This window comes from Salvelinus alpinus, chromosome 1 (assembly GCF_045679555.1).
Source record: "Salvelinus alpinus chromosome 1, SLU_Salpinus.1, whole genome shotgun sequence".
NCBI classification, from domain to species: Eukaryota; Metazoa; Chordata; class Actinopteri; order Salmoniformes; family Salmonidae; genus Salvelinus; species Salvelinus alpinus.
In genome coordinates, this window is record NC_092086.1 from 59,173,988 (window position 1) to 59,246,076 (window position 72,089).

A 72,089-nucleotide genomic window follows, 5' to 3' on the forward strand; every position below is an offset into this window, starting at 1 on the left:
ATTATTCTGAAGTAAAGTTTTTATCCCACTAGGTATAGCTTTAATAACAGTGTCATATTCCTTGCTTGAAACCTCAAAGTTGTATCTTTCCATAAATTCTCTCCATGTAAATAGATTCCCACTAATATTAACTAATTGGCTGACAAGGACAATGTTTTTCGAGAACCATTTATGGTTAAATAACATCTTGTTTCTATGTAATATCGACCCATTGTTCCATATAAAACATTTAAGAGGTGAAAAGTTGTGTTTATACAACAAAGCCCAGCATATGCTATGCTTGTGAAAAGCCGCCAGTTTCACAGGAAGTTTACCCACAATATATGGACATTGTAGTAAAAAATTAAGCCCTCTGAACTTCTGAAAAACAAAATAAGGTACAATATTCCAGAAAATATGAGGATTTTTTATGTACCTTTTAATCCAGTTGACCTTTGATATCTGATTGAAGAGAGTGAAGTCTAAGACATTTAGACCGCCATCACAAACCCTGTTGGTGATAACATCTCTTTTTATCTTATGTGGCTTGTTTTTCCATATGAAGTTGTACAAAAGCCTATCTAAGGTACAGCAAGTGGATTTGGGAATGTCAATAGATGAAAAAAGATAAGATGCACGAGATAGCCCCTCAGCTTTGGATAAAACCACCCTTCTTTGAAGAGTTAAATCCCTCCCTAACCATGAGGATCATTTTTTTGTTGACAGATTCAGTTACAGGGTTCAAATTGAGATCATTCACAGCCTTAAGATTTTTGGTGATCTTTACAACGAGGTAGGTTACAGTATCTTTTTCAGAGATGTTACAATCTGCTGGATTGACAGCTCCTTTCAAAACAAACATCTCACATTTGGAAAGATTTAATGCCAAACCTGAAATTCTTCCCCTTCCTCTCTGAGAAACCAGGTATCACGTAAATTAGCCCAAAGTGTCGTGAAACATTAGAGGAACTGTTGCGACATTGTCGTCCCTTTACGGCGTACCGCCATTTTAAGTTGAGGACAGATCGTTTTTCCCCCCCTGGCAAGAAGCTAACCAAGCTGAAGCCTCTGTATCTCTTGGTTGCTGAAGTATATTCATCTGTGGGAAAACATCTTGCTTTGAACAAAGAGAGCGCACGCTCTTATTCCACGTTGCCTGATTCGGGCTCTCGGAGTTTTAAAAGGATTGAATGAAGAGTTGAGGTGAGTAGGGTAGAAATGTGTAGTACCCCTGAGTGGCGGCACGAGGCCTATGCTATGGTGGACAGTGTTTAGTGGTTTGGTAGACTGGAATATGTAACGTTAACTAAACTGGAATATGTAACGTTAACTAAAATAGACCTGTTAAAATGTACCATATTTCGTTTTAGGTGTCTGGTCTTCCTGCAATTAACTAACTTAAATACTTTGGTGGATTGGCTAGCTAACGTTAGCCAGGGTGGTCCATTGTTTGACTGCGTTGTTAGCTAACGTTAGCCCAACACGGAGGTGTCTAGTCGGAAGCCAGACAACTAGCTCTAAAGGCGTCCTCATCCGAAACTGTTTGGAACAGTTCGTGCGCATATTATGATTACATTTTGGTACGTTGTTCGTTTTAGTCTAGAGAAAAGTGAAATTGCGTCCAGAAATTCAGGGCGTTCCTGCATCTGCAAGAACCCCTATCCACTTCACATTGACAGCACTTACAGTTGACCGGGACAGCTCTAGCAGGGCAGGAATTTGCCACACTGACTTGTTGGAAAGGTGGGCATCCTATGATGGTGCCACGTTAAGTCACTGAACTCTTCAGTAGGGCCATTCTACTGCCAATGTTTGTCTATAGAGATTGCATGCATGGCTGTGTACACTATTTATACACTTGCCTGCAACGGGTGTGGCTGAAATAGCCGAATCCACTAATTTGGAGTGTTCACATACTTTTGTGTGTATGTACTCCTCGAATGAAGGTGTATACTCTGGAGATTAATCTTATTTTAGCAGCAGCATGCTTTAGTGTCATCACAACTCCGGGACAACTTCATTGTCAGACAGCAATTGTGGCTATTCTTTGGGTGGTGGAATTAGTTGGTTGATAACATTTTATGCGATGTCTGGGGCTCCAGTCCACCCACACTAGTCGTAGCTGAATTCCTTCGTAAATCGTGGAGTTGCGTTTAGTTGGCTCCTAACTATACTGAACGTGTGTGTGCGTGCAAAATGTGCTGTCCCATTCGATCATATATACTACTTACAGACAAATTACATAGGCAGTTACATAGGGTTGGTTTGGCATCGTCTCCTATCTTAACTTATATAACATTCTGGAAGTTCTGCCAGATGGTCCAAAGGGGGAGGTAGTGGTGGGATTAGCTACAGACAACCAACACAATTGCATTTTATCGATGGCAATTTTAATGCACAGGTACCGTGACGATCTTGAGGCCCGTTGTCGTGCCGTTCATCCATCACCTCATGTTTCGCCATGATAATGCACAGCCCCATGTCACAAGGATCTGTACACAATTCATAGAAGCTGACAATGTCCCAGTTCTTCCATGGCCTGCATACTCACCTGACATGTCACCCATTGAGCATGTTTGGGATGCTCTGGATCGACTTGTACGAGAAGGTGTTCCAGTCCCCGGCAATATCCAGCCACTTCGCACAGCCATTGAAGAGTGGGACAACATTCCACAGGCCTGATCAACTCAATGCAAAGGAAATGTCACGCTGCATGAGGCAAATTGTGGTCACACCAGATACTGACTGGTTTTCTGATCCACGCCCTTACCCCCAAAAAAAGTATCTCTGACTAACAGCTACATCTGTATTCCCAGTTGTGGAATCCATAGATCATGGCCTAATGCATTTATTTCAATTGTTTGATTTTCCTTATGAACTAACACAGTAAAATCTTAAATTTTTGTTTTTTATATTTTTGTGCGTGTATATGTATAACCAACAATCAGCCTAAAGCATTCACTATTCCAGCTAGCTAGCTGTCCTTGTAAATGTGACTTTCCAGCCTTCATTTTCCTTGAAGCCTCCAGGTAAGGGAAGATTGAGCGTTGTTTGGTAACATTGATCAGTTCTCTTAGACACTAGCTTCGAAGCTAGTTCCACGCATGAAAGTAAGATGTTGCCTTACCTTTGCAGAAGAAATTGAGCTGCACATGGTTATCACAATGGTCTTCCATGCCTTTGTTGCTCTGTCCACACTGTTTAATGGCAACACTGATGCAACTCTGTCTGCATATTATTAGTAACTACGTAGTTTGTGAACTAAACATCTATTTGTCTCGCTGCAGGTGAAAGATGACCCAGTTTTTACCCCCCAATCTGCTGGCCCTATTTGCGCCCCGGGACCCCATACCATTTCTGACCCAGTTGGAGAAGCTTCCCCATGAAAAACACCACAATCAGCCATACTGTGGCATCGCTCCCTTCATCAGGCACTTTGAGGTAAGGCAAACCTACCTAGCTCTTGTGCAATTAAACTCTTCGTGAATGAGATGGATAGTTGGCTATTTGGTATATTATTTGATTGATTGCCTTTGGCCCTCTAACTTTTGGACTGTTTTGATAGGACCCCAGAGATGCCCCTCCCCCCACTAGGGCAGAAACTCGTGATGAGAGGTTGGAGAGGAAGGTGAGACAATTGGAAGAGGGGTCACTTCCCTTTGTGGCCATTTCTTTCCACTTTTTTTTGTCAAACCTCAATGTGTATCTGAGTAAGATAACTGGACATCTTCAGTGGGGTGTACTAGTACATGGCTCTAATGTACTGTAACCATTTAGGGTTTGAGTCTGAGGGGCCTAGCTAACCTGTTTCTGTTTTACAGAGGAGGGAGAAGATCGAGAGGAGACAGACGGTTGTGGAGACAGAACTGAAGCTCTGTAAGTTGACAAGGATGAGCTTTCGTGACTTTTATAGGATTTACTGAAAGTTGATGGAAGTCAGGTTGTAATATTTTCTTCTGCCTTCTAGGGGATCCACACAATGACCCCAATGCTCAGGGGGATGCCTTCAAGACCCTGTTTGTGGCTCGTGTGGTAAGTGTGCATTATACCGGCTACCTTCCATGTTCCATGGCATCTTTACCTTCTCTTCCATCCTGTCTTTGCCACTGATACTAAAGTCGGGTAGTGATTAATATCAAATTAAGCATACATACGCCGCAATAAAATGTAAACCTGGCAGGGTTTCCCGCCAAGTTCTGGTGGGATCCATGTTAACTGTGTTATCATTGCTGCAGAATTATGACACCACGGAATCCAAGCTTCGCCGTGAGTTTGAGGTCTACGGACCCATCAAACGGGTAAGTTTAGTCTTTGTCTCCTAAACCACCCTTTGGTTTTATAATACACCTTTTGTTAGTGGCAATTGGTCCTCTGCCCCCCCCCCCCCCAACTTGTTCAGCTAGCATTATTATAGTCGCTCTCTTCCAGATCTACATCGTCTACAACAAGCGGTCAGGGAAGCCCAGAGGCTACGCCTTCATAGAGTACGAGCACGAGAGAGACATGCACTGTGAGTACCACGAGAGACCATCCCCCTCATAACCCACCTCATCTCAAATGGGAGTCTGAATGCTGGGAGGGTAAGTGGGTGGGATAGTATTTTTTTGAAGGACCGAAAGAAATAAACTAGATCAATTTTGCGACCTTACAAATGGTTGGAATTTCACTATAGCTTTACAAATTGTACCAGTTGGTGTTACTGACTTTTAGTTAACATCAGCACCTTGTACTCTTGCCCAGTGCAGGAGGAACCCTCTTGACTGAAAAGCACCTTTTATGGAGCAAACTGACTAGGCTCTGTTTTTAAAATGTAGCTATTTTCTGTACTGCACTAGCAGCTTATGCTGTCCTTGGTGCGATTTCCCTTTGAAGGGCCAGGATGAGCGATGGTTTCACATTTATCCATAGTCCTAGGCCCACTCTTAATATCTGCCAAATGTAAAAAAAAAAAAAAAAACCTGTTCACACTGCTGAGCCACACCGAGCTGTACTGCGCTGGCCTGATTATGCTGCGAGGACATGTTGAATGGAAAGTATCCAAGCCAGCAGAGTGTGGTTTGGATTGGCACAATGGTATGAAAAGGGTCAGAGAAGGAGAACTAGGTGGAAAGTAGGCTTGGGCGGTATCCAGATTGTCATACCTTCATACCGACCTTGTGTCATACTGGGATATTCGGTATTACCGGCATTGCCGGTTAGAATGCTAACGACCGCATTAACATTTTTAACTCAAAATATAGTTTGCTGCAAGCACAAAACCAATATTTGCCAGCAAGTCTCTTGATCCAGGAGGTTATTCTCTGCTTTTACCAAGTGAATGGTTGATTTAGAAGAAGCTAACCACTTAGCTAGTTGGCTAACTGGCTACTAAATTAGCAAACCAAATGCAGAAGTTTGCACATTTTAGACAGGTAACTTTGAGACTTCCTATGTTGTAATTAAATCACCTGGCGCATGCTGCACAACAGTGAGTGACTCCCATGGCTACGGTCTCTCTCGTAGTTGTGTGCCTGTGTACAAACACCACATGACTGTGGACTACTGTAAGCTTCATAATAATGTGACGGGTGAAATGAAGAACCATGTTCTTTATCTCCTAACGTATTGCACAAGTTGATTGTGGGTGTTTACTTAAGTAGCTACAAATCACATTTATTAATAAACTTCAAAGAAATAGTTTAAACGGTGTTGACGGTATGGAAAAACCATCCCGTGTCTTTTTCCAAATACCCCGGTATACTGCCCAAGCCTATTGGCAAGGGGGTTAATATGGACCCACAGTCCATACAAGTTAAAGATTAAAACTCTGAACACAAGGGGCCCCAAAAGCCATCCTTTTTATTTTTATAACTGAGTTCAGAATGGCGATACGTTATTAATTAGGGGAAACAAGGTGCTGAGTGAGTTTTGTGTGATGTCTGTCTGTCTTGTGGCGCATGATGACATCTTGACTAACTCAAGTAAGGCTGCGAAAGGGTTTCTGTACTGCACTTGTCTGAGTGAGTGCCATGACACTTGTATGTGGCGATGCCATTCGGTGGGAAGGTTTGGCCTATGTTTTTGTATGTATAAACAACTTCTAAGCCTTGTTCTTCTGGTCACCTTGAATGTCTTTGCTTGCTGTAGGTTAGGCCTGTAATAGTTAGGAGTGTTAAGTCATCTGTGGAACAGGTAGGTTTCCTGGTTGGACAACCAACGGTAAGCTACAGGTCACCAACAGGCTAGTTCTTCCTCCTAACTTGTCTGGTTAACTTGGGTACCCTCATCTCTGTGCTTTTGTGACACTAGGCCATTTCTATCAGCTCATATCAGTGGTCCTCCACCCTGGTCCTGGCGAGCTACCATGCCCCCTGGTATTATTCTCATTGATCGAATTTAAACAAATTATCAGGCAGACGGGTGTTCCAGGTGTAAATCAGTTGCTCTCTAAGATTGCTATTTACTGCCCACCTTCCAGGCCGACTACATTGCAGTCACTTGCCAGATCTCACAACACCTGGGAAGGTGATTTACATGTCAGCTAAAAATCATATAAAATAAGAATCTGACGCCTGACTGCTAGGTGATGAGGCAAGTCCGCACAGCAGGACTGCAGTGTAGCTGGCCTGGAACGTGGCCGCTGATTCATTGCTGGAACACTTAGGGTCATGCACCCAGAGTGCAATGAACAGGCAGGGAATAGTGTTCCCCAGGACCAAGGTCGCCCACCCTTGGTATGATGTGACTCAGGTGAGGGTTGACTTGTGAGGGGATGTCTATGCTGGCTCTGCAGTGTATTAACTGTTTGTTGTTCTCATTGCCACTGCAGCCGCCTATCTGTGATGGCTATTGGCCAGAGCTGGCTTGCAGATGATGATGGTTATGATACATCTACACCCTACTACCACAGCTCAGTATATGGTTGGTATGATGGGTTTGTATGATGGGTAAGCTTTCTTTCCACCCTCCATCCTCCTATTTAGGGAAGAGGAGCTACGTTCAATGGGCAAAGCACATTTTTTTTGAAGCTGCTTAAATGTCGCTTGAACAATACTGACATTGATAAGACGAGTCTGGTGCTTTGACCATTGAACGCACCCCCAGGCCATTAGTCAGTTAATGGGTGCCTTTTGAATTTTCCTTTTGTGTTAAAGCCACCTCAGATGTATCCCTTAACACTTTTACATATAGGCCTAAGTGCTCTTTAGTATTTCAGTATTTTAGTTGTCTGAAACAGCATTTCATCAAGTTCTCTTGCATAATCATTAAGAAAAGGACAATCTTTTGCATAACATTGCATCAAAAAGACCACACGCCCAAAACAAAATCCCCTAGCATTGTAAGTTAAGGTCCTTTCTTGTGTGCGTCGAGCTGGCTTTAATGGAATAGGCTTACGAGGGGACTCAACACTTTTACAGGAAGGCACATACTTATGCACATATGTAGCTTTGTCCCTACTATATAACTAGGCAAGAGCAGATGTCGACGAGCATAGCGATAGCTCATTCAGACATGGCAGTCATCTCACCCCCAGATCTCTTTACCACAGCTGATTGTAAGAATCCGGTGTATACAGCTAATGGAACCAGTCAAGTGAGGAAATATGTCACCACTCGAACTAGCCTACATTTATTCTAGCCTACACCAAACACTTATCTAATTTTCTCTAGATGCATACCTTTGTTTCTTTTTAAATAAACTACTTTTTGATATGCACGATATGTGTGCTTGTATAGTAAGATTCTATTTAGGCCTTGTTTGAGGAGTTTTTGGGGTTGAGTTTTGGGGGTTGAGTTAAGGCAACCCACCCCCCTTTGACTGAAGTCCTCTGATTGTTTGAGAAGGTTATGGTTTGTGGTAAGACAAACCCGGATTGGTTAGATTAGTGAGGGGTTGTGGTAAGGCCCCCTGGTAGTATAAACCTGTGAGGTGTCATGAAAGTACAGTGATAATTTGCTATGATCTAGAGGGGGTTCTGGTAAGGCCCTCTGGCTGTAAAAGTGAGTGGTTCTGGTAAGGCCCTCTAATTGGATATAAAGAGGAAAGTCCTCTGCCGTTTCCCATTGGATCGTCTACCACAGCAGAGCAGACCAGTGTAGAGGCCAGGATGGGTCATCATGGATCCTGCTGAATTCTTCGGTCATAAGAGACTGATCCCAAGACTGTCTGGGCCAAGGGAGTATATATTTGTGTGTGTGTGTGTTCTGAGTTTGACTCAGAAGCTGCAGACTTGTGGTGTTAAATCTGGCAGTGGCAGGAGCCTGCCAATTTGGCTTGCAACTGGAAGCCCTATGCTCCCGGAGGTTCTGAGTCCGACACTGTGCTCGTGTCCAGGCGGTGGTAAGATAGTTGTTCAAAACAAACACAGCAGCCCATAAAGCCTCCACTAAGGTATGTGTATATAACTTGACACATTTTCTCATATCGCGATGATTCCCTCCACTATATCTCCCCCTCCAGACAAGTATTACAAGGTCAGAGGTTGTATGTAAGGCAACCTAATTTACATTAGCCTCACTATAGTCTGAAGCACAACATGTATTGGGTAAGAAGATATGTTTGTGTAATAAGCAGCATTGTCATACAAGGTGTATTCTGGCAATTGGAGTAAATATTCAAACTCAAACCAATGTCACTGGTATTTTATGTCTCACTGAACCGGGGGCTAAGAACACCAGGAGTGGTTGTGCCAGTGACGATGGCTATTGCAGGACGTGCCTAAGGTGTCAACATTTGCAGGGCAGTATCCACCTGGTTTGTCACTAACCATGTTTCCATCCAGTTTTTGAAAAGTCATACCGTATTAAAACAAATCACGACAGCTGTGATGGAAACATGACGTTTCGGCACAATTTTATAAATGCAGAGTTTGACACGGTGGGATCTTTGTCTGTAAAATGAATTGCGTGAAATAGCGGTGTAAATGCTTTTAGGGGCAAATATTGTTAGTAATTACTGTCTTATCGAAGTAAACTTGGAGTCAAGCGACTATGGTGTGTGTGTGTGATCCTCCCATTACTACTCTGGAAACCATGCAGTTTAATAGGCTACAGGAAAAATATATGAATGATGACCTTCACATGGTGATGAAGGTGCCCGATGATGAGCTTGATTTTCCTTTCCAATAAATGTTGATGTTCTTATGCTGGTGACATGTTTGACAAAATATTCTCTCATCCATTATCTTGTGTAGACTAGCCTACCCGTACTGTATATGCGAGCTGTTGGCTAGAGCACATGCCAAGACCAGCGTGGGCACATTTACTATTAAACGCAACAGTTTGTGACAATTGGTGGTTAAACGTTTGTATAAAAAATATATATACATGAACTTCGCACTGATTTTTATCTGCAACAATTTAGTTTGGTGGGAAAATTCACATTTTCTTTAATGCGGATTTAAAAATATTTGCATTAAAATCTGTCGCCAATTCGGTGGCAACCTAGCTACTGGTATAAAACCCCCAATTCCACCTATAAGTGGCTAGACGAAGTGGGTGGCTGTTTGATCCATGGGGGTGACTCCTATTCGATGTTCCTTCTGGGTAAGAGGTTGTAGATGTGACAATTGGGTGAACATGCACAAATGCATTTCTCATCAATTTGTCCGGTTGGGTAATATAATAAATAGTATTTTGCTATATGAATTACTGTTATCAGATTTATTTCAAGTGCACAAGCATTTTTCACAACAGGCTCTCAAATGCACTCCACATCAAAGTACTGTCAATTGCTTGGACCACTCGTTTACATTTAATTCATTTAGCAGACGCTCTTATCCAGAGTGACTTACAGAAGCAATTAGGGTTAAGTGCTTTGCTCAAGGGCACATTGACAGATTTTTCACCTAGTCCGCTCGGATTTGAAACAGCAAACTTTCGGTTAATGGCCCAACACACTTAAACACTAGGCTAACCACTAGGGACACACAATATTCAGTAATAAAGCATTATTGGTAATGGTCTCTATCTGACTACGGTAGCTTTAAATTAATGCATTTTTACACAGAATCCCATGATGAAAGTTATAGTTATGAAAGGCTGTGTATTTTCAAAATCACTATGGAGCAATTTAAATGCATAGTTGTAGGTAAATATCGTAGCCAAAGCTACCTGAGCCTTTCATGCGTCACACTATAATTTAAGGGTATGCATCTAATTGATATTGAGCATTTTTGCTTGCTTCCTTAGATGTATTAACTTAGCTTATAGTCGTGGGCAATTTTAAGACTGTTGATTGGTCTAATCTCCTCAAACTCAACTCTGGACCTCGAAGCCAGTTCCACTGCGCCCCGCCCCCCTCCCCAAAAGCAGCAGGCTCCGGACCACGTAGGTTGAGTTGAGTACCCCTGGTCTAAACTATAAAATGAGCCATGCAACAGTAAGACGTTGACCCTCTTCGACAATGTGGTCACTTGACTAAGTAAGATTAAAATTATTTTAAGCGGCGTTTCACTTTTCGGTCTCTAATGCTCCACGTGACACAGAGCAATCATTATAGGCCAAACTTCAATGTTTTGTTTGAATATATTATATAATGCACTTGATATAATAAAATTTAATTTTGAGATTTTAATAATTAATGCATAGTTCACAAAAAAGCATTTCTATCTACTATACCGGCTCACTTGTAATTTGCGGCTAGAATGCATTTCTTTATACCTCTATTCTTTTCAAAATAAGGATTTACTGAAGTAAAGTGCTTGCACAACAAAATACTTACTGTGGTACATCTTCAATAAAGATCGATGTGCAGGTAAATGCAGCATTTAGTGGTGGAAAAAGGTCTACTACTACATGGTCTGTCTGCCCAGAGAGCAGCACCACACTACCTCACCTGCTCCTGGTCAGTATATTCATGCACTCTTTGTTAACCTTACCTTTGAAACCGCAGAGCTCCATCTTACTCTTCTCTACCTTTCTCTCACCCCCCCCTTTCCTCCAGCTGCCTACAAGCATGCAGACGGGAAGAAGATCGATGGAAGGAGAGTGCTGGTGGATGTTGAGAGAGGTCGCACTGTGAAGGGATGGCATCCCCGCAGGCTTGGTGAGGAACTGCACGTCATCTCTGACGGTGTATAATTAACCAATGATTCTCTTCGCATTGGCCATCTTATGAATCCCTTTTAATATTAGTCAGTTTTAAATACAAATCATAGACAGGAAGTGAATGTATCCCCAACCAGGCGGTGGTCTTGGTGGGACAAGGAGAGGTGGGGCTGACGTCAACATCAAGCACTCTGGAAGAGACGACACCTCACGTTACGATGAACACCCCACAATTGGAGGGTGAGTAATTACACTGGGCTAGCGGTAGACTTGGGATTGAACATTTTGGTTTGACTGACTTAATTTTCTGTAGAGGTTTGTCAGTTGACTGTTATATTTGCCCTTCTCTTCACCCCAGGGAACGAGAGCGTGAACGTGGACCTGAGCCCAGAGGGGAGCGCAGAGAGCGCAGCCGTGAGCGTGAACGTGGGGGGGAGAAAGAGCGCGGTGGCGAAAGACGGCGGTCCCGGTCCCGGGAAAGACGCAGGCGCAGCTCCCGCTCCAGGGAGAGGGGCGACAGGGCTCTAGGCCTGGCAGTGCCTGGAGAGGAGAGCGTAGTGGGTGGCAGGAGGAGAGACCGAGAGAGGGAGCGGGGGGGAGGAGGACCAGGGGGAGACAGTCATAGCAGGGAGAGGAGCAGAGACAAGGGTGAAAGGAAGAGGAGGAGCCGCAGCCGAGAGCGCAAGCGAGACCGGGAGAGGAGCAAGGGTGGCGAGGGGGATGAGGGCATGGGGCTTGGAGACGGTATGATGGGGGAGGGAGGAGAGAAGATGCCTGAAGAGCCTAGTGTGGGTGAGGAAGGGGGAGAGGTGGCAGAGGAGCGCGGCGGGAGGGAGCGGGACAGAGACAGGGAGCGGGACCGTGACCGGAGGCGCAGCCACAGGGACAAGGACCGGGAGAGGGACCGGGAGAGGCACAGGGGGGACAGGGAGAAGGACAGGGAGCATAAGAGAGACAGGGAGCGGGGTGGCGGGGAGCGCAGGGAGGACCGGCATGGCTCTCTCCTGCTCCCCTCGGCCGAGCAGGACGACGTGGGTAACGGGGAGGCGGGCGAAACGGGCGAAGCGCCGCCCCAGCCAGAGGAGAACAGCCAGGATGGGTTGATGGTGGACCAGGAGTCGGTGCAGTCGGGAGAGGGCTACGTTTCCAATGAGAACGGCTACAAGGTGGAGACCCAGGCAGACGAGTACTAAGCGGGGCTTTGCCATTTTTAAGTTCCTGTTTTTTTTTTTTTATATATATATATACAACAAACCCACATACCCCTTCCCTGTTTGTGTGAATGATACTGTAATGAGCTGCTGCCCTGTTAGAAACCACAACGGAGCAGTGTAGGCATAACAAACTGTCTGTTTTATGGGTTAAGTAGGGTTTTGTTTCTTCTGTATTTGAACCCCCAGGACTAGGTCCACACCCCAAAATAATTATTTCAAACCCGTCCCTCGGTACCAAACTGAGAACTGTGCTCACTGTCCCTTGACATTCACGCTCTCCCCCAACCGGAACTTTAGTCTGACATTCTGCTCTGTCAAGTACTTGTCTGATTACAATCCCTTTACGAGTGAGGCAGAGATGGCATAGTTATTTTAAATATTTCTTAATCTTAAATCTCTATCGGTGTGTTAATTCAACCTGGGTTGTTTTTTGGGTGTTGTTAATAGGGGCTAAGTTGTTTAGGTTTAATAACATCCCCCCCCCCCAAGTGATTTGTATGAATCCATGATCCCACAAAAGAAGATACAATTTAAATAAAAAGGAAAAAAATATATATGTATTTGATATGTTCCTTTTTTACTTTAAAGTACAACCCTGAGAACATCTTACTCAACTGTCTGGACCCATATGTCTATTCTCAAGAAAATGTACACCAATAGCTAGGTTTCCATCCAATTGGCGACAGATTTTCATGCAAATATTCTTATCTGCATAAGGCATTATATGCGTTTTCCCACCAAAGATGTTTCCATCTAATTGACTTGTTGCAAATAAAAAGCTGTGCGTGATGTAGTGCAAATAAAAATGCATTTTGCGGTTAAATTCCGATGTATCGAAACCCATTGAACTATCTTTTCCTTATCACATTTAACCCCACTGATTGTTACAAAAAAAATGCGTTATATAGCGTGTGCCCACTTTGTTATTGGCATATGTTCTCTAACCAACAGCACGATGTTTGGCTAGAGCGCACATATAGCCTACATGAGATGTGGACAAAAGAGTGAGACTTTATTTTTCAAACAGCAGCCAAGCATCGACTATCATGTCACCAGAATAAGACCCTAAATATTTATTGGAAAGTAACATCAAGCTAATTACCGTGCACTTTCACCACTCTGTGAAGTTCATTAATTTATGTAATCTGTAGTTTAATGAACCGCGCGCTTTTCCGACTAGTAGTGGGAGGACCACATGTCATCGCGTGACTCCAAGTTTACTTCGATATGATGGTTATTGTATCAATATTTGCGCATAAGTGTTTCCACTGACATTTCTCGCATAATTAATTTTACCAACACATATTCCACCTTGTCTAGTTGACATTTGGATAATTTACCCAAAAATCTGTTTCCGTCAGGCCTGTCATTACTTTTTATCTGCCGTACTTTGCATAAAAAGGTTGGATGGAAACCTGGTTATTGAACAAGGTTGAAAATGGGGGGGAGAGTAAGGAAATGTCTTGCAAAGTGCATGTCCAAGAGTTGGCAAATATTGCTCATTTTTATTCTGTAAAGCAAGATTGAGGAACCCTCTGAATGGAATTGTTTTGATTCTAATGAAATAAAGTTCGTAAAAAAAAAAAATATATGAACATTTAGTCTCATCCTGTTCAGTAATCTAAACTATCGGGTTCTTCGGTGGGGTTTATCGTCGGTTGGCATCCGACATTATGGTGCTTTGCCGCCACCTACTGTACTGGAGTGTGGGCCAGTGACTGGGAGAAACTAAATCATACTTTGTGTCAAATTACACGCCATATGTATTGAATTTAGATCAAATAAATTGTAAACATGATAAAAGTTACTAATGTAAACATTTTCAAGGAAGAGTGAAATTTGTTAATCAAAAACTAAACAATTGAAATCAAAATGTATTGAATTGTTAACATCAAAAGCAAAACTTGCAAACACAATTTTAAAGTGAGAGCAAAACAGAAATGATTTAAAGGTTTTCAGTTGATCTTTCAAAACAACCAATCCTATTGAATCCATTTTGCCTACGCTCTTGCGTGCAATTACTAACTTTTGGTTATGCTACTCATATCTTGGTCCTCGATTTCTTTGCTTTCACTGCAAGTTTGATTAAGTTTTGGCTTTTTTTGTGAAGGGTGGTGTTTAGAGGGAGGCGTAGACAATGCGTCTCCATTGGTCCACTAGTTTGAGGGGTGATTCACCTTAACCCAATCAATGAACTTTATATATTTTTGTTTTTGGCTACTTAACCGGATGGTCTGATGTCACCACTGCAAATCTTTCTCACTGTGGCCGCATGTTCTGAACATGGAGAACCAGTTACTAACACATGCGCCGAACTTTGGGCAACAGGTAATTCATGTTAACCTAAGTAGTTACATGGTTTGTCATTAAATGTATTTGACAAACTTCTAATATCTGTACATTATTGACCCGTGACTGACAATTTTGAAGTACGTTGGCTTGTCAGACTAGCCAAATGGATATGGAATGAATCGCAAGACTAATGTTCCACCTAGCCACTGCCAGCCGTAGTGAAAGGTTTGCCCAGAGTGGGTGAGCGAGCGAGATTGAGATAAAACAGCGACAATCCTGAATAGCTATTCCCATAATACCTGAAGCCTAGACCCAATCTTGTCAGACACTATGACTTGTATAATGATAGAATTATAATGATATGCCTAATATACTAAACAAAAATATAAAACGCAACATGTAACAATTTCATTGATTTTACACAATGCTATAGACGTGATCTGCGGTTGAGATGCAGGTCAGACCGAATTCCCTAAAATGATGTTGGAGGTGGCTTATGGTAGAGAAATGAACTGTCAGTTCTCTGGCAACAGATCTGGTGGACATTCCTGCAGTCAGCAATTGGGCCGGCAGGGTAGCCAAGTGGTTAGAGCGTTGGACTAGTAACTGAAAAGTTGCAAGTTCAAATCCCTGAGCTGACAAGGTCGTTCTGCCCCTGAACAGGCAGTTAACCCACTGTTCCTAGGCCGTCATTGAAAATAAGAATTTGTTCTTAACTGACTTGCCTATTTAAATAAAGGTAAAATACATTTAAAAAATTGGACGCTCCCTCAACTTGAGACATCTGTGGCATTGTTGCGACAAAACAGCACATTTTAGTTGCCTTTTGTCCCCAGCATCTGTGTAAATACATTAACGTCAAAATAAATATATACCTAGTCACATTCACTATTGAGTTTAGGATATATGAACCCGTTTTCCAAAGACACTATTGTGTTATACAGTTTTAAACCGTTTTTTATATACAGATGAAGGAGACACGAACCTGCTCTCAGAATATCTCTCTCAGACTGAGAAGCAGACAGACCAACTTCCCAAATATGGGAGAAGCACTCAAAACCCACAAGTTGTTCTTTCAAAGAAAATAATACATAAATGGTAAGTCTAAAGACCTCTCGTATTGCCAACCTTACTACAATGGCAGCAAATATTCTTATGAATTCAACAACACATAATGAAAGGAAACTTTATATCACACCTTTTCCTGAAGTGAATGGTTTCACTCACTACTCTACACGCGAACTGCTGCGTTCTTTGATATCTACATTGTGCGTGAGGTTGATGGAAACTACATTTTCACTTTGTCACATATATATGAGCACATAATGTTCAAAAGTGGAATCAGACAAAATTATTTGAGTGACAGAGTTAAACATGAGGCATTTTGAGAAGGCATTACTATAGATTATAGCCCATGTCGACTGTCTACTTTACTAGGGGCCATCTCCACTCATAGTGTCTTCAAAGTGAAACACAACATAAAACAAAAACCTCTAGGTCTTTTAATGAGGTGTAAATGTATCATTTCCCAATGCCAACAAATTATACTGATTATACTGTTGGTAAAGGAGGTCTTCTTAGTGCCAGCATGAGAGAGAAAGAGAGAGAGAGTCTCAAGACTATATACATTTACATTTTACATTTAAGTCATTTAGCAGACGCTCTTATAGTCTGGTTTAGGAAGGGAATGTCTATGGAATGGTTTATGGAAACAAGGTGTTCCTCAAGTACTGCAAGAAGTAGTGGCAGAGGTGGTTTAACTTAACATCAGAAGCCCATGTAGGTGTCTTTGGCAATGCCTGCCCACTTACCCTTCAGCACATCATGACCCCCAAAACAGCCTGTAAATTGTAACACTCCTCCCTCTTTTCTCCCCTTCTCTCTCTTCTCCCCACTTCTCTTGCTTGTAGAACACAGAAAATTAAGAAGGTAGTTCCTGCAAGAGGGTGTTGCGGATGACAACAGACAATGGAAAAGCTCAGAGACACAAGCCAGCCATCTGCCACTGAGATTCAAGGTGTGCCACAAATGCGCTGGCTGGCTAGGCTACCTAGACTTTTCATTCCAAATTGACTGAAACTAACCATAGTGATGACATATACTGTGCGAATAACTTTTTAATTACAGGTGCGTACTAGACGAAAGTAAGCTCAAAGCTCAAAGTAAGTAAAGTAAGCTCAGACCTATTTGTTTTATTGTCCAATTGCAGTTCTCTCTGTGTCTGTGTAAGGGACCCCCCCTTTAGTCTCAAATTCATATGAACAAGTACAATGTTGCTGCAGTTCGACAGGTCATTCGTCGTCCCTAGGGTCTTAAGTTGGAATAACTCCTAGCCCACTGAGTGTTTTACAATGTTATGGTTGGAAAACTGTCCCATAGACATCTAAATGTCCTTTCACTATTTGCAGGAGTAAAGCAATCCAGAATCAGAACCGGGACCATGCTGCTATGAGGGTGAACAATAATTGTTCCACTGCACCAGGGTACAGAGAGAGATGAAAGACACCTTTACTCTACATCTTCACCGAGTCTTCACACCTTCACATTTCATCCTGTAAAATATAGTACATTTTGTGCATGCTCTCTGTTTTCTTTATCTTTACATTTCTAAATGTTGCATTAGATAAGACATTTTAGGTTAACTAGATGAGAGGTGATTCATATCTGCTTTGGTTTTGTTGCTCATACTTGCTGTAGTCTGATCTTTTTGGGCCAAACTAGCTAGCTAGAATGTCTAACATGTCACTTGTTTTAGTGTAGAAGGGTTGTTATAACATTTAGAAAGTGTGTGTGATGAGTTATACACCCTATCATTATGTTAGTGACAAACGATGTCTGAACACCGAAGGTTTGTGCTAGCTAGCTACTGTGTGTTTTTGTTTATCACGGAAGGGGGGGGGGGGGGGTCGTCATTAGTTACCACAGCCACAAAGTCCTAAACCCTGCCTATTTCTACAATTGCACGTCAATCGACTCTAGGGGGTTATAATGTGACTTTAAACCTAACCACACTGTTAACCTTATGCCTAACCCTAACCTTAAATGTACCCCTTTCCTGCAGTCAAATGACCTAGTGGCCTCATGGGTGGAATGTTATTAATATTTTTCATAATTTAATAATGAATGAACATAATTTTTTTAACGTTGAAAATCCTGTGTTTATGTCAAATTGTTTTGTTATATTTCATTATTCTGTGATGTATATAAAGTGTAATATTGGGATGAAAACTCAAAATTGAATACATTTCAACTCTATATCTGACATGGTACAGATGCCTTCTTTTTTTTAAGCCCATAACCATGTGTGAGGTGTTTACTTTTGTTTCAAAGTATATTTGTTGAAGACAACCAAGAAAAACTCAGTGTGACCCTGATTTAGTACACTGCAGTAAAAGGCTAGACCAAAAAGCTAATTTTCGTTTTGATACATTTTTAACGATATAGACCATTTGTACTTTGTGGCTGTGGTAACTAGTGGAAACCACGGAAGGGCTGGCTGGAAACAGAAGGGCTGGGTCGGTCCTAAAGTAAAACAAACATGATCCGTTCAATTCAAAACTGGGATATCCAACGAGTGTATGGTGCCGCCTTGAAGTCTGAAGGCACAGCCCTTCATTATAGTTGCTTTGTGCCTACACATCAAAGCAGCTGTTCCAGACTCTCAAGCACAGAGTTTCTAAACCAGAGGCACAACACCGCGAGATTTCCGGGAACGCTTGAGGAACAGACCAGGGTTTGGGGTTTGAGAAGTGAAAAATATTTCTTAGTGGTTAATTTTCTAGAAATCTAAAGGCACAACCTAGATTCGAGCCAATGTCTTAAGTAGTAGAACGTGTTATTACTACAACCTCGGGAAAGTGTCAAACTGAAACGTTTTCATTTTAGTAAAAAACTACTTTATATTGAAGGAGTGTCTTTGATTTGACAGTGCACACCCGATGATGTGTTTCTGCGCATGAGCTTAGCCAGCCAACGTCGCCATGACATCGCCTACAAGTGTGATCAGGGATTTCTATTGGAGAAGCAGTTTCTGCCTATCTTCATACTGTACTGTCTTTGTCTCAAATCAAGGACGTAGAATGGCAGGTGTTAGCAAGACTATCCGTGTAGACTATCAATGTAAGTTTGCGAGATCAAGATGGTTCGTACGAGGCTAGCGTTTACACAGGCAGCCTAATTTTATATTTTTGCCCAATTATTGCCAAAAAATACCAATTAGTGGAAGATCAGAATTGGGTTGCCTGTGTAAAAGCAGCGAAAGGTTTAGATGAACAAATCTCTATAAACATAAATCTCTAAAAATGAACATCAGTGATTATAAGCTCTTCTGTCTCTGACCACCACAATCTTAAAATGATGCTCTCTAACCTTATGTTGTTTAATAAATATGTTACCTAATCATTTTGTAGCCTTAAGTTCAGCGAGTGGCTGGTTGACAAATGTAATTGAAATTCTGCAATTGGTGATTAGAAAAAATCCAGCCTTTTAGCAATTGGATCATGTGTGTGTGCGTGTGTGTCTGTATGTGAGATAGAGAGAATGTGAGAGAGTGTGTGTGTGAGTGAGTGTGTGTAGGGTACATGAGGGGGGATAAATACATAAATAACCCAATGAAGTGTGAATGTGTGTATGAAAGCGTAAACTTCTGAATGTTTTAATTTAATTTATTTCATAAATGTTTTACTTAAAAGTGTAACTCAAACGTGTGAAAGCATGAATACGCGAGCACGTATTCACGTACGTATTCACGTACTTGTGAATGTGTGCCTTTTTTATTCATAAAAAAAATAATAAAAAATTGACCATTCAACAAAGTTTATTTTAAAACAATATGACGGCTGAACGTCTGATCAATTCAGATCCAAACAGTTGCGTTAATGGGATTCACTCCACATTATAATAGCCACTGTACTAACAGGACCCCTGCACTGTTTACCATCTGTCAAGGTGGGGGTGTTAAGGACTGTATATAAACACATTAACCACATAACATTGTTCATTGGGTCCACATTAATTAGGTTAAATGTAATAAAGTCATTGACCTGTCAATTCTTTCATGTTAGGCTATTACATAAGCTAGAAAGCAGGAATATTGAGACATGATTGAATCTTTGTCATTCTTGGTGTCTTCACATATTTAGACTATTTATTTTCTTACATTTAGGTCAGTGTATTTGTCATTGTCCACAGCATCATAGTCTATATGTCTTGCATTAAAGATTTATAGAACATTTTATACTGCTTGGTAAGAAACCTGATGCCCATTTCTGTACGCAGATCTCGGAATTGCACTGTAATGGCTTTACTTGTTGTGTCTCCTTGTGCATTATTATTGAAATATAAAAAGTGAATACCCTACTGTTCTGGCCCTTGTAGTTGGGTTTGAGTTCCTGTAGGCTATCGTGTAATTCCATTGTTGACCACTTGGGGACCACTGTCCTGTGTTGATGTGTGTTGTTTGTTTAATGTGATCAATCCTGTAGAAAAATAATTCTTTACATTCCAAAATGGTGAAAGTCACACTGTGGAGCTGCAGACATTGTCAAACTCCATGTGATAATGGAGCCAGAGGAGATGGCTGCCATTTTACTGTCACCTAACCAATTGTGCCCTGGTGTTTTTTCACGTTATATGTCATTTATTTTGTACTTAATGTTTCTGCCACCGGACAGTGATTACTCACCCCGTACTGGAAGAAGGATTTCCTCCAGACACCCAACAAGGCCCTCATCCCCGTCATTCGCAGGAGAAAGAGACAGAGATATCGGGGACGTAGGTATGGGTGCCTTTTAAGGATCCGACGGCGAGTGGGTAATCTGCCTTTACCATCAATGTACAATAATTGGATAATAAAACAGACGAACTACGAGCACGTATATCCTACCAACGGGACAATAAAAACTGTAATATCTTGTGTTTCACCGAGTTGTGGCTGAACAACGACATGAATAACATACAGCGGGCAGGGTTTACACTTTTCGGCAGGATAGAACAGCCGCCTCTGGTAAAACAAAGGGTGGAGGTCTATGTATATTTGTAAACAACAGCTGGTGCAAGAAATCTAAGGAAGTCTCAAGGCTTTGCTCGCCTGAGCTAGAGTATCTCATGATAAGCTGTAGACCACACTATTTACCAAGAGAGTTTTCATCTATATTCTTCGTAGCTGTCTATTTACCACCACAAACCGATGCTGGCACTAAGACCGCACTCAATGAGCTGTATACGACCATAAACAAACAGGAAGACGCTCATCCAGAGGCGCTCATAGTGGCCGGGGACTTTAACACATGGAAACTTAAATCCGTTTTACCTCATTTCTACCAGCATGTTAAATGTGCAACCAGTGGGAAAAAAACTCTAGACCAACTTTACTCCACACACAGAGATGCTTACAAAGATCTCCCTCGCCCTCCATTTGGCAAATCTGACCATAATTATATCCTCCTGATTTCTGCTTACCAGCAAAAACTAAAGCAGGAAGCACCAGTGACTCCATCAATAAAAAAGTGGTAAGATGAAGCAAATGCTAATACAGGACTGTTTTGCTAGCACAGACTGGAATATGTTCTGGGATTCTTCTGATATCATTGAGGAGTACACATCAGTCACTGGCTTCATCAATAAGTGCATTGATGATGTCGTCCCCACAGTGACTGTATACATACCCCAACCAGAAGCTATGGATTACAGGCAACATCTGCACTGAGCTAAAGGGTAGAGCTGCCGCTTTCAAGGAGCGGGACTCTAACCCGGAAGCTTATAAGAAATCCTGCAATGCCTCCGACTAACCATCAAACAGGCAAAGTGTCAATTAGATTGAATCGTACTACACTGGCTCCAATGCTCGTCAGATGTGGCAGGGCTTGCAAACTATTACAGACTAAAAAGGGAAGCACAGCCACGAGCTGCCCAGTGACATAAGCCTACCAGACGAGCTAAATTACTTTTAATTACTATGCTCGCTTCAAGGCAAGTAACACTGAAACATGCATGAGAGCATCAGCTGTTCCAGACGACTACATCAGCTGTTCCAGACGATTACATCTTCGTAGCCGATGTGAGTAAGACCTTTAAACAGGTCAACATTCCCAAGACCACAAGGCCAGACGGATTACCAGGACGTGTACTCCGAGCATGTGCTGACCAACTGGCAAGTGTCTTCACTGACATTTTCAACCTGTCCCTGACTGAGTCTGTAATACCAACATGTTTCAAGCAGACCACCATAGTCCCTGTGCCCAAGAACACTAAGGTAACCTGACTAAATGACTACCGACCTGTAACACTCACGTCTGTAGCCATGAAGTGCTTTGAAAGGCTGATCATGGCTCACATCAACACCATTATCCCATTATCCCAGAAACCCTAGACCCACTTTAATTTGCATACCGCCCCAACAGATCCACAGATGATGCAATCTCTATTGCACTCTAAACCCTTTCCCACCTGGACAAAAGGAACACCTATGTGAGAATGCTATTCATTGACTACAGCTCAGTGTTCAACACCATAGTGCCCTCAAAGCTCATCACTAAGCTAAGGACTCTGGGACTAAACACCTCCCTCTGCAACTGGATCCTGGACTTCCTGACGGGCTGCCCCCAGCTGGTAAGGGTAGGTAACAACACATCCGCGACGCTGATCTTCAACACAGGGGCCTCTCAGGGGTGCGTGCTCAGTCCCCTCCTGTACTCCCTGTTCACTCATGACTGCATGGCCTGGTATGATTCCAACACCATCATTAAGTTTGCCGATGACACAACAGTGGAAGGCCTGATCACCGACAACGATGACACAGCCTATAGGGAGGAGGTTAGAGACCTGGCCGTGTGCTGCCAGGACAACAACCTCTCCCTCAACATGATCAAGACAAAGGAGATGATTGTGGACTACAGGAAAAGGAGGGCCGAACACACCCCCATTCTCATCGACGGGGCTGTAGTGTAGCAGGTTGAGAGCTTCAAGTTCCTTGGTGTCCACATCACCAACAAACTATCATGGTCCAAACACACCAATACAGTCGTGAAGAGGGCACAACAAAGCCTATTCCCCTTCAGGAGACGTAAAAGATTTGGCATGGGTCCTCAGGTCCGTAAAAGGTTCTACAGCTACACCATCGAGAGCATCCTGACTAGTATGGCAACTGCTTGGCCTCCGACCGTAAGGCACTACAGAGGGTAGTGGGTACGGCCCAGTACATCACTGGGGCCAAGCTTCCTGCCATCCAGGACCTCTATACCAGGCGGTGTCAGAGGAAGGCCCTAAAAATGTTCAAAGACTCGGCAAGCGGTACTGGAGCGCCAAGTCTAGGTCCAAAATACTTAACAGCTTCTACCCCCAAGCCATAAGACTCCTGAACAGCTAATCAACTGGCTACCCAGACTATATGCATTGGCCCCTCCCCCCTCTTTTACACTGCTTCTACGCTCTGTTAATTATCTATGCATAGTCACTTTAACTCTACCTACATGTACATATTACCCCCACATTGACTCTGTACTGGTACCCCCTGTATATAGCCTTGCTGTTGTTATTTTACTGCTGCTCTTTCATTATTTGTTACTTTATTTTGGACTTATCTATTTTTTACTGAACACTTATTTTTTTCTAAAAACTGCATTGTTGGTTAAGGGCTTGTAAGTAAGCATTTCACTGTAAGGTTGGATTCTATTCACCTGTTGTATTTGGCACATGTGAGAAATAACATTTTGCTTGCTATCATTTTGTAGAAGCATTGTCTGTAAGTAAAATGAATCATAATATATTTAGCATTAATTTCATTATATTGTACGGCTGATCGTTTTAATGAGATTCATGAATCTTCTTGATAGCCACATGGATGTCTGTTCACAGCATATGGTTGACAGGACCAGCTTCCTTGCTCAGGTCAGCAGAGCCAGAAACCTCTGACACCTTTCGACTTGGTTGACTCCGGATCTGATGTCGAGATCTGCCCTCAAGTTGCCTGCCACGCAACCAACGTCTCCAGAAAGAAGTTTGACCCCAAGCGCTTTGAGAGGTTCTCAAGCTGGTGAGCACTGACAGATGCAACAGCTTGGCTTGTGCACGTTGCTCAGTCCGTTAAACAAAGCAGAATGCTGCAAAGGATGGAACATCTGTGACAAACCCTGCTCCAATCGAAGACCTGGATCACACCAAGACAATCATAATACGCAGTCTGCAACACAGCACCTTTCACAAGAAAATGGAATGCATCAGAGAAGGTAAAGCCATTCTTAAGCAGAGCCCACTCTTCGGTCTGTTCCCCTACATGGATGATTCAGGCCTACTGAGGATTGGAGGATGCCTGTCCCAAGCAAACCTTGGTCAAGAGGAAATCAACCCTCTCATCCTCCCTGGAATGGGCCATATGACTACTCTACTCATCCGCCGCCGCCGCCACCACCACGCGCAGGTCCACCATCAAGGGCGCCACTTCACTGTGCTGGGAAACGCTGCATTAGCAGCACACTCTACCAATGCGTCATTTGCCAAAGACTTACGTGGGAAGATGGAATCTCAGATCTGCCCGTGGAGAGAATGATCGGAGTCACGAGGCACATCCTTGATTTCATGTTGCTGAAGGTGGGTCCATCCAAGCTTACTCACAAAGTCTTGACCACATTTATGGCAGAAGTCTCAGCCATTGTGAATGCTCGTCCACTGGTTCCTGTGTCTACAGATCCAGACTCCCTCCTCATCTTGACACCAGCGACACTCCTCACCTAAAGGTTGCTGAGGTTCCCCCACCACAAGGGGAGTTCAATGAGAAAGACCTCTTCAATGGAGGCAAGTACAGAGCTTTGCAGACACATTCTTTCTTCCAATGGTACCAGAAGATCTTCCTTCCCTGCAGAGTCGTCGGAAGTGGCATAATGAGAAGGCCAACCTTCAGCCAGAAGACATTGTGTTTCTGAAAGACAGACAAGCAAAAAGAAACGACTGGCCTATGGGCATTGTCAAAAAGACCTTTCCCAGGTGTAAGAAGGGGGGTGCGTTTAAGTGCTGGTCTAGTATCAGTTCGGATCAGTCTGAAACACTATGAATACCGGCCCTGGCGACTCCTCATGATTTACAAGTGAAATTCTTCAAGAATAAATTACTATCTTCAATCAGTGCTTGACTTAGACTAAAATAGGTTCCGGTACTCATTTTGGGTGCCTGTACTGTTTATATTTAGGTGCAGGAGCTCCACAATACTTTTGAACATATATTCTTTAAGAGGAACAGGAGCTCAAGTAGTAGAACATTTGAGGTGCCGGAAATCAGCTCTGGTGAGCTCCTGCCTAAGTCAAGCACTGTCTTTAATTGTTATTACCATTGAACTGCAAGAAAGAGTTGCTTGTGATAAGCACTCTGTGCAGACTGCAGTGTCAAAATCTGAAGCAAATCTGACTTTGAAACGTCATCAGCTAGCCCTTTCTGACATGAGTTCTGCCACCCTAAGATTTCTTTTTTTTTAATACAACTCCAATTTTTTTCCAAATTGGTTACACAAATATGATTTCAAACAATGACTGTTCAAACCTTTACCGGCTTTATTTCATGAATAAATAAGTACATAAACAAATAGTAAATATGAAAGCCTTGGAATGCTTAACCTACCTAAAGTGTACTTACATACATACATACATACAGAATCATCTCACTATAGAGTAGAAAAGTAAATAGACCTATGCATTTAAACTACATCCACCATGCTTACTCCACCATGCTTACTCTCCTCTGTTCTTACGCTAAACACATGGTTGCCATAAGCTAGGATGCAGGTTTCACACTGGGAGAGAAAATCACATACAGGGTAAAGGATGACCTAGGGCCAGGCAGTCCCCTGCTAAGGGTTAGGGAGTGGAGGGGGATAATAGATGCATTTCACAAACATATATAATTAACAGATCTAAGTTGGCTACTTTGGTTACTTCCTTCTCTATCATCTGGCCTCCTATTGGAGCAGAACTAAGGTGGCGGGTCCAACAGGCTTGACTGAGGGTGGGAGTGGCTAGCCTCGGGACTCCAGAGACCTGTGTTAGGGAAAATGATAGAGAAAGAGAGGGAGAAAAGAAGAGAGCAAGAGAGACAGAGAAAGAGAATTACATGAAAAACAGACTTGTGAGAGAGTGAGCGTGCTCACGTACTTGCTTGTTTGTGTGTCTGTGTGTTCCCTCACGAGTAGCTTGTGTGCTGCTGGCGTCTTCTGGCGCTCCTCATCTTCTCAAAGCGGGCCTCCATCTCCTCCAGCACCTTAGGCGTGTACCTGACCACTAGTTTCACTGAGCCCTGGGCAGCCTTCAGCAGCTCCACTGCCTTCTCGTGGTGCTCCCCCTCCACACTCTGCAATACACACACACACAACCAAAAGTATATGGACACCTGCTCGTCAAGCATCTCATTCCAAAATCATTGGCATTAATATGGAGTTGGTCCCCCCTTTGCTGCTATAACAGCCTCCACTCTTCTGGGAAGGCTTTCCACTAGATATTAGAAAATTGCTGAGGGGAATTGCTGAGGGGACTTGCTTCCATTTAGCCAGAAGAACATTAGTGAGGTCGGGCACTGATGTTGGGCAATTGGGCCTGGCTCTCAGTCGGCATTCCAAGTCATCCCAAAGGTGTTCGATGGGGTTGAAGTCAAGGCTCTGTGCAGGCCAGTCAAGTTCTTCCACACAGATCTCGACAAACCATTTCTGTATGGACCTCGCTTTGTGCACAGGGGCATTATCATGCTGAAACAGGAAATGTCTTTCCCCATACTGTTGCCACAAAGTTGGAAGCACAGAATCGTCTAGAATGTCATTGTATGGTGTAGCGTTAAGATTTCCCTTCACTGGAATTAAGGGGCCTAGCCCAAACCATGAAAAACAGCCCCAGACCATTAATCCTCCTCCACCAGGGGCAGGTAGCGTTCTCCTGGCATCCGCCAAACCCATATTTGTCCGTCGGACTATCAGATGGCGAAGCGTGATTCATCACTTCAGAGAACGCATTTCCACTGCTCCAGAGTCTAATGGCGGCGTGCTTTACACCCCTCCAGCCGACGCTTGGCATTGCGCATGGTGATCTTAGGCTTGTGTGCGGCTGCTCGGCCATGGAAACCCATTTCATGAAGCTCCCGACGAACAGTTCTTATGCTGACGTTGCTTCCAGGGGCAGTTTGGAACTCGGTAGTGAGTGTAGCAACCGAGGACAGAAGTTTTTTACGCACTACAGCACTCGGCGGTCCCGTTCTGTGAGCTTGTGTGGCCTATCACTTCGCGGCTGAGCCGTTGTTGGTCCTAGACGTTTCCACTTCACAATAACAGCACTTACAGTTGACCGGGGCAGCTCTAGCAGGGCAGAAATTTGACGAACTGACTTGTTGGAAAGATGACATCCTATGATGGTGATACGTTGAAAGTCACTCAGCTCTTTAGTAATGCCATTCTACTGCCAATGTTTGACTATGGAGATTGCATGGATGTGTGCTCGATTTTATACAACGGGTGTGGCTGAAATAGCAAAATCCACACATTTAAAGGGGTCTCCACATACTTTTGTATATATAGTGTATATGAGTAAGCATACACACACACACCACACCCTCCTCCCAATCCCTCTTACCACTCCATTGACAGAGAGCAGTTGGTCGCCCCTCTTCAGCCCCCCCTGCCGGTCTGCCACCCCCCCGGGGATGACCCTGGAGATATAGATTGGGGAGTTCTGCTCCTTGCCCCCCATGATGTTGAATCCCAGGCCCTCCTCTGTCTTGGGCAGCTCCACCACCCGTGGGTGGGCATGTCCCTCGCTGGCTGCAAATGCAGCCACTGTGGCCTGGAGGAAAGGGTGAAAGTGAGATTGCACGAGAAGTTGGACGCCATTACACTAATATGACTGTTACGGGATTTGTGATGTTTATTCTTTCCCGGAGTGTACATTTTCTGTATGTGTGTTAAATGTTTGTTGTCATTACCTTGGCAGTTGCCTGGGCACGAACCTCAGGCCCTCCCACGATGTCAAGAGTGTCATAGAGCTGTTCATACACCTGGAAAAATGGAAAATGTAGCGAGAACATGAGGAAAACCAAGAAACACCCAAATCATTGGAGACATTGGCACTTTAATGAGTTTCACCTGTTTATAAAACACAAGATTATAAAATGTATAAATGTGTAAATACGTATACTGTTATATAATATAATTTTTTTGTGACATCATGATAAACCTTGTCTGTTTGGAATTCAGTACCAAAGAATGCATGTTATATACACATCTAAACAAACCAATCTAGAAACAATATAAACTATATTGCTAGATCAGACATGGTGGGTTTAGGTAGCCTATCCTACTTTTCTGATCGATATAGGCTACAATATCTAGAACAGGCATTGTGGGTTTAGGTAGCCTATCCTACCTCTCTGATGGATAAAGCCCATAGTATCTAGATCAGACATGCTGGGCTTAGGTAGCCTGTCCTACCTCTGATGGATATAGGCTTCAACTAGATCAGACATGGTGGGTAAGTTATACTAATATCTACCTCTCTGATGGCAGCACAGAACTTGCTCTGCAGGACTCTCTGCAGGGCCTGGAGTTTGGGAGGAGGCAGCTCACCGCTTCTCTGCAGCCGGTCCAGCAGCTCTATCACCCTGCACACATCTAGAGAAGAGCGAGAGGAGGGAGGAGACGGTGAGTTGAAAAAGGGTAGAATACCCCTTCTCCTGGAGAGCTACTGGGTGTCCAGGCTTTCGCTTCAGAGGCTTTCGCTTCAGCCCTGCTCTGACACACCTGATCTGTCTAATCAAATACCTGATAAGCAACTGATCGGGGTTGGAGCAAAAGCCTGCATACCCCTACTTCCAATGATTTGTGCATGTACTGTATGAATGGCCACCAAGGAGAGGATTCTGCACACTGATATGCTCCTCAATATGTCTCATGACTAAACATTGTAATAATTAAACACATGTGGGAATACATTACAGTGAGTGGGTCCCTCCATTAGGGGATCAGTAGAGATCACTGGAATACATAGTGTAGCCCTTAAATGAACACTAACGTTACTCATAGTGTTACTGTAAAAATGTTGTTTCGTTCTAACAGTAATTATTAAACAGATTTATTAGCAACAGATCAGATGAACAATGTAGCTACAATGTCAATCCTTATCCCAGTCTGCTGTTCCCACATGCGTCAAGAGGGCCACCATTGTTCCTGTTCCCAAGAAAGCTAAGGTAACTGAGCTAAACGACTACCGTCCTGTAGCACTCACTTCCGTCATCATGAAGTGCTTTGAGAGACTAGTCAAGGACCATATCACCTCCACCCTACCTGACACCCTAGACCCACTCCAATTTGCTTGCCGCCCCAATAGGTCCACAGACGACGCAATCGCAACCACACTGCCCTAACCCATCTGGACGAGAGGAATACCTATGTGAGAATGCTGTTCATCGATTACAGTACCCTCCATAGTACCATAGTACCCTCCAAACTCGTCATCAAGCTCGAGACCCTGGGTCTCGACCCCGCCCTGTGAAACTGGGTACTGGACTTCCTGACGGGCCACCCCCAGGTGGTGAGGGTAGGTAACAACATCTCCACCCCTCTGATCCTCAAAACTAGGGCCCCACAAGGGTGCGTTCTGAGCCCTCTCCTGTACTCCCTGTTCACCCACAACTGCGTGGCCATGCACGCCTCCAACTCAATCATCAATCATCAAGTGGTGTCAGGAAAATAACCTCACACTCAACGTCAACAAAACAAAGAGGATGATTGTGGACTTCAGGAAACAGCAGAGGGAGCACCCCCCTATCCACATCGACGGGACAGTAGTGGAGAGGGTAGTACGTTTTAAGTTCCTCGGCGTACACATCACGGACAAACTGAATTGTTCCACCCACACAGACAGCGTGGTGAAGAAGGCGCAGCAGCTCCTCTTCAACCTCAGGAGGCTGAAGAAATTCGGCTTGTCACCAAAAGCACTCACAACCTTTTACAGATGCACAATCGAGAGCATCCTGTCGGGCTGTATCACCGCCTGGTACGGCAACTGCTCCGCTCACAACTGTAAGGCTCTCCAGAGGGTAGTGAGGTCTGCACAACGCATCACCGGGGGCAAACTACCTGCCCTCCAGGACACCTACACAGACCGATGTCACAGGAAGGCCATAAAGATCATCAAAGACAACATCCACCCGAGCCACTGCCTGTTCACCCAGCTATCATCCAGAAGGCGAGGTCAGTACAGGTGCATCAAAGCAGGGACCGAGAGACTGAAAAACAGCTTCTATCTCAAGGCCATCAGACTGTTAAACAGCCACATTGAGTGGCTGCTGCAAACATACTGACTCAACTCCTGACACTTTAATAATGGAAAAATGTATGTAATACATGTATCACTAGCCACTTTAAACAATGCCACTTTTATATGTTTACCATACCCTACATTACTCATCTCATATGTATATACTGTACTCTATACCATCTACTGCATCTTGCCTATGCCGTTCTGTACCATCACTCATTCATATATATTTATGTACATATTCTTCATCCCGTTACACTTGTGTGTATAAGGTAATTGTTGTGAAATTGTTAGGTTAGATTACTCGTTGGTTATTACTGCATTGTCGGAACTAGAAGCACAAGCATTTCGCTTCACTCGCATTAACATCTGCTAACCATGTGTATGTGACAAATATAATGTGATTTGATTTGAATACTTTGTGGCACCATTATTCAATCAAATATTTCAAACGGAAATCCCCCATGAATCGACCAAACAAGAGGGTTCTATGACACACCATCTCAAATCAACCAGAGCTGCGATAAACTGCCTGCAGAGCTTTCCCACCCAATTTGTGGATAAAAAGTAGTGAAATAAAAATGCGCACTATTACGCATGACAACTCCAGGTGTCATCAGCGTGGATGTGATAGGGCTATGCTATGCACCTACTATATACGCCTGATAATGCAAATAATAAAGTACATACGCCAAAGTTGTTAGGCTAAGCCTATATAAATACGTCAGTTAATAGCCTACGCTTCGACTGGTCGCTAATCCGCAATGTTCGTAATAGGACTACATCTAAATAAACCCACAACAAATGTCATATAAAACACCAGTGTGTTTATCTCAAGACGCGTCTGATTGTGGTACCATGATGCGCTCAGGTTGTGCTATTGACAAAAGCTCTTCTGTGTAGCTACCTCTTTCTAGGCAGAGCGGCTCGGTCATCGTCGCCATGTCTGTTTCCTTTCCCGAATGATAATATGATGACATCATTGAGATGCTCCTTGTCTGGCACTGCGGTGAAGTGGGTGGACGTTTCTCGCCGACTGGACGCGATTGGAGAGGGTTGATTTACAGCGTTTTTTTATTCGTCGCACTGGTGGAATAATAGAATAGAGATAAGGCTGTCCAGTCTGACCCGCAGTAAAAACAGACGACGCAATGCAAGAAAAACACGTTTTAGGCTAGCCCACAAATGACCCAACCGCCTGTGCCAAGTGTCGCCGGAGTGAATATTAGAGAAAAGACTGACATAATTACGCAACCCGCTACGCAAGAACAAACCGTGTTTTGATTCGTCCGCAGTCCAGTCATTCACTGTCAAATCGTACAGTATGGTTAGTGCTATATGGGGTCATTGGGACGTCCATACACCCCCACACATTTTTTATTTCAACGGCATAGTGACGTCCCAAGGATTCCATATAGCATAACGTGTCTACATTAAAACGCCTTCGTTTGACCTGGTTTAGTCCCATGCTATGGGGGGTGATAAGGAACATATAGGCAACCGTACCACCTGACCTGACATTACATTTATTTTTATTTCACCTTTATTTAACCAGGTAGGCCAGTTGAGAACAAGTTCTCATTTACAACTGCAGAGTTACATTTACATTTACATTACATTTAAGTCATTTAGCAGACGCTCTTATCCAGAGCGACTTACAAATTGGTGCATTCACCTTATGATATCCAGTGGAACAACCACTTTACAATAGTGCATCTAACTCTTTTAAGGGGGGGGGGTTAGAAGGATTACTTTATCCTATCCTAGGTATTCCTTAAAGAGGTGGGGTTTCAGGTGTCTCCGGAAGGTGGTGATTGACTCCGCTGACCTGGCGTCGTGAGGGAGTTTGTTCCACCATTGGGGTGCCAGAGCAGCGAACAGTTTTGACTGGGCTGAGCGGGAACTGTACTTCCTCAGAGGTAGGGAGGCGAGCAGGCCAGAGGTGGATGAACGCAGTGCCCTTGTTTGGGTGTAGGGCCTGATCAGAGCCTGAAGGTACGGAGGTGCCGTTCCCCTCACAGCTCCGTAGGCAAGCACCATGGTCTTGTAGCGGATGCGAGCTTCAACTGGAAGCCAGTGGAGAGAGCGGAGGAGCGGGGTGACGTGAGAGAACTTGGGAAAGTTGAACACCAGACGGGCTGCGGCGTTCTGGATGAGTTGTAGGGGTTTAATGGCACAGGCAGGGAGCCCAGCCAACAGCGAGTTGCAGTAATCCAGACGGGAGATGACAAGTGCCTGGATTAGGACCTGCGCCGCTTCCTGCGTGAGGCAGGGTCGTACTCTGCGAATGTTGTAGAGCATGAACCTACAGGAACGGGTCACCGCCTTGATGTTAGTTGAGAACGACAGGGTGTTGTCCAGGATCACGCCAAGGTTCTTAGCACTCTGGGAGGAGGACACAATGGAGTTGTCAACCGTGATGGCGAGATCATGGAACGGGCAGTCCTTCCCCGGGAGGAAGAGCAGCTCCGTCTTGCCGAGGTTCAGCTTGAGGTGGTGATCCGTCATCCACACTGATATGTCTGCCAGACATGCAGAGATGCGATTCACCACCTGGTTATCAGAGGGGGGAAAGGAGAAGATTAATTGTGTGTCGTCTGCATAGCAATGATAGGAGAGACCATGTGAGGATATGACAGAGCCAAGTGACTTGGTGTATAGCGAGAATAGGAGAGGGCCTAGAACAGAGCCCTGGGGGACACCAGTGGTGAGAGCACGTGGTGCGGAGACAGATTCTCGCCACGCCACCTGGTAGGAGCGACCTGTCAGGTAGGACGCAATCCAAGCGTGGGCCGCGCCGGAGATGCCCAGCTCGGAGAGGGTGGAGAGGAGGATCTGATGGTTCACAGTATCAAAGGCAGCCGATAGGTCTAGAAGGATGAGAGCAGAGGAGAGAGAGTTAGCTTTAGCAGTGCGGAGCGCCTCCGTGACACAGAGAAGAGCAGTCTCAGTTGAATGACTAGTCTTGAAACCTGACTGATTTGGATCAAGAAGGTCATTCTGAGAGAGATAGCAGGAGAGCTGGCCAAGGACGGCACGTTCAAGAGTTTTGGAGAGAAAAGAAAGAAGGGATACTGGTCTGTAGTTGTTGACATCGGAGGGATCGAGTGTAGGTTTTTTCAGAAGGGGTGCAACTCTCGCTCTCTTGAAGACGGAAGGGACGTAGCCAGCGGTCAAGGATGAGTTGATGAGCGAGGTGAGGTAAGGGAGAAGGTCTCCGGAAATGGTCTGGAGAAGAGAGGAGGGGATAGGGTCAAGCGGGCAGGTTGTTGGGCGGCCGGCCGTCACAAGACGCGAGATTTCATCTGGAGAGAGAGAGGAGAAAGAGGTCAAAGCACAGGGTAGGGCAGTGTGAGCAGAACCAGCGGTGTCGTTTGACTTAGCAAACGAGGATCGGATGTCGTCGACCTTCTTTTCAAAATGGTTGACGAAGTCATCAGCAGAGAGGGAGGAGGGGGGAGGAGGGGGAGGAGGATTCAGGAGGGAGGAGAAGGTGGCAAAGAGCTTCCTTGGGTTAGAGGCAGATGCTTGGAATTTAGAGTGGTAGAAATTGGCTTTAGCAGCAGAGACAGAAGAGGAGAATGTAGAGAGGAGGGAGTGAAAGGATGCCAGGTCCGCAGGGAGGCGAGTTTTTCTCCATTTCCGCTCGGCTGCCCGGAGCCCTGTTCTGTGAGCTCGCAATGAGTCGTCGAGCCACGGAGCAGGAGGGGAGGACCGAGCCGGCCTGGAGGATAGGGGACATAGAGAGTCAAAGGATGCAGAAAGGGAGGAGAGGAGGGTTGAGGAGGCAGAATCAGGAGATAGGTTGGAGAAGGTTTGAGCAGAGGGAAGAGATGATAGGATGGAAGAGGAGAGAGTAGCGGGGGAGAGAGAGCGTAGGTTGGGACGGCGCGATACCATCCGAGTAGGGGCAGTGTGGGAAGTGTTGGATGAGAGCGAGAGGGAAAAGGATACAAGGTAGTGGTCGGAGACTTGGAGGGGAGTTGCAATGAGATTAGTGGAAGAACAGCATCTAGTAAAGATGAGGTCAAGCGTATTGCCTGCCTTGTGAGTAGGGGGGGAAGGTGAGAGGGTGAGGTCAAAAGAGGAGAGGAGTGGAAAGAAGGAGGCAGAGAGGAATGAGTCAAAGGTAGACGTGGGGAGGTTAAAGTCACCCAGAACTGTGAGAGGTGAGCCATCCTCAGGAAAGGAACTTATCAGGGCGTCAAGCTCATTGATGAACTCTCCAAGGGAACCTGGAGGGCGATAAATGATAAGGATGTTAAGCTTGAAAGGGCTGGTAACTGTGACAGCATGGAATTCAAAGGAGGCGATAGACAGATGGGTCAGGGGAGAAAGAGAGAATGTCCACTTGGGAGAGATGAGGATCCCAGTGCCACCACCCCGCTGACCAGAAGCTCTCGGGGTGTGCGAGAACACGTGGGCAGACGAGGAGAGAGCAGTAGGAGTAGCAGTGTTATCAGTGGTAATCCATGTTTCCGTCAGTGCCAAGAAGTCGAGGGACTGGAGGGAAGCATAGGCTGAGATGAACTCTGCCTTGTTGGCCGCAGATCGGCAGTTCCAGAGGCTGCCTGAGACCTGGAACTCCACGTGGGTCGTGCGCGCTGGGACCACCAGGTTAGAGTAGCAGCGGCCACGCGGTGTGAAGCGTTTGTATGGTCTGTGCAGAGAGGAGAGAACAGGGATAGACAGACACATAGTTGACAGGCTACATAAGAGGCTACGCTAATGCAAAGGAGATTGGAATGACAAGTGGACTACACGTCTCGAATGTTCAGAAAGTTAAGCTTACGTTGCAAAAAATCTTATTGACTAAAATTATATAGTACTGCTGGCTGGTGAAATAGGCTAGCTAGCAGTGGCTGCGTTGTTGACTTTGTTTGAAAGTGTAGCTGGCTAGGTAACCTCTAACTGGCTAGGTAACCTCGACAATTACTCTAGACTACACAATTATCTTGGATACAAAGACGGCTATGTAGCCAGCTAAGATCAAACAAATCAAACTGTTGTACTGTAATGAAATGAAATGTAATACTACCTGTAATACTACCTGTGGAGCAAAGCGGAATGCAACTACTCCAAACCAAACCGGAAGTGCGTATCGTAGAGGGAGAGGCAATAGAAGTGTTGTTTCTTGTATTATTGTCTTTTGTGTCTTTAGAGGACTGCTTCACCTTAATGTCCCCTTTACAGAGTTACACATGGGATAAGCAAACGTACAGTCAATAACACAATAGAAAAATCTATATACAGTGTGAGTAAATGTAGTAAGATGAGGGAGGTAAGGCAATAAATAGGCCATAGTGGCAAAATAATTACAATTTAGCAATTAAACACTGGAGTGATAGATGTGCAGAAGATGAATGTGCAAGTAGACATGATACCAACGCCTTACTAAGGTCTGCGTGACTCCTGCGTTATGTGTCTGATTTACATGACATGATACCAACGCCTTTCATCTGCTTGACGCCTGCATCGCGTGTTAATGAAAATCATAATGTGCATAGTTTATATTTATACTAATTAAATCGCAACCATAAATGTTAGAAATGTAAATTTTTTCCTGTGCAAGCAAACATTCCAACGTAGCCACCTTGAACTATGGTGTAGCCTATGGCTTGTGTATTTCCTGTTATCGCTAATGGCCTAGAAAAGATTATGCCTAATCTATAGATAATCTGTCTTTCCCTCAACACCTCATGGTATGTTATCTTATCAAATCAAATCAAATTTTATTGATCACATGCGCCGAATACAACAGTGAAATGCTTACTTACGAGCCCCTAACCAACAATGCAGTTTAAAAAAAATACGGATAAAAATAAGAGATAAAAGTAACAATTAATTAAAGAGCAGCAGTAAAATAACAAAAGCGAGACTATATACAGGGAGGTACTGATACAGAGTCAATGTGCGGGGGCACCGGTTAGTTGAGGTAGTATGTACATATAGGTAGAGTTATTAAAGTGACTATGCATAGATGACTATGTTGGTTATCTCGCTGTATACAGATCTAAATATTATTAGCCAATCACAGACTGTGTTGTTACCTGTTCCACATCAGACAACCAATAAGAGTTGTTTCCACGGCTTTCATTAGTTCATAGGTGCTATTCGGAATCCTTGGGATGTCCCTTCAGTCGAATAGAGCAGTTTATAGACTTTCTCAGAGGGTCCGTGCTATTCGGGCTCCTTGGGATGTCCATACCACTATCAAGTATAAATGTAAATTGGTTAAGGACGTCCCAAGGAATCCGGATTGCAGTGATCGTTCATAGAGTGAGAGACTGGCACGGTATTTGAGAGCTCGGCGGCGACACAGACATTCATTTGTTTGTTTTTTAAAAAGCGGCAGAAGCGATTTTCGAGTGTCTGCCCCAGATAGTTTCCTTATTAGAGACGATGAAAATAAATAATAAATAATTACCAATATGTCCTTGATTCAATTGAGGAGTAAGTAGGCTATATTTAAGTTGTGATATCGTTAGGAAATATTTAGGTTAAGGCAAATGTGGTTTATTTGAAAATAAAATGTTTTTGTTGATAACGTGTTGTCGAAAGCACGTAGGCAATATTATTTACTGTGTTGATAGCGGGGTAGGCTAGTGTACAGTAACGTAATTTGATGTGCTAGTATTATTTTTATTTTTTGAATGGATTAATTCAATTGTAAATGAAATAACTACTTTTCACTTAAGGGAAACGAGGTACAACATACAACTTTGATCGAAGAGCTAAAATCATGCCTGACAATATCACAACGGTATCCTAATATAGTGTGGATACAGTAGTACTGCGTTGCCAACTCCTCAGTAAGGAAAGTAGCTATTGGCTGTCCTAAAAGTTGCTAGAAGTCGCTAAATGACGTCATCACCTAATTTGCATAATTGTCCATGTGCATGTAATTGTGATGGCTGTAGGAGAGAGGAATAATGTCGTGGGGGAGACAAAAAGTGAGTAAATACACCCTAAATATGTTTAGAACTACAAATGAACTTTCTTCTGTCGATTCCAACCCTCCTCCTTTATCCGGGCTTGGGACTGGCAAAAGTGACCCAAAAGACACTGGCAGAGTTACTTTTTAAAAATTTATTATTATTATTATTTTATTTTTTAGTTTAATTTTCTTAATTTGGTTTGGTTTTTAACCTTATGGTCCACTTAGGAGCCTACAACAGTAAAACATGAACATTTTTAACCGTAACATTTTTTTCATTTTTTTGTATACAATCTAAATGAACCAAAAACACACACACACACAGGCTGTACTGGCTCACAGAAAGAGTGGGTCATCGCCATTTTGGTCAAGGCTCTCTATGGCAGGTTCAGCAACTGAGGGAGCTGACTTAAATGAGTAAGCAGCTGATGTGCCAAAAAGCTGCAAAACATTATCAGGCAGCTGGTGCTCATAAGCAAGCCTCACCAGACAGGTTCAGTCCATATTGAATGTACAGGATGGAGTTAACGGTCTGCAAGTACATACGATTCCTAAGTTTGCTTTTTACCACACTCATCTGGCTGAATACTCTCTCGACTTCAGCATTCGAGTGTGGCAAGGACAACACAGACACAGCAGCCATGGCAAGTTTTTGAAACGGGTGTATATCAGCTGCATCCCTGAACTTCCAAATCTCACTCCAGAAGCCCAGTGTGTTTTTTGTCTCATTCCATTTACTAAGATGGATGGCACGCCATTGCTGGACAATCTTGTCTATCTCTGCAAGGGAGTAGCCAAGGAGCTTGGCTATTTTTTCTATTTCTCCAGGGCTCTTATTGTGCTTTAGAGTTTCCTCCACATTGTAAACTAACATGTACTGCAATGCTTCGATGTTGTCCGGCAGTCTCACCCTCAACTCATTAGTGAGGGAGATGGTGAAGGCTACATACCGCTTTCAGACATTGTTTTCATCCTCAGGCGCAAAGGTGGAGCTCAGCTGCCTTTGACTCGAAAAGGTAACCAAGGTACGGTGGACTGATGTATCCATCTATTGGCCCTTTAAGTACATCAACATTTGCCAGTGGATTCAGCACCCTGCTGCTCACAGACTTGATCAGGCTAACCAAGCTGTCAAGTAGCTTAAGAGGATCTACTTGCTCTCCCTCAAAAGCCTTTAATGGCCAACTGTACCTCAGCCAGCACTGACTTCAAAAAAGTCAGATACAATATGTTTTGAGGATCACTGTACATGGAGTATAAAACCTCAGCCATGTAGCAGTGTTCACTGGACTTGGTGACTGCGAAATGCAGCCTTTGCTCCTCCCACTGGTCCAAAATGCGTGAAACCGCAGGTTCAATGGAGAGCCAACGTGTGGCACACATCTTGGTTATCTGTAAAGGTTTCTCCTCACAGTTGATGGTCTCATATATGGCCTTGTAGGCCTCCCTGCGCTTTAGAGACACTGAAAACCAGTTATAAGTCTTTCGTACCAAGTACTCCACACCACAGGGGATGGTGTCATTGGAAGCATGACTTACAGCAAGCTTCAGAGAGTGGCACACACAGTGAATAAGAACCAGATATTTGAGGCCATACTCCTCCTTCAGCACTTCATGGACCCCATTGTTAATCCCCGTCATAACAGAGGCATTGTCAGACCCTATCCCCAGGATTTTCTCTTTTTTAAGACAACACTTCTCGAGGAAAGCCACAACAGCACGGGCTATAGGTTTGGCATCTCCTCCCTCCAACTCAACAAGCCCCAGAAATGTTGATACAATTGTCTGCTTGGTGTCACTAAAGTACCTTATCACAACCCCCAGGTACTTAGAAACACTTACATCCGTGGACTCATCGAGGAGGAGGCTGAAACGCTGGTCTCCCACATCTGTGACCAACTTTTTCAGAAAGTATGGTGCTAGAACACCATTAATGATTTCTGTGCACTTTGTCCTGTGCATTTTGAAGTGGGTTGCAGCAGTGGAGTCTGAGAAAGCAGCTCTACATTCAGCATTGAAGGTCTCCAAGAACACAGTGGCTTCCATCATTCTTAAATTGAAGAAGTTTGGAACCACAAACTCTTCCTTAGAGCTGGCCGCCTGGACAAATTGAGCAATGGGGGGAGAAGGGCCTTGGTCAGGGAGGTGACCAAGAACCCAATGGTCACCCTGACAGAGCTTAAGAGTTCCTTTGTGGAGATGGGAGAACATTCCAGAAGGACAACCATCTCTGCAGCACTCCACTAATCAGGCCTTTATGGTAGAGTGCCAGACGGAAGCCACTCCTCAGTAAAAGCACACGACAGCCCGCTTGGAGTTTGACAAAAGGCACCTAAAGGACTCAGACCATGAGAAACAAGATTCAAGTTTGAACTCTTTGGCCTGAATGCCAAGCGTCATGTCTGGAGGAAACCTGGCACCATCCCTATGGTGAAGCATGGTGGTGGCAGCATCATGCTGTGGGGATGTTTTTCAGATGCAGGGACTGGGAGACTAGACAAGTCTCTGAATGTCCTTGAGTTGCCCAGTCAGAGCCCGGACTTGAACCCGATCGAACATCTCTGCAGACCTGAAAATAGCTTTGCAGTGACGCTCACCATCCAACCTGATAGATCTTGAGAGGATCTGCAGAGAAGAATGGGAAAAACTCCCCAAATATAGGTGTGCCAAGCTTATAGCGTCATACCCAAGAAGACTCAATGCTGTAATTGCTGCCAAAGGTGCTTCAACAAAGTACTTTGTAACGGGTTCGAATACTTATGTAAATGTGATAGTTCAGTTTTTTTCCCATTATGGGGTATTGTGTGTAGATTGACAAGGGGGAAAAAACTATTGAATCCATTTTAGAATACGGCTGTAACGTAACAAAATGCAAAAAAGTCAAGGGGTCTGAATACTTCCCGAATGCACTGTATTTGTCATTTAGGCTATTCTTAGAATATTTTTTTGTGTTGTCGCAATTACATGGCTACTGTTTAATAGAGAGGAATCCCAGCTTTCCAACTGTGCAGATTTACACTGAACAAAAATATAAACTCCATATGCAACAATTAATGGTTTTACTGAATTACAGTTCATAAAAGGTAATCAGTCAAATGAAATAAATTCATTAGGCCCTAATCTATGGATTTCACATGACTAGGCAGGGATGCAGCCATGGGTGGGCCTGGGAGGGCATAGGCCCACCCATTTGGGAGCCAGGCCCAGCCAATCAGAATGAGTTTTTCCCCTCAAAAGGGCTTTATTACAGAGAGAAATACTCCTCAGTTTCATCTCCCGTCCGGATGGCTGGTCTCAGAAGATCCCGCAGGTGAAGAAGCCGGATGTAGAGGTCTTGGGCTGGCGTGGTTACACGTGGTCTACAGTTGTGAGGCCGGTTGGACGTAATGCCAAATTCTCAAAATGACGTTGGAGACGGCTTATGGTAGAGAAATGAACATTCAGTTCTCTGGCAACAGTTCTGGTGATTTTAATAATTTTGACTATTTTTACTTCACTACATTCCTATTGACAATAATGACAATTTTTGCTCCATACATTTTTCCTGACACCCAAAAGTACTCATTACATTTTGAATGCTTAGCAGGACAGGAAAATGTTCAAATTCACGCACTTATCAAAATAACATCCCTGGTCATCCCTACTGCCTTTGATCTGGTGGACTCACAAAACAAATGCTTCATTTGTAAATTAAGTCTGCTTGTTGGAGTGTGCCCCTGGCTATCTGTAAATAACAAAACCGAAATGTCTGGTTTGCTTAATATAAGCAATTTGAAATTATTTTTACTTGTACTTATGATACTTAAGTATATTTAAAAACAAATACTGCTTTTAATTAAGTAGTATTTTACTGGGTGACTTTTACTTTTGCTTTAGTAATTTTATATTAAGGAATTTTTACTTTTACTCAAGTATGACAATTGGGTACTTATTCCACCACTGGTCAGCGGTTGAGAAGTTTATGTACCTCAAGATGATCCATTAGACCTGGAGCAAGGACTAACCGGTCAGCCCAGATACATTGATCCTTAGAGCCAGCTCCAGGAACTGCTTGCCCTGTCTTTGCCAGTAGAAAGCATTGCACAAGTCCTTGGTGTGTCAGAACGCAGTGTTGTCAGACGTATGAAAGAGAATGACCTATCTGTTCGGGGATAATACTCTACAACAGGGGTGTCAAACTCATCTTGCCCTGGGGGCCGCATTCGGTCTTCAGTGAGGTCCGGAGGGCCGCATTGAAAATTTGTTGCATTTCCTCTACATCAAAATTGGAAACTGAATTGTTCTCTATCCATCGTTCTGGGAATTTTCTATGTCTAGCTTTCATTCTGGTGATTATTAGCGAGCTGGGCACAATCTACAAATTGTTTGTTTCAATTTGATTTGAGTCATTTTAAAGTATACTGAGTTCATTTTATTTTTTACTCAAACCACACGCGGGCCTGATTGGACACTCTCGTTTGCACAAGTTCAGCCGCCTTCATCATGCATCGTTTAACAAAGTCACCGTCGGAATACGGCTTCGATGCTAATGCTATTTCGCTAGCAATTAGGTAGCTGGCTTTTACCGCTGCTTCACTGACTTCTCGGCTCTGGATGAAAGTTGACTGCTGTTTCCTCAGACCCGCCAGCAATTCGTTAATCTTATCTCTTCTCAGTTGTCCTTGCAAGCCGTCATATTTTTCGCTGTGATGAGTCTCGTAGTGGCGTCGAATATTATATTCCTTCAATACCGAAACTTGTTGCAAACACACCAAGCACGAAGGTTTTCCGTGCATCTCTGTAAATAAATAGGACGTGGTCCATTTTTCTTTGAAAATTCTACACTCCTTATCTACTTTTCTCCGTTTGGATAACGACATTTTGGCTAATGAGGGTGTAGCGGAGAGGTAGAGACCAAGGTATTAACAACGTCGTAACAAGCAGCAGATGGCGCATTGATACCGTCTGCTGTTTTCAGTCTGTCTCAGTGATGCGGCTTGTCTTCTACTCTGATGGAAAGAGTGCGCCCCTTAGCGGATAATCCATGAATTGCAGCGAATTAAAAATATTAATTCCATGTCTTTTATGCATTTTTTCCACTTTCAAATTATCCTGCGGGCCTGATCGAACCTCCTTGGGGGCCGGTTCCGGCCCGCGGGCCGTATGTTTGACACCCCTGCTCTACAATGTCCGATGAGGAGCTAGACAATGTACTGTAGGGTCGGCTATGAAATCCAGCATGCCCCATGCAGGCTACAGAGCTGTGAAGGGAGCCTTGCTCACCCAGGGCCACCATGTAGGGTTATCCTTCGGGTTACCCAGATGGGTTGTGTTGTCCGATGGAAAATATTCGGTGGCTGGGCCCCAGACAGTTATGCATATAAACACCAAACACCAACTGATTAGGCAAGTTTTAGAAACAAATCTAACACATTAATGTGGGTCTTTGTTTTAAGTTAACTAAATGTCTAAGTCCTTCATTTAAAGATTCAGAGTTTTTAATTTTATTTTTATCATTTTGAGATCCATTAAAACCAAAAATCCCCATAACAGCATCTACATGGTAAGGTTCAGAGTGTGCAACATTCCCTCTTTAATTTGGCTTAATTTCTCTCTTAAAAATATTTAATGCTGCAAAAATAATGGCTAGTGATTAGTATTCAGCCTATTTTGCTTTAAAACAAATGGTACAATATCATCATATTTGGAGGCATAGATGGATTTTCGAGGAAGGTATTGGTTTCCCTTATTGATTAGTACTGGAATAATGTTTGATATTTGGTTAAATATAGTGCATTTCCTGGCAGATAAGGTGCTCTTATACCATGGTCCTACCAGACTTGGCCAGGGACTGATTAACTGATTGAAGTCATTTTTTTCTTAGATTTTTTTTCAGGACTAAATGCATATCAATATTTATGCTTACACCCCAAAATCACTCTCACATTAAATAATATTATATTAATATTTCATGTTTCCCAGGTAATGTACCTTGGGACTGCCAACAACAACAGAGCAAGGACAAACCCTTGCCTTCTTGGATTCCCATCAAGGTAGGTTCTTAAACTTTTTAATTAAAATGTTTTTGCTTATCAATGTCGTCAGATTAAAAATCATACTACATGTTAGTTAAAGATGATAATTAAATTAGATGTTAATTAAAGTCTTATTTCAATTGTTAGGGTCAGGGGCGATCATGGCATTCAAAATGTGGATGTAGCCAGGTTGATGTTCACGGTGCGTGGGACTGACAGCAGGGGCGAAAATCTGATATCAACTTTGGAGGGGACAATTACATGAAGTTTTCTCAAGAGCAATTCCTGAGGGGGACACCAAAAGTAGTTCTGTAACACAGCCTACGTTGTAATATGTTAAATGTAAAATGTAAATATAGTTAACTGAAGGGTTGTCCCAACTTGTTCAAATGTTTAAATCATTATAATACTACTAATAATAATAGTTATAGCAGTGTTCCTTATCAGTCCAGTATGTAAGTCGCTCTGGATAAGAGCGTCTGCTAAATGACTTAAATGTAAATGTAAATGTAAATGTATGCAGGTATTTGTACTTACAACCAGCAATACCAAGATAGGCCAGTAGGTGACAATGGTATTGTACACTGTATGGGTGCAGTTTTCGTAAATACAATGAACATGGTGTGATCTCATCTAAAATAATCTCCATTGAGAACCATCACAAAGTTGGTCTCCGTATTGAATTGACCTTTTAATTTGACTTTTTATGATACATTAATATAGTCATTAAATATGTGCCACTGGCCTGAGTCTACTACAATAGCTTTACAAGAACAAAAAGATACAAATAAGTACAGTTCTAAAAGCAAAATAACTACTTCAATGAATAACCCAAATAAATCAACCAAAATATCCTTCAGTCAGTGTCTCAACTCTTCAAACAGCAGCTATGGACAAGTATGTCACACAAAGTATGCAATTTTAAATAAAATAACATTAAATAAATAATTAGTAAGTGTACTGTCATGTATTAAAAACTGAAAACTACTAAACAAAAGAACTCTCAAACAGGGGTCCATGGACCCCTAGGGGTCCCTGGTGTAATTGCAAGGGGTCCGTGAAATAAGAAAGTGTAATGAACGTATTCAGTAACACAAGGTTTCCAGTAACTTTACATATAATATAGAGTGGGTGGAGGTCCCTAGGGACCGCTCAAAACCTTGCCTGCCTTGCCTCAAAATATGCAGGGGTTCCAGTACCCCAAAAAAGGTTGAGAACAACTGCTATACACACTACTGAACAAAAGAACCGAACATATGTTTGCGGGTTTCAATGGATCCAACAAATTGATGGCAGATATTTTCCCTCTTGAGACTGTCCAGCCTGTCTTTATGTACATTACAGACAACTATGCCGTTCAGTCTCTCTTGGCCCATGCTAGCCCGTAGCCAAGTCTTTAACCTGCGGAGTGCACTGAAACTCCTCTCAGCCTCACATGAAGACACTGGCACCACAAACAAAATTCTGATCAGCACCTCAACTTGGTCAAACAACCCCCGCACCTCCACTGGAAGCCTCCTGAGGACCTCTGATGCCTCTCCACTGCTGCTACAGGGGTATTTGTTGTGAAAGAGAGGGATCTGCACTGAAAGAGAATCTATGTTCACCTCTGGGTACTGATCAAGAGACTCATCCTACTCCCCCGAGAGAAACGCTCTTTCCAACTTTTGCAGGACGTTTAGACTGTCCTGGTCAAAACGGTCGCCAAACTGAACCTCCACATCATCCAACACAATTCTGCCCTATAGTGATCCACTGCTTTGCCAGCAAATCCTTTTATTGATGGATTATAATGTAGCCAGGGGAAATCGCGAAACCATCTCTCTTGAAACGTCAACACTCTGTTGGCAAGAGTTTGCGGTTCTATAAATTGTGGGTGTGGCTGATATAGTTTTGTGCCATCACTGAGGTAACTGGACAATGCTGTGCCACTGTCCCCTATACTGGTGCTGCTGGCAACAAGGGTGACACCTGGTCCTGCCGTGGCTGTGACATTGTTCTCTGAAGCCTCTCTCCCTGGCTCTTTCCCTTTCACCACCCTCACTGACTCACAGTCTGTCTCCTAGAAAATAAATAAGGAGTTTGCCGTACTCGTAACTACCAGTACCCAAAACGACACAATTAATCACAACAGCAATACCATTGCCTTAAACAAATCTTAGTTCAGTCACCAGTTTAAGTTGAGAGTGGGGGTATCCATGGCATTTTCCAATTATGTCCCTATTTTACAACAAAAAAAAATTGAGAACCTTTCATAATGTTGCCAAACAAAGACTCAATAAACTTACCTGAGACTCTCTGTCTCTGCCAGTCTGTCCCCGCATATCTGTCCCCAACTCTGCTGTCTGTGTGACATCTGTTGCCTGCTCTGCCTAATGACATCATTGTGAAACATTTCCATTAGCATTTCACTTCTTTCTAATGAACATTTTATCAACTAGTCTTTGAGATATTAGGCTACTTGGGTTCTTACTTTGCGTTTTGGTGTACTGAAAAATACTCTGATGTCCGTCTTTTTTATTTTTTCTGCCATTTTTCTACCTGGCTGGCTGGCTACACACACATAGTGTGTAGGTTATTTACAGTAGGATATGGGCTTCTATCATCTTATCTTCTATCATTCTATATGGGCTTCGATCTAAAAGGTAGCTAGCAAATGTGAAACTGATTGCAGTGACAAGAGTTGACAGCTGTATGAGTTCACCATTTACACAACATATGCTGCAACCTTTCGTAATTTTAATATACACTGCTCAAAAAAATAAAGGGAACACTAAAATAACACATCCTAGATCTGAATGAATGAAATATTCTTATTAAATACTTTTTTCTTTACATAGTTGAATGTGCTGACAACAAAATCACACAAAAATTATCAATGGAAATCAAATTTATCAACCATGGAGGTCTGGATTTGGAGTCACACTCAAAATTAAAGTGGAAAACCACACTACAGGCTGATCCAACTTTGATGTAATGTCCTTAAAACAAGTCAAAATGAGGCTCAGTAGTGTGTGTGGCCTCCACGTGCCTGTATGACCTCCCTACAACGTCTGGGCATGCTCCTGATGAGGTGGCGGATAGTCTCCTGAGGCATCTCCTCCCAGACCTGGACTAAAGCATCCGCCAACTCCTGGACAGTCTGTGGTGCAACGTGGCGTTGGTGGATGGAGCGAGACATGATGTCCCAGATGTGCTCAATTTGATTCAGGTCTGGGGAACGGGCGGGCCAGTCCATAGCATCAATGTCTAGCATTGTCTTGCATTAGGAGGAACCCAGGGCCAACCGCACCAGCATATGGTCTCACAAGGGGTCTGAGGATCTCATCTCGGTACCTAATGGCAGTCAGGCTACCTCTGGCGAGCACATGGAGGGCTGTGCGGCCCCCCAAAGAAATGCCACCCCACACCATGACTGACCCACCGCCAAACCGGTCATGCTGGAGGATGTTGCAGGCAGCAGAACGTTCTCCACGGCGTCTCCAGACTCTGTCAAGTCTGTCACGTGCTCAGTGTGAACCTGCTTTCATCTGTGAAGAGCACAGGGCGCCAGTGGCGAATTTGCCAATCTTGGTGTTCTCTGGCAAATGCCAAACGTCCTGCACGGTGTTGGGCTGTAAGCACAACCCCCACCTGTGGACGTCGGGCCCTCATACCACCCTCATGGAGTCTGTTTCTGACCGTTTGAGCAGACACATGCACATTTGTGGCCTGCTGGAGGTCATTTTGCAGGGCTCTGGCAGTGCTCCTCCTGCTCAAAGGCGGAGGTAGCGGTCCTGCTGCTGGGTTGTTGCCCTCCTACGGCCTCCTCCACGTCTCCTGATGTACTGGCCTGTCTCCTGGTAGCGCCTCCATGCTCTGGACACTACGCTGACAGACACAGCAAACCTTCTTGCCACAGCTCGCATTGATGTGCCATCCTGGATGAGCTGCACTACCTGAGCCACTTGTGTGGGTTGTAGACTCCGTCTCATGCTACCACTAGAGTGAAAGCACCGCCAGCATTCAAAAGTGACCAAAACATCAGCCAGGAAGCATAGAAACTGAGAAGTGGTCTGTGGTCACCACCTGCAGAACCACTCCTTTATTGGGGGTGTCTTGCTAATTGCCTATAATTTCCACCTGTTGTCTATTTCATTTGCATAACAGCATGTGAAATTTATTGTCAATCAGTGTTGCTTCCTAAGTGGACAGTTTGATTTCACAGAAGTGTGATTGACTTGGAGTTACATTGTGTTGTTTAGGTGTTCCCTTTATTTTTTTGAGCAGTGTAGTTTGTTTCATATTGGCTGGCTTCCAACAATAGCTGAATTTGCAAAGCTAGCAAGCACCAATTCCGTTTCTGTGGTGTTTGCTATAATCTTTGCTACCTGGTTAAATAAAGGTTAAATAAAATTAAAATAAAAAAGTTCACTAGCGACAATTTAGCTTTTGCAACGAGACCATTAAATATATTTAAGACAATGGTAGAAGAGAGTGTAGTTCTGTTCAGTTTGGACTTCAGTTTAACGCTAACCTTATCACAGGGACTTTGAAGCACTACAGCTGCATGCTGATCTTGGAATAAACTGACGATAGTAAAGATTCCATCTTTGACGACGCCACATAAATGGAATAGGTACTAGCTAGCTTGATGGTTAATGTTTGCTTTAGTTTGCGTGCTAGCTCTGCAAATTCAGCTAGTGTGTGTGTGTGAACCCTGCCAACATAAAAAAAAAATATTGCTATGGCCGATTGACTAGATAAACCTCACGTCAGTTACGTGCATTGAGTGCCTTTCACACAGTAGATACGAACCCTCTTTTACCTTGCCAGCTAAGGAACTGGCAGTGGATCAAACCATTGTGAAGAAAAGGGCGGGGGTCGCAATCTTTTGAAACTTAAAAACGCGCTATTAATTGTCTATAATCAGCATAAGTGCTTTCATTGCGTAGTATTAATATTATTGAAATTACATATTTATGTTTACAGTGATATATTGGGAGGGGACAAATCATATTTTTCCCAGGATGGGGGGGTCGTGTCCCCCCCGTCCCCCCTGGGATTTCCGCCTATGACACAGAAGGAGCTTCATAGCCGGAAAAAGCATCCACAATCAACGGCATGTCACAAGTCATTGTAGTAATTCATGTGTCAGAGGGGCTAGGTTTTATTAAATAGAAAATGCATTCAGGAATATGATAAAGTAGAAAAAACAGTCTTCGATCTAATGCAAATCGTCTTTTGAAATTTGCTTTGCCCCCTGTTTTCAGTTCCTAAAGTATAGTGATAGCTTGGGAGAAGAGAGGGAGAAGACCAAATAATCTTTATCTTGTCTTGACAGTGTGGAGTGCCTGTTGCATGATGTTTTGTCATCTGTTTCCTGCACCTTCTATGACGTCCTGCACACACTTGAGGAAGATGGCCTACTACGCATCTCCAGCAATGTACACCTCTTCGGTGCACACTGGGTGTTTCTTCCAAGACTGCAAGAGGCCCTGACTGCTTTCTCTGGTGCATGGTGGGACATTCGCCTTCTACGTACTGAAGGCAACCTCACTTCCAACCAGATGTGGCTCTTGGGACAAAGACAACATCCCATTCCTGAACCCAATGTAAGAGTGAAATCCATCCATGCCAACCTTGCTTGATGCCAAGAAATATCTTACTTAGCTAACATGTATTATGAGATCCTTTAAAATGTAATTCCTCCATACAGCAGCCGGATGTCCCATAAACTGATTGAGAGAATACAGGAATGTCTATCAAGCCCAATGTCAGAGTTGAAGTTCCAGAGCTGCAGTTTCCCTTGGATGAAGATGAAATGGCAATGTTGAGAGACTCTTTCAACCCCATTAGCCCCTCAGCCTCATTCGGGAGAAATTTTACATTGCTGTTGTCCAGTTTGTTAAAAGCATTATTGCATCAAGGTAGTGGCCCTTCAGTATGGACTTTGTCCTTACTATTAGATATTAATTTGTCAAGAAAAGGACAGCTGTGATTTACAGAACTTTTCTAGTATGTTGAAAGAAATATTGTATCAATGTACTGGTCTTTTTCTTTTGTGTGGACCCGATCCAAAGTAGACTTAAAGGATTGTCATTACTATTGGAGATTCATTTGGCAAGAAAGACATGTCATCAATAGACAAAAGTTTAAGGATATCTTGTATTTAACATACACACTTCGGAGGCTTAATATGCAGTGCACTGAATTCTAGCATGCTTAGTCAACAGTCAATTTACTAATACAGTACATAGCAGTCAAGACTTGCATGACTTGTCCAGTTTGAACATATTATTGCATCAAGATAATACACTTTTTCTTTAGTGTAGACCCGATCCAATGTAGACTTTTAGTACTGTCATTACTACTGGAGATTCATTTGGCAAGAAAAATACAAGTCACCAGTAGATAAGTGTAATATCTTGTACTTAACATATGAAATTCTGAGGCTGAATATGCAGTACACTTAATTCTTTCATGCTTTGTTGTTTAACATTTGAAATGAGTCAAGTCAATGTACTGTACTTATACATAGCAGCTGATATTTACATATCTGCCCAGTTTGTGTGAGAGAGAAATTACAAGATTATGTTATAATACTCTTTATGCATCGAATAGCTTTGATGAGTACTCTCTCATCAGTGTCTATAGGACTGACTTGGGCCTCTGGGGCTTGAGCTGACAGATGACTTGGTGATAAAACTTAAAGACTGCATTCCATAGACAAGATGTGGTGGGTGTAAACGAGGTAGAGATAGCCTGGAGGAGTAGAACAAAACCCTCATTTTTCCTAATCATCCTGGCATTTGGGAAACTAAGTCTGGTTGGGGGTTAAAACAACACCAGGTTTTAGATAACCACAAGATGAACCCGAGGTGGCTTATGATGCCCCCCAATCTGCATGGGAGGGGTGAAACCAGCTATGACTAAGCACTTTTTGATCTACTATATAAGAACTCTGCATTGTCTCTAAGGTTAAGCTCTCGGCAACACACTCAAGAGTGTGGGGACAACATCTTAAAAATTTGTTTGCTAAATTTAACACAACATTTTCATGCCTCAAAACATTTTACTGTATCCTACTGGACTCAATTTACCATTTTAAACATTGTGAAACCCCTGCCCACCATAGCAAATTGCCTGTGTGAAGACATGCTTAAAATCTGCATAGGTTCTCATGTGTAACGTGACAGTTTTCGAGCAAGCACTTACTGTAGGAAAACACAAACTCTGACTAGGGTTGTGCACAAGACAGTTATGATCAAAGAGGACATTGGTGATAAAATCTATTATTTTGTCTTGGTAGTAAGGGCACGTGGGCTTGGCCGCTCAACCACTGCATGACAGATGGGATGGTTACTCGCTCATATTGTTGTTTGCCTTCCATTGGTCCTGAAAGACAAGATTAAATCATTTCTGGCTCATATGCAGGGGTGCAACCTTGGATTTAGAAGTTATAAGGGGCCATAATTTATTTACATAAACGCTCCAAACAGCCTACTCGACCGCTCGGAGGCATCTGCATGGTCCTAAAGCACTGTGCTTGTTTTGTATCACTTTCCAATGATAAAACTGGGGGGGAACAAAAATGCAATCCACCCCCCGTCCCCAGTGACAGTTGCACCCCTGCTCATATGCAAAGTGTTTACTGTGGTGGGTTGGGCCTGAACGGCAAATATGATCAATTACATTTCCATTGTAAAATTAATAATTCTCTCAAACAATAATATCACTTGCCAAACGAAGATGTCAGTAAGTACTGTAATGTAGTTGGTCACACCTGTACATTGTTTTCCTGCATCTCATCCTCTGGCTGCATCCCAACAGTTAGACCAAAAAGACAAAATCTTGACATTATTCATTCATATATCTATTGGTAAAGTGACTGCGTCACAGGTCGGATTCTCAGACTGGAGACAAACATCCACGAAAACGCATGGAAAAAACCATGCTTTAAGTAAATATGCAATTTTTTGTTTATTCACATCAACAAATCACAGAGTAAAGTTAATTTATTGATGAGAATTGTTTACGGACCATGCTTATAAGATCGTTTTTTTTCAATTGAATGTAGGAGAATATAACACAATAGATCTGGTAGAAGAAAATACAAATAAAAAAACACGTTTTTTAAATTTGTTTTCTACCACCATCTTTGAAATGCAACAGATAGGTCCTAAATCCAGGCATTACTCTGGTTGTAATTTCAATTGTGTCCACAAGAGGGCAGCAGTGTATGTGCAAAGTTTCAGACTGATAACTTGAAGTATGAGCGAGCTACATGACATGTCGTGTGGTCACCCAGATGTCCTTCACGATTTGCCCAAATGTACATTTACATTACATTTATCTGCAAGAATATCGTCAAATCTGTATACTTGGACAGGTTTCCCCCGTAAAGCCCAGCTCATTGGCTATCTAGCAGCTTTGTTTGACCCCGATTGGTGCTTATTTGACAAAGTTACAGTCAATCAAGTAAAGACCGCCTGTGTCATCGGCGCACCATGACGGCGGCGCTCTCTGACCAAATTTGGTGTCCTATAGGATATACTACACTCCTAATGATATAGTGAAGTCTGGTTACGTTCTAGGATCTCTGAGGAATAAATATGAATGGAATTTGACTGAGTTTAAGCAAGATTGATCTCTTTGGCCTGGATGCCAAGTGTCACGTCTGGAGGAAACCTGGCACAATCCCTACGGTGAAGCATGGTGATGGCAGCATCATGGGAGACTGGGAGACTAGTCAGGATCGAGGGAAAGATGAATGGAGCAAAGTACAGAGAGATCCTTGATGAAAACCTGCTCCAGAGTGCTCAGGACCTCAGATTGGGACGAAGGTTCACTTTCCAACAGGACAGCGACCCTAAGCACACAATATAATTTAAAAAAATGTAACCTTTATTTAACTAGGCAAGTCAGTTAAGAACAAATTCTTATTTACAATGACGGCCTAGGAACAGTGGGTTAACTGCCTTGTTCAGGGGCAGAACAACAGATTTTTACCTTGTCAGCTCGGGGTTTCGATCTAGCAACCTTTCGACTACTGGCCCAATGCTCGAACCACTAGGCTACCTGCCGCCCGGTAATACTGTATATTACCCCTCACAAAAACTGTCATGAGCCTCAAAGTTAGCGACGAGATACATTTCCAGACAGATGGGACACGATGTCTGTACCTGTTGGGTAGAGGTCAGAGTGAAATACCCAGCTTTACTTAGCCTGGTAAACCATACTGACCACTCCACTCACATTTGACTGTGCATAATTTGTCAGTATGGCCCCTGTGCTTGAAACCATGTTGAGTCTAGGAGCGTTACCAAATGAAATTACAGATGATAGGGCCAGCGTTCATTAAGAACAATGACTCATGAAGTGCACGAGAGCACCCCTGGTCAGCCAGCAGTTAGTCAATCATGCCTAACCCCATAGCATATCACAGCAGGCTGCTGCTCTGCTGCATACACAGCAGAGCTTATTCCAAACAATTGTGAATAGGTGAGAGGCTAGACGGATCAATTTTTCAACAATGTGAGCTCGCAAGATAAGATTGGTCTACCGGGCTAAACATTACTCTTGGAAGGAGTTAATAAAGTGACAGCCATGTATTTAAGATACCCCTCTACAATCCATTACATAAGATTCCATCTCTGCAACTCCAGCTATGCTGAGATCCTTGCCTGGCTTCTGTAAGGATCAAATCAATTCAAATTGTATTGGTCACACACACATACTTAGCCAATGTTATTGCGGGTGTAGTGAAATGCTTGTGTTCCTAGCTCCAACAGTGCAGTAGTATCTGACCATTCACAACAATACACATACATCTAAAAGTAAAAGGATGGAATTAAGAAATATATATACAGTGGGGAGAACAAGTATTTGATACACTGCCGATTTTGCAGGTTTTCCTACTTACAAAGCATGTAGAGGTCTGTAATTTTTATCATAGGTACACTTCAACTATGAGAGACGGAATCTAAAACAAAAATCCAGAAAATCACATTGTATGATTTTTAAGTAATTAATTTGCATTTTATTGCATGACATAAGTATTTGATACATCAGAAAAGCAGAACTTAATATTTGGTACAGAAACCTTTGTTTGCAATTACAGAGATCATACGTTTCCTGTAGTTCTTGACTAGGTTTGCACACACTGCAGCAGGGATTTTGGCCCACTCCTCCCTACAGATCTTCTCCGGATCCTTCAGGTTTCGGGGCTGTCGCTGGGCAATACGGACTTTCAGCTCCCTCCAAAGATTTTCTATTGGGTTCAGGTCTGGAGACTGGCTAGGCCACTCCAGGACCATGAGATGCTTCTTACGGAGCCACTCCTTAGTTGCCATGGCTGTGTGCTTCGTGTCGTTGTCATGCTGGAAGACCCAGCCACGACCCATCTTCAATGCTCTTACTGAGGGAAGGAGGTTGTTGGCCAAGATCTCGCGATACATGGCCCCATCCATCCTCCCCTCAATACGGTGCAGTCGTCCTGTCCCCTTTGCAGAAAAGCATCCCCAAAGAATGATGTTTCCACCTCCATGCTTCACGGTTGGGATGGTGTTCTTGGGGTTGTACTCATACTTCTTCTTCCTCCAAACACGGCGAGTGGAGTTAGACCAAAAAGCTCTATTTTTGTCTCATCAGACCACATGACCTTCTCCCATTCCTCCTCTGGATCATCCAGATGGTCATTGGCAAACTTCAGACAGGCCTGGACATGCACTGGCTTAAGCAGGGGGACCTTGCGTGCGCTGCAGGATTTTAATCCATGACGGCGTAGTGTGTTACTAATGGTTTTCTTTGAGACTGTGGTCCCAGCTCTCTTCAGGTCATTGACCAGGTCCTGCCGTGTAGTTCTGGGCTGATCCCTCACCTTCCTCATGATCATTGATGCCCCACGAGGTGAAATCTTGCATGGAGCCCCAGACCGAGGGTGATTGACCGTCATCTTGAACTTCTTCCATTTTCTAATAATTGCGCCAACAGTTGTTTCCTTCTCACCAAGCTGCTTGCCTATTGTCCTGTAGCCCATCCCAGCCTTGTGCAGGTCTACAATTTTATCCCTGATGTCCTTACACAGCTCTCTGGTCTTGGCCATTGTGGAGAGGTTGGAATCTGTTTGATTGTGTGTGGACAGGTGTCTTTTATACAGGTAACGAGTTCAAACAGGTGCAGTTAATACAGGTAATGAGTGGAGAACAGGAGGGCTTCTTAAAGAAAAACTAACAGGTCTGTGAGAGCCGGAATTCTTACTGGTTGGTAGGTGATCAAATACTTATGTCATGCAATAAAATGCAAATTAATTATTTAAAAATCATACAATGTGATTTTCTGGATTTTTGTTTTAGATTCCGCCTCTCACAGTTGAAGTGTACCTATGATAAAAATTACAGACCTCTACATGCTTTGTAAGTAGGAAAACCTGCAAAATCGGCAGTGTATCAAATACTTGTTCTCCCCACTGTATATATATATATATATATATATATTAGGAGGAGCAATGTCGGCGTGTCATTGGCTAAAATACAGTAGAATACAGTATATACTACATATGAAATTAGTAAAACAGTATGTAAACATTATTAAAGTGACTAGTGTTCCATTTTTAAAGTGACCAGTGATTCCATGTCTGTGTACATAGGGAAACAGCCTCTAAGGTGCAGGGTTGAGTAACCTAGTGGTAGCCAGCTAGTGATGGCTATTTACCAGTCTGATAGCCTTGAGATAGAAACAGTTTTTCAGTCTCTCGGGCCCCAACTTTGATGCACCTGTACTGGCCTCGCCTTCAGGATGAGAGTGGGGTGAACAGGCCGTGGCTCAGGTGGTTGATTATCTTTTTGGCCTTCCTGTGACATCGGGCGCTGAAGGTGTCTTGAAAGGAAGGCAGTGTACCCCCGGTGATGAATTGGGCAGACCGCACTACCCTCTGGAGAGCCATGCGGTTGCGGGCGGTGCAGTTGCCGTACCAGGCGGTGATACAGCCCGACAGGATGCTCTCAGTTGTGCATCTGTAAAAGTTTCTGAGAGTTTTAGGGGCCAAGACAAATTTCTTCAGCTTCCTGAGGTGGAAGAGACGCTGTTCACCATCCTCCTGGCTCCCGTCGGACCCTGGCCTTTGTAGGACAACATTTTTGGTGACCCACCATGGTTCCTGATGTCTCCGCGTCACCGCCTGCACTGTGTTTGCTCAGAATAAGACTCTGTGGCAAGTTCTGGCTGGCCTCCTTCAACCACTGCCTGTTATCATATATCCATGGACTTCGTCACTGGTCTCCCTCCATCAGATGGCAACACCACTATCCTTACGGTGGTGGATAGGTTTTCCAAAGCCGCCCATTTCATTCCCCTTCCAAAGTTACCCTCAGCCCAGCTCATGGTGCAGCACGTCTTCCAGATCCATGGACTTCCGGTGAACATGGTCTCCGATCACGGTCCTCAGTTCTCGTCCCGGTTCTGGAAGGCGTTCTGCAACTTCATTGAGTCGTCGGCCAGCCTGTCTTGTGGTTTTCACCCCCAGTCTAACGGCCAGTCGGAGCGAGCCAATCAGAACCTGGAGACGGCTCTTCATTGCCTCGTCTCTGCCAACCCCACACCCTGGAACCAGCAACTTTTGTGGGTGGAATACGCCCACAACACCCTTCCCTGCTCAGCCACTGGTCTCTCGCCTTTCGAGTGTTCCATGGGATATCGGCCCCTGCTACTTGCTATCGTCTGGGGTAGAGGGTATGGCTGTCCACTCAAGATCTGCCCCTACGGGTGGAGTCCAGTAAACCTTCCCCCCGTTTAATCGGCCCTTTTCCCATCTCTAAGATTCTTAGCCCCTGTGCTGTTCGTCTTCTGTTGCCCCGCACCCTGCGTATACATCCCACCTTTCATGTGTCTAGGATTAAACCTCTGTCTCACAGCCCTTTGTCTCCTGCAGCTCTGATTTAGATTACGACTCTTTGCCTGCCTTGACCTACCGATTGCCTGCCGTCCTGTACCTGCCTGACTCTGATTTGGATTACGACCATTTGCCGGCCTTGACTTACCTTTTGCCTGCCTCTTGTACTATAATAAACTCTGAGACTCATACTATCCGCCTCCTGTGTCTGCATCTGGGTCATATCACTGACACGGCCCGCTACCAAAACCTGCGGGCTCTCCTTCACTGTAGCCAATATGAGTAAAACGTTTAAACGTGTTAACCCTCGCAAGGCTGCAGGCCCAGAAGGCATCCCCGGCCGCGGCCTCAGAGCATGCGCAGACCAGCTGGCTGGTGTGTTTACAGACATATTCAATAAATCCTTATCCCAGTCTGCTGTTGCCACATGCTTCAAAAGGGCCACCATTGTTCCTGTTCCCAAGAAAGCTAAGGTAACTGAGCTAAATGACTACCGCCCTGTAGCACTCACTTCCATCATCATGAAGTGCTTTGAGAGACTAGTCAAGGACCATATCACCTCCACCCTACCTGACACTCGAGACCCACTCCAATTTGCTTACCGCCCCAGACCCTGGGTCTCGACCCCGCCCTGTGCAACTGGGTCCTGGACTTCCTGACGGCCGCCGCCTAGGTGGTGAGTGTAACAATATCTCCACCCTGCTGATCCTCAACACTGGGTCCCCACAAGGGTGCGTTCTCAGCCCTGTTCACCCACGACTGCGTGGCCATGCACGCCTCCTGCTCAATCATCAAGTTTGCAGACGACACTACAGTGGTAGGCTTGATTACCAACAACGACGAGACGGCCTACATGGAGGAGGTGAGGGCCCTTGGAGTGTGGTGTCAGGAAAATAACCTCACACTCAATATCAACAAAACAAAGGAGATTTTTTATTTATTTTTTATTTCACCTTTATTTAACCAGGTAGGCAAGTTGAGAACAAGTTCTCATTTACAATTGCGACCTGGCCAAGATAAAGCAAAGCAGTTCGACACATACAACAACACAGAGTTACACATGGAGTAAAACAAACATACAGTCAATAATACAGTACAAAAATAAGTCTATATACAATGTGAGCAAATGAGGTGACATAAGGGAGGTAAAGACAAAAAAAAGGCCATGGTGACGAAGTAAATACAATATAGCAAGTAAAACACTGGAATGGTAGATTTGCAGTGGAAGAATGTGCAAAGTAGAGATAGAAATAATGGGGTGCAAAGGAGCAAAATAAATAAATACAGTAGGGGGAGAGGTAGTTGTTTGGGCTAAATTATAGATGGGCTATGTACAGGTGCAGTAATCTGTGAGCTGTTCTGACAGCTGGTGCTTAAAGCTAGTGAGGGAGATAAGTGTTTCCAGTTTCAGAAATATTTGTAGTTCGTTCCAGTCATTGACAGCAGAGAACTGGAAGGAGAGGCGGCCAAAGGAAGAATTGGTTTTGGGGGTGACCAGAGAGATATACCTGCTGGAGCGCGTGCTACAGGTGGGTGCTGCTATGGTGACCAGCGAGCTGAGATAAGGGGGGACTTTACCTAGCAGGGTCTTGTAGATGACCTGGAGCCAGTGGGTTTGGCGACGAGTATGAAGCGAGGGCCAGCCAACGAGAGCGTACAGGTCGCAGTGGTGGGTAGTATATGGGGCTTTGGTGACAAAACGGATGGCATTGTGATAGACTGCATCCAATTTGTTGAGTAGGTTATTGGAGGCTATTTTGTAAATGACATCGCCGAAGTCGAGGATCGGTAGGATGATCAGTTTTACAAGGGTATGTTTGGCAGCATGAGTGACGGATGCTTTGTTGCGAAATAGGAAGCCAATTCTAGATTTAACTTTGGATTGGAGATGTTTGATGTGAGTCTGGAAGGAGAGTTTACAGTCTAACCAGACACCTAGGTATTTGTAGTTGTCCACATATTCTAAGTCAGAACTGTCCAGAGTAGTGATGTTGGATGGGCGGGCAGTTGCAGGCAGCGATCGGTTGAAGAGCATGCATTTAGTTTTACCTGTATTTAAGAGCAATTGGAGGCCACGGAAGGAGAGTTGTATGGCATTGAAGCTGTTCTGGAGGGTTGCTAACACAGTGTCCAAAGAAGAGCCAGAAGTATACAGGATGGTGTCGTCTGCGTAGAGGTGGATCAGACACTCACCAGCAGCAAGAGCAACATCATTGATGTATACAGAGAAGAGAGTCGGTCCAAGAATTGAACCCTGTGGCACACCCATAGAGACTGCCAGAGGCCCGGACAACAGGCCCTCCGATTTGACACACTGAACTCTATCAGAGAAGTAGTTGGTGAAACAGGCGAGGCAATCATTTGAGAAACCAAGGCTATCGAGTCTGCCGATGAGGATGTGGTTATTGACAGAGTCGAAAGCCTTGGCCAGGTCAATGAATACGGCTGCACAGTATTGTTTCCTATCGATGGCGGTTAGGATATCGTTTAGGACCTTGAGCGTGGCTGAGGTGCACCCATGAACAGCTCTGAAACCAAATTGCTGAGCGGAGAAGGTATGGTGGGATTCGAAATGGTCGGTAATCTGTTTGTTGACTTGGCTTTCGAAGACCTTAGAAAGGCAGGGTAGGATAGATATAGGTCTGTAGCAGTTTTGGTCAAGTGTCCCCCCATTTGAAGAGGTGATCGTGGACTTCAGGAAACAGCAGAGGGAGCAGCCCCCTATCTACATTGACGGGACAGTAGTGGAGAGGGTGGAAAGTTTTAAGTTCCTCGGTGTACACATCACGGACTAACTGTAATGGTCCACCCACACAGATAGCATGGTGAAGAAGGCGCAGCAGCGACAGCATCCTGTCGGGCTGTATCACCGCCTGGTACGGCAGCTGCTCCGCCCATAACCGTAAAGCTCTCCAGAGGGTAGTGAGGTCTGCACAACGCATCACCGGGTGCAAACTACCTGCACTCCAGGCCACCTACACCCCCCGATGTCACAGGAAGTCCAAAAAGATCATCAAGGACATCAACCACCCGAGCCACTGCCTGTTCACCCCGCTATCATCCAGAAGGCGAGGTCAGTATAGGTGCATCAAAGCGGGGATCGAGAGACTGAAAAACAGCTTCTATCTCAAGGCCATCAGACTGTTAAACAGCCACCACTAACATTGAGTCGCTGCTGCCAACATACTGACTCAACTCCTGCCACTTTAATAATGGAAAAATTGATGTAATCAATTTATTACTAGCCACTTTATACACTGCTCAAAAAAATAAAGGGAACACTTAAACAACACAATGTAACTCCAAGTCAATCACACTTCTGTGAAATCAAACTGTCCACTTAGGAAGCAACACTGATTGACAATAAATTTCACATGCTGTTGTGCAAATGGAATACACAAAAGGTGGAAATTATAGGCAATTAGCAAGACACCCCCAATAAAGGAGTGGTTCTGCAGGTGGTGACCACAGACCACTTCTCAGTTCCTATGCTTCCTGGCTGATGTTTTGGTCACTTTTGAATGCTGGCGGTGCTTTCACTCTAGTGGTAGCATGAGACGGAGTCTACAACCCACACAAGTGGCTCAGGTAGTGCAGCTCATCCAGGATGGCACATCAATGCGAGCTGTGGCAAGAAGGTTTGCTGTGTCTGTCAGCGTAGTGTCCAGAGCATGGAGGCAATACCAGGAGACAGGCCAGTACATCAGGAGACGTGCAGGAGGCCGTAGGAGGGCAACAACCCAGCAGCAGGACCGCTACCTCCGCCTTTGTGCAAGGAGGAGCACTGCCAGAGCCCTGCAAAATGACCTCCAGCAGGCCACAAATGTGCATGTGTCAGCATATGGTCTCAAAAGGGGTCTGAGGATCTCATTTCGGTACCTAATGGCAGTCAGGCTACCTCTGGCGAGCACATGGAGGGCTGTGCGGCCCCACAAAGAAATGCCACCCCACACCCTGACTGACCCACCGCCAAACCGGTCATGCTGGAGGATGTTGCATGCAGCAGAACGTTCTCCACGGCGTCTCCAGACTCTGTCACGTCTGTCACATGTGCTCATGTGCTCAGTGTGAACCTGCTTTCATCTGTGAAGAGCACAGGGCGCCAGTGGCGAATTTGCCAATCTTGGTGTTCTCTGGCAAATGCCAAACGTCCTGCACGGTGTTCCTCCACAAAATCCAGGTCAGGTCATCACCCTTGCCCCTGTTGAGCTGATCTCTCGTGATGTCAGCTGCCTTTGTTCAACAAAGAAGGACCTAAACTGTACATGCTTTAACACACAGCACTTCAGTTTCAGGCAGAAGGTCCTGGCTGCTCCAGAAAAGCCAGCCAATGAGGAAATTCCACAACCTGTGGACGAAATCCAGTGGGGAAATCCAGGTCTTCTTGGGCAGTGGTGTGTAGTGGAATATGATGATGACCTTTATCCAGGAATCATCTACGGCACAGATAAAAATGAGTGTACAAGTGAAATGTATGCATCGTTTAGGACCAAACAGATTTTTCTGGCCTTCTTGAGACGACATCCACTGGTATCAGTTTGACGAAGTCCTTGAGATGATTCCACAGCGTGTGACATACCGCCAAATAGAGGTTGAGAGAGATGTGTGGGCCAGACTCTCAGGAAGAAAACCATAAATTAATGAATATGGTGCTCCTGAGAAGAAGGATAGTCATGCTGACACTAGTGCTGTAGTTACAGCTGTTCTACCATTCTAAATGCCCTTGGAAAATTTGCCTAAAGTTTGATGACACATTGAGCTTTTTTGATGAAAACTGTTGAATGTTATTAATTACCTTAATCCCTGATGTGTTATTATTTGTTTCGATATTTACTGCAGTTTGGTTAATAAAACCCAGATTATTCTAAATATATCTAATGTCCTTATTACATGGTTGAATACAATGAAATGCAATGTTTTGGGGTAAATCTTGGATGGATTTTGATAGTAAACTAAACTAGTTTTACATGGAAACCGATGTGTCTCTTCAACCCTGTTACAGTATTCAACCCTGCCACCCTAGTCTCAATCATATTCAGACAACTTCCATATTGTCTGTGACGGTGTTGAAGACAACTTCCATATTGTCTGTGACGGGGTTGAAGATAAATGGTGTCCATATCAGACAAATATGGACAATAATAAAAGGGCTTTAATGCCTGAGGTGGGAAAATATGTTTTCTTGAAGGTTTAATATGTACTTAACATTGTGGGGTGTTCAGAAAATGCATTTATTCTATTACAAAAAATAAGTTAATTTTTAAAAAATATTACTGCAGCCCAAGAATTACCCAGCTAATGTTAACCGTTAGCTAGAGTTAGCTAGCTTGCTAACGTTAGCTAGTGTCACGCTCGTCGATAAGGACGGACCAAGGCGCAGCGTGAGTTGAGTTCCACATATTTTAATACAAAGTGAAACTACAAAAATAACAAACAACGAACGTGAAAGCCGTGGTGTAACATGCACACACAAAACAATATCCCACAATGCAGGTGGGAAAAAATGACAACTTAAGTATGATCCCCAATTAGAGACAACGATAATCAGCTGCCTCTAATTGGGAACCATACACAAAAACAAACATAGAAATACAAATACTAGAAAACCCCCCTAGTCACGCCCTGACCTAAAACACCATAGAGAACCCCGAGGGCTCTCTGTGGTCAGGGCGTGACAGCTAGCTAGTTAAGAGCTAGCTAACGTTAGAGTTTACAGACTCACTAGTCCAAATCAAGCACAAATAATCTACAGAGTAACAGACTGCCCAAAATGTTTTGTTAAATTGGTGGTTAGCTAATAATACCCTTCTCAACTCACCGGAGCCCTCACATTCACACTCCAAGTTGCTGTGCCTTTGTCCATGGCTTGCAGTAACAGGTGTGTTCTCATGCAACACAATATACATTTGAAATGCTTGTATAATGTAACTAATTGGCAACTAAACATTGAAGGCTAAATAAGTAAGTAACACTTAAATAGTTCATCACAAATGTTCTAACCAAAACATTATTGGTAATATTGGTATTATGTATTGAAAGGTTTGTCTTCCAGTTCCTACCACAATGATTTTAATATTTATTTTTGCATTCAGTGTCTTTCGGTTATGTCACCCGTTTCTTTACATTCAGTCTTTTCAGTCCTTTTATGTATAATACTGTACAGTATATCATGAACCCACATCACCATATTAACTACATCAATTCCCTCACACAACAAAACTTAATTGGCATGACCTTGGTGTCCTGCTGGATAAAAGCCCCAGTTACCAATAGGTATCGGTATAAAGGATATTCTGATTGTCCCTCTCTGTTTCCACATAGATTATCACTGGCATTCAGTCTGTTCCTTCAGCTCATGGGCATGCAAGCAGCAACTTTACTTTTACTTTTATTTAAACAAATTTACTTTACCTCTTGATCAAGTGGGATATATGCAGAAAGATCAGGATCACTGCAGTCGCCTCGCAAGTATGGGTGTACTTTAAGCGTGACAATCTCAAAATCTTATGAGCCATACACCTTGCTGGTGAAATAAGTGAGGTAGCAGTAAACTGTGTGTCGAAGCCTCTCCTGGGAGAGGGGACACAATGCTGCTTGTGCAGCAGTTCAGTTGAATACAAGTCTTCACCTCTACCCTGAAATCTCATCACCCTCTAGGGTTCTCCATGGCACATCCTGGTTTTACATGTTAAACTAGCTGCTCAACAAGACACTGTGGCAGCTCACCTCCAGATGAGGCCTGCTCACAGTGAAGAGGAGTGATTAGGCATCTGAATCGAGATCACCGTAAAGTTTGTGTGGCCTTTGATGGGTCAGATCCCTGTTTTTTTTTATAGGACTCCCAATAAAAAGAGACCCTAGTTCACAGGCCTCTAAATATAGCCTCTAAATAAATTGTAAACAAAATATTTATGCACGTGCAGTGGCTGATAGGGAAAACAGATCTGGCAATAAGAATAGGCTACATATAGGCTTGACCATTTGGGACCCCTTGGCTATTTCGCTCAGGACAGGTTATAGCCAAGACTTCAATATTTTGATTTGTCTCGTTTATTGATATGGATATAGCCTCTGATGGGATTGTGCAACGCAAATGGCTATAACAAGCCTCCATACAGAGTGGAATTCACTAATACAACAGTCAAAATGCCTAATATAAGGCCTACAGTCCGCGCTCCCAAACACTGGAAAAAGTGTGATTCATTACATTACATGATCACCACAGTAGCCCCACGCGTCTATAAAAATAAAATAAGCAATTATATGGCCATTAAATAGCACACAACAGCATGGCATGTTTAGATAGCACAATAGGCCTGAATCATATTCACTTTCTATTTTGCAGCTCAGGCAGTTATTTTAAAAGGCTCTTGTGTCTTTATCATTCTCACACAAGTCATTTGCCTATAGCCTATACTACGCCATCTACTGGTATAACGTTGTCATCAAAGGCAGTTCTAAAACAAGTTCTAGACTTCTATTTTGGAAATGAAACCGGAAGCTGCAAAGCAATTCTTACGTCTGGGCTAGAGTTGTTTAATTGACTAGCTAACTTCGACTAGGTACATTCAGTTCATGTCCTTTGCAGATGCCACATTATTGACAAAAGTTTGTACGTATAAAAAAGATCTGTAACCAAGGGAGACGTAAAGTAAATATTGAACATGTAAATGTTCATTCATAGTTGTAAAATAGTGTTTGTACGTTTACAGATCTAATTTAACGTTTACGTTTCATGTTTCATGCATGGCTTTTCTTATGATCCTAACAGTTAACGTATGGATTTTCTTACGATCCTAATGATACGTTTGTTCAAGCTTTGGCAGCTATTTTGCTCCATATTTTTTGCCTAGGTTTGTGAATCTGGACCCATGTCACATTTTCCTCGGTGTGTGAATCTGGGCCGGGAATAGGCTACTTTGTCACAGTTTCTAAAACCAGAGGTGCAATCAATCAATCAAATGTGTTTATAAAGCCCTTCTTACATCAGCTGATGTCACAAAGTGCTGTACAGAAACCCAGCCTAAAACCCCAAAGCAAGCAATGCAGGTGTAGAAGCATGGTGGCTAGGAAAAACTCCCTAGAAAGGCCAGAATCTAGGAAAAAACCTAGAGAGGAACCAGGCTATGAGGGATGGCCAGTCCTCTTCTGGCTGTGCAGGGTGGGGGTGCAACATCGGGAGACTTCCCGAGAACGTGAGAAGTGAAAAATTCTTCCTTAGTTGTTAATTTTCTCGAAATCTAAAGGCACAACCTAGATTCGAGCGATTGTCTTAAGTAGTTCAACATGTTATTACTCCAACCTCTTTGAAGTGACAAACTGACACATTTTAATTATTGTGAAAAACTACTTTATATCGAAGGAGTGCCTTTGATTTGACGGTCTGCACATGCGCAGTTCGGTGCGAGACCAACATTAGGCCCGATGACGTGATTCTACGCATGATATTTGTCAGCCAACGTCGCCATGACAATCGCATACAAGTGTGATCGAAGATTTCTATTGGAGAGGCAGTTTCTGCCTATCTTCATACTTGTAACAGCATTCAGATGAAGAAGGTGAGGACCAAGTGATACGTGTTCATATTATTTATTCGAAACTGAACACTAAATACAAAATAACAAAAGGAATAACCGAAACAGTTCTGACAGGTGATACAAACACTAAACAGAAAATAACCACCCACAACTAACAGTGGGAAAACAGGCTACCTAAGTATGGCTCTCAATCAGAGACAACGATAGACAGTGCCTCTGATTGGGAACCATACCAGGCTAAAACATAGAAATACAAAACCTAGACATACAAACATAGAATGCCCACCCACATCACACCCTGACCAAACATAAAATAGAAACATACAAAGCAATCTACGGTCAGGGCGTGACAATACTGTACTTTCTTTGACTTTGTTTTTATAGAGGAGCCAGTACCCAATTCCCCAAAATGTGAAGTGCTTGTATAGCGCTCTAGACAGCTCTGGCTCAAGTCAAGCACTGGTTTCAGAATATGTTGTGTCCAATAGAAATGATTTTGGAGTCACTTTTGTAAAGAAGAATAGACTGTTTCTGAACACTTCTACATAAATGTGGAAGCTACCATGATTACGGATAATCATGAATGAATCATGAGCAATGATGAGTGAGAATGTTACAGATGTATAAATACCCCCCCCCAACATGTTTTTCTTTTTACCTCCCCTGTTATTGGTAATGGTGAGCATGTTTTGTGGGTATGATCTTTTTGCCTCTGTGGATATAAGGACTTACTAGTTTATTCTTCATTGTCCTCTTTATATTGTTTTTTATCCGGCATAGCAAATATAGGTGAAAATCACTCCCTAGGCTGTACCTAGAAACATCTACATTAAATGTATGAATAAGTGAAAAGTGAAATAACATTCTGATGTGAATAATGATGATTTATAATATACTATGTACTGATCTCCCCAATTAGATGCATGTGAGCTCACACTGGACTCAAACACAGCACCCAGGCCTCTCTCTGAGGCGAACAGAAAGGTGACACTTAGGAGAGAGGAGCAGCCGTATCCTCATCACACAAAGAGAGATTTGAGGTTATGTACAGGTTCTGTGTAGAGAGGGTGTGTCTAGGCATTGTTACTGGGAGGCAGAACTGAGTGGGTGAGGGATTGATAGGAGTGGGATATAAAGGAATCAGCACGAGTGGAGGGCTTAATATCTGTGAACTTGGATACAATTACAAGTCTTGGAGTGTCTGTACTGTGAGGATGACAGTTACTCTGCCTGGCACAGAAATAAGAGAACTGACATACAGTACCTGTCCTCTCCTCCGGCTGCCACAAAGTAGGAGTGCATCTGGATTAGCCGGCCAGCACTCTGTCCTTCTACAGTGTGTTCTCGACTTGCACACATTCCACACCACATTCACTCAATAGATCTATCCAGGTTTTGGGATTGCTCCTCCTCAGTTTCCCTGTGATAGGTGGTTCTTGTGTCAAATCAACATTATGTTTCACTATAATTATAGTCATGTTCCGCAGTGTACACCGTAGCAAGAATCAATACTCACTACTTAGTCATGAGTAAACACATGATTATTATCTACATTTTCATGATATTTACCTTAGTTGACAGACCTTGTAAACTAGTTATTCATTACTAGAATGACCATGTTCTAAAAACAGTTTATTCATAAATCATAGACCTTGTTGTTATTGCTTTTCCTTGGTGTTTGTAAATATTGTTGTCTGTTGAATATTTACTTGTCAAATTGTTGACACAACAATCCTGCTTGTGTGTGAACGCATTATAACAACATACTGTATGAATGAATAACTACAATATGCCAAGTAAAGTGTTACTGTAGCAGATGATTTGGCTCATGGTCTCGGGATGAGGTAGCCCTGTTTGCGACCTCAAAATCCTTGTCAACCTCGAGCCACGGGGGAATTTCCTATTCAGCTATTCGTTAAGACGTTGGTTTCTCCCATGGGAGACCTGGGTCCAGAGCCCACCTGTGACATTACCATACAATGTGTGTAAAAAGACCCGGAAATAATGGGAGAATTTGATGTCCTTGTTTCTGTCTGTCTAACCACAGTTGTTAATGATTAATCCTTATGGTGTGGAGAAAGCGTAGTTGAAACAGAAAGTAAATTTGTTCATGTACAGGATCCATTTTGAGATGACAGAACAGGATAGCCTGTAAACTCTAAAGAAAGTAAAGTAAGTATTTTAGAACAATAATCTAAATGACTGAGCAGAAAAAGTTAATCCCGAATTATGGGACAACTTCTTTTATCATTTGATGGGTGTTTGATCGACTTATCATGTGCCATTCTGTGTAGTGTTGCAAATCTTTATGAAGCCTATTAGACACTAGTAAGTATACGTTTGATCAAGGAAGTGTGTGTCATCCAAGTGGTGTGTTTGGGTATGTGTGCGTATGTGTGTGTGTGTGTATGCCGGTGCATGTGTGTGCGACTATAGAACTTTAATCCTGGAAGTAGCAAGATACCCCTTAAATGAGTGTCTCTTGGGAAAGAGAGGAGGGGGGCACTGCCAGCCCCCACACCCAGAGATCAGAGTCTCCAGTACCTAGCTGTTTGTCTATGAAGAGTGATCGCTCTATGGACAATCCTCCGAATTTTATCAGTGGACCAATGCCCTTGGACTCAAAGTAAGGTTACTGCTATACATGATATCACTTAAAATAAACTTGAAAAAAAACTTGAACTTGATGATTTGTAAAAGGAGGAATTCCACAATGTTTTTTTGTCATAGTATTAAATATCTACCTATCATTTCTGTATGGAATACTATAGGATTTAATAACCACAAACGCATAGTGGAAATATACTTAATAATTCCAGAGGCTTCAGACAGCAAGGTAATCAATCCAAGGTGGGATGATATAGTCAAAGGATGATGATGATGTTGGGGATGATTATTATGCTATAAAGGATGATGTCATATTATTTCATAGATTTTTGTTGTTTCCCATTATGTATCAGCATTAATAAATGTTTGCTGTCATTGATAAAAGCTTTGATAACTGGCATTTTATTGTGTAAACTTGCTAATAATTCCAGAGGCTCCAACCAGAACAAGAGAGCAGGGTCTCCAGTACCCAGCTGCCTGTCCATGAAGAGTGATTGGTCTATGGATCATCCAGCATCTTTCAAAAGAGGATCAACACCCTTTGACCAAAGGTTTGTTGGAATGAGACAGTACTTTCAACTCACAGTATGGTAAATACTACAACATTGCTAAGTTTGGTTATCCTTTCAGTCGGCCACTCGATGTAACATACTACGGGAGTCAACAACCAATCGTATTCACCTGAAAACTGAAATCACGCCCAACAAGTTAATGAATGCGGGCCCCGCCCTCGGAAGCCTTGCCTTCCTGGCTATAATACCGGGGCTCGCATTTATTTCCTAAATTCTTCGCTCTTCAGCTCGCCTGAAGGAAGAACGTCACCCAATCTACAAACTTTTCAAGCACACGAAGACTACGAGATTTGTCTCTGACTTAGGTGTCTGTGAGTGGGGAGAGAGTACTCACCCCCTAGATGTTGCAAGTTTTGGGTCGGTTTTTGTGTCAGCTAAAAGTGAACTACTTTCTGCTCTGCTTTTGTGTAGCTAATGCTTCCTTGCGTGGGTAAGATTTGTGTTGGCTAAAAACCCACTACTTTCTGTTCTGCTTGTGTAGCCAGTGCTTCCTTGCTTGACTAAGATGGACAGTGGTAAGAGTACGTTCAGAAAGGCTAACCAGCCAAGTTTGAACCTCTGACCGTACACTAGGGCATGTGGTTTCACAATGAAAATGAAAGATTCTATCCCGTTTGCTTGAGGTGGAAACACGCTAATGTCACGTATACTCCCTCTCCGGCACTCGAGGTCGTCAGGCTGCTCATTATTACACACACCTGTCACCATTGTTAAGCACATCAGCGCCTCATCGGACTCAATCACCTGCCTGATTACCTTCCCTATATACTGTATGTCCGGTTTCTCTGACAGTGTTCAGAGTCTGGATATCCCTGGTTTGTTCTGGAAGATTTTAAGAGTGTGAATCGTATCACATCAGTCCGAGGGAGAGTGAACCATTGGTGGTTAATACGCCTTTGATGGAGCTGGGTCATAGGGCGGCAGATCACCTGGGTGTGGATTGGCTGTCTTCTCCCTGGCAGCAGAGTTCCTCCAGCATTTTTGGGAAGGTATTTACTTCCGGTCCCTGCAGTGGTGATGCGTCGCTTATCCCTCATTCAGCCAGGCTGTAGAGTATATGGAGGAGGTGGGGCTTGTTTGCACACCGCCGATGGATGGAACGCTGGCGAGTTACTTAGCTCCAGAGGCTAACAAGGGGGCTAATCCTAGTATGGTGCTTCCAAATAAACAGTGTCGTTTCTCGGCAGATCAGCTGGACAAAGTGTTACCAGGCTGAGGGTGTGGCAGCCCGATTATTGAATGTGGTCACAATGCTGCAGATGTATAATATCGATTTGCTACAGGAGCTGAATAAGACCGTGGAGGCGGGGAATTTGGTTTCAGAGATTCTCATCAAAATCCGTTCTACGCTTGATTTTGTACTAGGTCTGTCCAGCTGTACTATCCTGGCTGTGGGGATGGATATGGGGTGACTGTGGTGTCTCTGGTTGACATGGTCCTGGATTCCTGAGAGGTACAGACGGATATATTTGGATGAGCCAGTTTTGCCAATAAAGTTGTTTGGCTCGGCTATGGAGTCCTTACAGGCCTGTTTTGAGGAGAAACAAAAACAGAGCAGGTCCTTATCCCATGAAAATCCTTCATGGGGGCGACTCTGATGTTCCCGAGGCGTGAAGAACAGGGCCAGAGGTGGGTTGCCCTAGGTAAAGGGACGGCTTCTAGGTCAGTTTTTGACCGTCTAGTTGCTTCTGGGCAGAGGTGGACGTCTTGTCACAGACAGATGTTGCGTTGAAGGAGAGCGGGTTCAAAGAAGATTCTTCCGCGATGCGGGGAAAGAGGCAGACCTCACAACCCTAGCTAGAGACCGGGAAAGGTGCCGTGTTTTCGGGGCCCTGCTCCCCAAGCATTTTACTGTGTCAACAGTGCTCCCAAGTGGCTCGGTCAATGGGGGCAAGTCACTGGTTGTCAAAGTCCCCGAAGCCAGTATGGGCCGTGTATCAGAATAGCGGTCCCACAAAAAAACGTTGTTTCTACCCAAGGTTCCTTTGAGTTCAGGGGTATCGAGAGTCCGGTATCATCCAGGTGTGAGTATAATAAACACAGTTCCTTCCCCACATTCAGACACACGGTTGTCGAGGCGTGGATATGAAAACAAGCATGACAAAAAAATACTAATTATCCCATTCCATTCCCATCCACTGCAGGAGATAATGTATGGGAGACTGGCAGCAGGCTCCGTCCAGTGGCGGGCATGCGTAGTTTCACCATGAGTGATAAGGACAATGACAAAGGGGTACGGTCGGCAGTTTGCTAAGCGTCCTCTTCCTTTCGTGGCATCATTACGTCAATGGTCCTAGTACCTGGCTTGAGAGAGGAGATTTCCTCTCTCCTTCAAAATCAGGCTATTCTCTTCAGGAGAATGAGTGGTTATGGGTCTGAATAAATAACTGCTATAGCCTACCGCCATCGCACATTCTCTTCTTTCAAACTCCCCATGAGTTCTCTTGGCTGCTGTATTTAACATTCAGCAAACAAGAGCTTGCATCCCTCTTTGAATAGCCTATTAGTATAAGAAATGCTTAAAAAAAATGTCCAGCAAGCTATTCTAGTCTAGCTTTTTCAGGGACAGCAAGAGCAAAGGGGTGTTTTTTTAAGGAGAGAGGCCAGCGGAGCGCAGGTGCGTATTGCGCAAGAGACAGAGGCTATAAGTTAGAAGCTTATGCAATACCCATCATTTGTTAGCTAATTATAAGGCTATTTCTGCATTGAATGTGTTACCTGAAAGAGGTAGGCTAGGACAGAGTTTTAAAACAGCCTATTACTTCAACATCGTTGCTTGAAAGGTTACAGAGGCATAAATATCATACACTCCAAAAATGCTAACCTCTCCTGTTATTGTAATGGTGAGAGGTTAGCATGTCTTGGTACTGTCCACGTGTAGCTTGTTTTTGGTCACAGGTTCCGGAATGGCTCAAGAATTGCAACATTTACCTGGAGCTAACTCTGCAAATAGCACAACTGGGTGATTTGAAAAGTCAATCGATCAATAATATAATAATACTCTTAGCAAAAATGTTTATCTTAAATGCACAATCTTTAGAAATTGGAAATGATGCAGACAATTACATTGATGGAAGCCACAATCTATCTGCAATATTAAAGCTGATCTACCCCCTAATTTTCTTTTAAAAATAATATTTTTTTTAAATGGTGAGAGGTTAGCATGTCTTGGGGTTATGATATTTGTGCGTCGGTAACATTCTCACTCATCATTATTCACGATTCATTCAGGACTATCTGTAATCATGGTGTGCAGTGTGTGAGGGGGTCAAGGGATCAATTCTCTATCAACTGTGGACACAGGTTCTGCAGACAGTGCATCACCAGATACCAGGAGCAGACTGGTTCTTCTGGAGACTATGGCTGTCCTCAGTGTAGAAAGAGATCCAGAACATGTCCAGTACTACAGCAACTAAATGAACCCAGTGATGCAAGAGGCTCTGAAAAGAGTAAGACAATTTGTTTCATTGTTCAAACCATGCTTATGTTTTGTGTATATCACATTTTTAGTTGGAGCTTTTCATTTAGTAGCATGTGTTAAGAAAATACAGTGGGAAGAAAAAGTATTGTATGTGAACCCTTTAGAATTTCCTGGATTTCTGCATAAATTGATCGATTTAAAAAAATCTTATCTTCATCTAAGTCACAACAATAGACAAACACAGTCTGCTTTAACTAATAACACACAAACAATTATAATTTTCCTTGTCTTACTGAACACACCGTGTTCAGACAATTACATTCACAGTGCAGTTTGAAAAAAGTATTTGAACCCTTGTTTAATAATAACAGGTAGACCCACCTTTGGCAGAAATAAACTCAACCAAACATTTTCTGTAGTTGCGGATCAGACCTGCACAAAGGTCAGGAGGAATTTTGGACCAATTCCTCTTTACAAAACTGTTTCAGTTCCACAATATTCTTGAGATGTCTGGTGTGAACCGCTCTCTTGAGGTCATGCCACAGCATCTCAATCGGGTTGAGGTCAGGACTGACTGGGCCACTCCAGAAGGCGCATTTTCTTCTTTGTTCGAAGCATGGTTCACATCAGGCAATGCTTCTAGTGAATAGCAAACTCATATTTTTTGAGTGTTTTTTATGGGGCAGGGCAGCTGTAACCAAAATCTCCAATCTCGTCTCATTGATTAGACTCCAGGTTATTTGACTCCTGACTCCAATCAACTTTTGGAGAAGTCATTAGCCTATGAGTTCACATACTTTCCCCAACCTACACTGTGAATGTTTAAATTATGTATTCAATATAGACAAGAAAAATACAATAATTTGTGTGTTATTAGTTTAAGCACACTGTTTTTGCCTATTGTTGTGACTTAGATGAAGATCAGATCAAATTTTATGTAAAATTTATGCAGAAATCCAGGTAATTCCAAAGGGTTCACATACTTTTTCTTGCCACTGTACAGAAAATAACAATAACGTGAATGTATTTATTTGATACACATCCTTTTCATTCTTCCCTTGAAGTGGATGACAGCCTGCAGAGAGCTTTAAAGATTCATAAAACCAGTCTGAAAGGGAGGTATGGATGTGTGATAGAAGGCATTGTAAAAGCAGGGATTCAAACTCCCCTGAACAGAATTTACACAGAGCTCTACATCACAGAAGGAGAGAGTGAAGAGGTTAACAATGAACATGAGGTGTGGCAGCTAGAGACAACATCCAGAATGCCAACCTCACAGGACACAGCAATCCACTGCAATGACATCTTCAAACCCTTACCTGGCCAAGGCAGACCCATCA

The 72,089-nt window shown here is 43.5% G+C and overlaps 3 protein-coding genes and 1 long non-coding RNA gene across 5 annotated transcripts in view; 3 read left to right on the forward strand and 1 right to left on the reverse strand.

The window, feature by feature from the left end:
- Nucleotides 1-995: 995 nt before the first annotated feature.
- On the forward strand, nt 996-13,059 carry LOC139581907 (U1 small nuclear ribonucleoprotein 70 kDa-like). Its single transcript, XM_071412104.1, has 10 exons — nt 996-1,182; nt 3,267-3,420; nt 3,545-3,607; nt 3,801-3,855; nt 3,947-4,011; nt 4,215-4,277; nt 4,408-4,489; nt 10,903-11,004; nt 11,144-11,246; nt 11,365-13,059. Exons 2-10 carry the CDS (start codon nt 3,274-3,276, stop codon nt 12,197-12,199), a joined length of 1,515 nt encoding a protein of 504 aa, XP_071268205.1. The 5' UTR covers nt 996-1,182; nt 3,267-3,273; the 3' UTR covers nt 12,200-13,059.
- Nucleotides 13,060-14,447: 1,388 nt separating this feature from the next.
- LOC139581926 (uncharacterized) lies at nt 14,448-17,774 on the forward strand. Of its 2 annotated transcripts, XR_011676292.1 has the most exons (5): nt 14,448-14,548; nt 15,481-15,610; nt 16,423-16,529; nt 16,640-16,674; nt 16,921-17,774. It is a non-coding gene; the product is annotated as an uncharacterized lncRNA (long non-coding RNA). The 2 variants fall into 2 exon arrangements; XR_011676293.1 differs by lacking the exon at nt 16,640-16,674.
- A 7,252-nt stretch (nt 17,775-25,026) lies between these two features.
- lin7b (lin-7 homolog B (C. elegans)) lies at nt 25,027-31,026 on the reverse strand. The gene is made up of 6 exons (XM_071412112.1): nt 30,698-31,026; nt 28,024-28,142; nt 27,458-27,529; nt 27,109-27,318; nt 25,680-25,843; nt 25,027-25,533 (listed from the first exon to the last, which is right to left on the reverse strand). Exons 1-6 carry the CDS (start codon nt 30,771-30,773, stop codon nt 25,512-25,514), a joined length of 663 nt encoding a protein of 220 aa, XP_071268213.1. The 5' UTR covers nt 30,774-31,026; the 3' UTR covers nt 25,027-25,511.
- Nucleotides 31,027-65,602: 34,576 nt separating this feature from the next.
- Nucleotides 65,603-72,089, forward strand: part of LOC139581937 (protein NLRC3-like) — a 14,742-nt gene continuing 8,255 nt past the window's right edge. Inside the window, exons 1-4 of the mRNA XM_071412132.1 lie at nt 65,603-66,775; nt 67,188-67,307; nt 70,632-70,777; nt 71,814-72,089. The exon at nt 71,814-72,089 is cut by the window's right edge and continues 1,519 nt beyond it. Of these exons, the coding sequence (XP_071268233.1) occupies nt 66,621-66,775; nt 67,188-67,307; nt 70,632-70,777; nt 71,814-72,089 (697 nt within the window). The 5' untranslated portion in view covers nt 65,603-66,620. The remainder of the gene's footprint in view (nt 66,776-67,187; nt 67,308-70,631; nt 70,778-71,813) is intronic.

Coding starts and splice junctions, on each gene's coding strand:
- LOC139581907 (XM_071412104.1), top strand. CDS start 3,274: ATGACCCAGTTTTTACCCCCCAATCTGCTGGCCCTATTTGCGCCCCGG. Junction 3,608..3,800: donor ATGAGAGGTTGGAGAGGAAG/GTGAGACAATTG, acceptor TCTGTTTTACAG/AGGAGGGAGAAGATCGAGAG. Junction 4,012..4,214: donor CCCTGTTTGTGGCTCGTGTG/GTAAGTGTGCAT, acceptor TCATTGCTGCAG/AATTATGACACCACGGAATC.
- lin7b (XM_071412112.1), bottom strand. CDS start 30,773: ATGATGTCATCATATTATCATTCGGGAAAGGAAACAGACATGGCGACG. Junction 28,143..30,697: donor GCCGCTCTGCCTAGAAAGAG/GTAGCTACACAG, acceptor GCTCTTCTCTAG/ATGTGTGCAGGGTGATAGAG. Junction 25,534..25,679: donor CAGCAGCACACAAGCTACTC/GTGAGGGAACAC, acceptor TCCCTAACACAG/GTCTCTGGAGTCCCGAGGCT.